The 67942-nt window shown below is 39.2% G+C and overlaps 4 protein-coding genes across 7 annotated transcripts in view; 1 reads left to right on the top strand and 3 right to left on the bottom strand.

The window, feature by feature from the left end:
- Positions 1 to 2230, bottom strand: part of LOC133635865 (insulin-like growth factor 2 mRNA-binding protein 3) — a 37028-nt gene extending 34798 nt beyond the window's left edge. Inside the window, exons 1-3 of one of the 2 annotated variants that reach the window (XM_062029267.1) lie at positions 2112 to 2230; positions 984 to 1197; positions 655 to 715 (exon numbers count right to left, since the gene is read on the bottom strand). In XM_062029267.1, coding sequence (XP_061885251.1) covers positions 655 to 715; positions 984 to 1158 — 236 coding nt within the window. In that variant the 5' untranslated portion in view covers positions 1159 to 1197; positions 2112 to 2230. Of the gene's footprint in view, positions 1 to 654; positions 716 to 983; positions 1665 to 2111 lie in introns of those variants that run through there. The other variant, XM_062029265.1, reaches the window with a different exon arrangement.
- A 4998-nt stretch (positions 2231 to 7228) lies between these two features.
- LOC133635864 (transformer-2 protein homolog alpha-like) lies at positions 7229 to 19095 on the bottom strand. 2 transcript variants are annotated; one of them, XM_062029264.1, is made up of 9 exons: positions 18904 to 19095; positions 17025 to 17158; positions 16797 to 16953; positions 13443 to 13493; positions 9932 to 10120; positions 8063 to 8178; positions 7828 to 7992; positions 7680 to 7750; positions 7229 to 7608 (listed from the first exon to the last, which is right to left on the bottom strand). In XM_062029264.1, the coding sequence occupies exons 1-9, from the start codon at positions 18937 to 18939 to the stop codon at positions 7598 to 7600; spliced, it is 930 nt and encodes a 309-aa protein (XP_061885248.1). In that variant the 5' UTR covers positions 18940 to 19095; the 3' UTR covers positions 7229 to 7597. The 2 variants fall into 2 exon arrangements, with proteins under 2 accessions (XP_061885248.1, XP_061885247.1); XM_062029263.1 differs by having other exon boundaries at positions 7238 to 7608; positions 7822 to 7992; positions 18904 to 19093.
- Positions 19096 to 20611: 1516 nt separating this feature from the next.
- On the bottom strand, positions 20612 to 35386 carry LOC133635861 (coiled-coil domain-containing protein 126-like). Of its 2 annotated transcripts, none has more exons than XM_062029261.1 (3): positions 34930 to 35386; positions 27989 to 28347; positions 20612 to 24426 (listed from the first exon to the last, which is right to left on the bottom strand). In XM_062029261.1, the coding sequence occupies exons 2-3, from the start codon at positions 28224 to 28226 to the stop codon at positions 24194 to 24196; spliced, it is 471 nt and encodes a 156-aa protein (XP_061885245.1). In that variant the 5' UTR covers positions 28227 to 28347; positions 34930 to 35386; the 3' UTR covers positions 20612 to 24193. The 2 variants fall into 2 exon arrangements, with proteins under 2 accessions (XP_061885245.1, XP_061885246.1); XM_062029262.1 differs by lacking the exon at positions 34930 to 35386 and adding an exon at positions 28656 to 28719.
- Positions 35387 to 36427: 1041 nt separating this feature from the next.
- fam221a (family with sequence similarity 221 member A) lies at positions 36428 to 43871 on the top strand. The gene is made up of 6 exons (XM_062028742.1): positions 36428 to 36546; positions 36798 to 36971; positions 41250 to 41440; positions 41508 to 41578; positions 43555 to 43687; positions 43750 to 43871. Exons 1-6 carry the CDS (start codon positions 36497 to 36499, stop codon positions 43821 to 43823), a joined length of 693 nt encoding a protein of 230 aa, XP_061884726.1. The 5' UTR covers positions 36428 to 36496; the 3' UTR covers positions 43824 to 43871.
- The last annotated feature ends 24071 nt before the right edge of the window (positions 43872 to 67942 follow it).

Here is a 67942-nt window from a genome sequence, read left to right as displayed (position 1 = left end):
TAATCAAGCCACCACGTTAAATCAGTTTAAATAAAAATACGTATGAATGAGGCTGCTGGTTCTGAAAAAAAAAATTAAATAAATAAAGAAGCTAGTGTTTGGAAATACCTTCCAATCGTTAAGTGTGCAGACCAGGTTTTGTGTGACTTTGGGCCCCGGGTTTCTAATTCTGCATGGTGTCTGGGAGTCCATCTCATGCATGAGCGAGAGAGAGACGCACATTGTGCAAAAGGAGAGGGCGGAAGGCAGCGTAGTGACGAGGAGATCCTTCAAATGGACGACTCCAGAAGGCCTGTGCTGCACGCCTGCCACCCCTCCTCCAAGAGTGTTTTATTTGTATTTTATTAAACACTTTCTCATTTTGTTACACTAGCTAAATGACGATAAAACTTGATTGAAAGGCATTATCTGTGCAGCCATTGCACTTTTTAAATTGGATCTGTGCATGGGGAAACAAAAAAAAATAAAAAAGGTATGACGGTTGAGCCGAAAGGCAATTTTTTTTGGAGCACCCCACAGTCATGGCGAGAGAGAGGGGGGGGGGAGTAGCTACAACCATACGCCCCCTTTTCATTGACCCCCCACAACATTTAGGGGACACCTTAAAAAAACAATATCAACAAACTTTTGCTCAATTAAAATGAAAACGCTCACCTCTGGCGTTTTGGCACAGAATGTTCGACTTCCAGAAGTTTTCCATGGAGTTCAACTTTACCTATAAAATAATGAGTGATTTGGATATTTTATAGAAGGAAAACATTTGTGTGCTTAAAAAAAAACATGTTCTTGAGAAAAAAAAAGGGGGCCACTGTGTGCTTCGTAGTTGGCCTACATTTGTGCAACACAATTAAACCACCTGGTGTGTCAGCATGGGCAAAATGGCCACACAAAAAGCACACGAGATGGTTCACAGAGAAGCCGATGACCTTTAACCCCGTGCAGGCACAACGCATTAAAACAAATATCACAAGAGAAGGTCTCACCTGAAAGAGTATCGATTGCCTTCATCGCGGTCTTCTCATCGGGACAGTCCACGAAGGCATAGCCGGTCTTGACTAGAAAAGGACCGGAGTGGGGGATCTTCCATTTGTCAAAGATAGTTTCGAAGTCCTCCTCGCTGGCCTCTGCGCTCACGTTGCCGATGTATAGCTTATTCATATTCACGCACAGACCACCTCAACGCTTCCCACTGGGGGTCTGCAGTGTTTGGAGTAAAAAAAAAAAAAATTAAAAAAAAGCAGCAACAATTTAAAAAGAAAAAAAAAAAAAAAAAGATAGATTTTTTAAATTGGCAGCCTGGTTGCGCTCCCTCGTCGTCCCTCTTTCGCCGCGCAATAAATAAACGCTTAATTATTAATCTTCCAAAACCACGACGAGTGGAGGGGGAAAAGGGAGGAGAAACTACTTTTGAGTCTTCCTCCGAAAAGCCTTTTTTGGGGCGAAGAGACGGAGAATGTGACACACACGCTAACGGCAGGCGCCCGCCTCTGCTGGGTCGACACAAGCAACAAGACGAAGAAGAGGAGGAGGAGGAAGAGGAGGAAGAGGAGGAAAGGGGAAATACGCCTTTTTTTTTTTTTTTTTTTTCTTTGAATGAGCCACGTGTTCAAACTACAAATCAGCCCACACGTGAGGACTCCCAATTGCTCAATTAAGTGTTTTGGGATTGAGGGAAAATTGCTCGGGAATCTGGGGTGGGGACAGCGGCGGCGAAGGCGGCGAAGGCGGCGGCGGCGGTGAAGGGGAGTGGATGCGTTGAGGGGAGCGGAAAAAAAAAAAAAAATGGAGTATCTTTACGAGAATGGCGGCTCTGCCTCCTGATTGGTCGAGGCGGCCATAGTAAAACATGCACGCGCGCGGGCATGGACACGCTCATGTTGCTGCTAAGTGGACACAGAATGGAGGTGGGGCCATTCATAAATGAAATGACTCCACGCAGCCCCGCTGTTAATAGACATATATAACGAGCCGCGTTGAAAGTATATCATTTCAAAAAGGTACACTGACTTTGGGCCAACACGTATTGCTATTCAAAATGAGGGCGTCCATCTTGCCCTCCCCAAGTTACTCAAAGCTACACCCGAGTGCACCTTCACCTGAGTTATATGTACCGTGTTTTTCTGGGGGGGGGGTCACGCTTTTCCTCGTTGGGCCACTTTAGCGGTGAACACGTCGGCCTAATGTTCTCCGAACAAACCACCAACCGTCCAACCGCGAGGTCCCGGCTGCCATATTGGCGTTGCAGGAAGAAGTGGGAGGGGCTATTAAAACATGGCGTCCTAACGTATAGAAGGTGTTCTTTTTTTAATGGACATCTCTTGTCTGGTGTGTTGTCAAAGGTCACGGCACTGGCGTAAACACGGGCCTGTTGGCTGTTGCCATGCACACAACGAGCATAAATAAAAACGACACACAATTGCTTTTATAATATCAGGGATTATTTCTGTGACGTAGATGACAGTGGTGTGGAATTGCAGCATGTAGATTTATTTACCAGGACGGACGCTGCAAATAAACATGAAATGAAAAATGCGTCAATCAAAACTGAGCATGTTTATTTTGGAGTGTGTAGGTGTGCCTAATATTTTGGCTGGTGGATAATTGCATTAATCAACCATTTATAGTGGCCAAACATTATCCCCACTAGAGTAATGTTTAAGGTTTTATTAGTCACATGCAGAGTACACTACAGTGAAATGCTTTTTTTCCCCATGCTCTTCAGATATTGCGTACAGTGGGATCTAAACACTAGTTGCAGATAATACACTAAATACAAAAAAATACAAAAATTGGAATAGCTCTGATGTACATTAATTACAAGACAATACGTTGCACAATAAGTCACAAGAAGTATCAGTACAAGTAGAAGTACAGTAGTCAAATACAGTACCAGTGCAATATCAAATAGTATAACAGTATAGGAAGCAACAAATATTAAGGTGTCTACAGTTCTTTGGCAGTTGAGTAGTGACAGTAGTATGAACAAAGGTAATGGAACAGTATGACTTCTTTATACTCTTTTTTTTACATTATTTACAGTCCGGTAATTACAGTGGTAACTGAAATATCTAAACATACTTTGATCAGTTTATATATATTTTTTAATTTGGCAAAAAATATGGCTAAAAACCATATGCCTTTATAGAAATATTGGCTTTTTGCTCTATTTCCTCCCTTTTTTTTTAATGGTATTTTATTTTTGTTGGACAACCCTGATCTGTGCAAAGTGCCATACATCTAAAACCTCCATTGTACAGTTTTGTAATTGATGATAAGGGGACCAAAATATTAGGAACACCTCTCAGGAAGCTGCAAAGCAGGGCGAAACCACTGTAAACTATACAACCATGTAATTAGAATAATGCATTTCTAACAGTGTTGATGAAAACGAAGCATTGGCATTGTAATACAATGATGCTGGGATATGACATAGTGTCACTTGTGAGGTTTTAATTCAATTTCCGGTCAATAAACATTATTAGAACAATATACACCACCTTAACAACATCCATCCATCCATCCATTTTTTTACCGCTTGTCCCTTTTGGTTGCTGGAGCCTATCTCAGCTGCATTCAGGCGGAAGGCGGGGTACACCCTGGACAAGTTGCCACCTCATCACACACCTTAACAACACACAATTCATTAATTCACAGTGTTATTATTGACAAATAAAACTATGGAACAAACTGGACTTACAACACAAGCAATGTCAAACTATTAATCAATTTAAACTATTATACAAACATGGGGTCTGGTTCAAATATACAGATGAGGGTCTTTAAATTGACCTACTCCTGTACTCTGTCTCAAAGTGTTAACATGTACTCAATGTTTCCTTACCATTATTGCTATGTTGTCTATTACCATTGTTGGTATATTCATTATTCCTACATTGTTGATACAAATTATTGTTACAGTGTAATAATTATTGTTACTTGTGGTAATGTCACTATGATACAACATATGTATTATAATCCTTGAGCAAAGTAAGAGTGAAACTCATGTGAATAATCACTGAATGGAGAACTGGGGGTGGGATTACATAAATTATCTTCTTCCCACTCCCTTTCAGGCAAAACTGGACAATCATGCATTACCTACTACATTACCGTTTGCACTATATTAATTTATATTATTATGTGTTGTCAACTTTGTAATTTTTTATGTCATTGCCTGAAATACATGAAAAAATGAAATGAATGAAAATATGTGGTATTTTATTGTCTGTTTTACAAGTATAACTATCCACGTGACAAGCTAAAGTGATCATTTTTCAAATGTTGAAACACAAAACAATGGGAAAATGCATTTAAGGTGGTGTATGAGTAGTGTAAATGGCATAATTTATACTCTTCTACAGTATGATTCCATTGAGTTAAAAAGTTAAAAAAAGTTAAAAAAAAAAAAAAAAAAAAGAAGCAGTGTTGGGGCCCTTGAGTGAGTGGATCAAAGCGGGGCCATGTTGCCTTTCAGTGGGCTCTCTCCCGCACACCACTTGCTGCCCTCCGATTGGCCGCTGCTCCCGGCCAATCGGAGGGCAGCACGGCCGCTCCCACAGCCGCCTGTGGCTCGGCCTCAGCGCGCTCGCTGATTGGCTGCCGCCGAGCGACTATTCTATATGAAGCAGCCCGCCAATGATGCGTTTAAGTCCACGTTGAGCCCGTTGGACTTTGGCTCAAACTTGCACAAATGGAACGAAATACGAGTCGGGGAGGAACTTTCTAGACTTGTTTGTCTTCTCCACATCTCTAGCCCGTGTTTACATATGGAGCTATATGTTCATTAAAACAAAGAACGCGCTTTTTATTGCTCGGGGCTTATACATTTAAATTGTGCACTTTCGGGTGTGGGTCCCCCCGAGAACGCGCTCTAAAAACTTTTTTGGGGGCCAGGTGTTGAAATCAATACATTTATCAATGAAATCTCGTTGACATTACAATGTTGGCGCTGTAAGTCGACGCGGTTGTGTTTGCAGAAATTGTGAGGACTTTTGAGGAGGGGACGGGGCGCATATAGGTTGACTATAGGCAGCCGCGGCCATGTTGTGCACGTCCACTTGAATGAACTCATGCATGGCTGCAGCCTTGTTGTGTGCAAGGGCTCCATGTGCAGGAAGAGTGAATGTATCGCTGAGGAATGTACAGAACGTCTCCCCGCCTCCTCAGTGGCAGAACCCCCCCCTTCCATGCACTCATTCCATAGGCTTGCGCTCGCCATTGACGTTGCAATAACTGCGAAAAAAAAGGGCACATACTTTTGGGGGCTATAAGGGTAGATTGTTGGCCTTACTCGGTGTAAAGTCGTCGCTTTTTTGGCTATTGTTTTTTTTTCTCTCGCCCCGCCCACAAATCCGGTGAGATGACCTATCTTTTTGAAATGGTAATTGTTGTTGCTGAATGTATATGTTTTTTTGGTAGATGTCAACAGAAGTGGTGAGAGTGAACGGACGCCATGTTGAGTCTTGAGTTAGGCGCCTTCTCGTCCTCGCTAATGCCGTTTAAAGTCGATTTCATGTCAAGAAATAACACCCATGCAAGTTAATTCAAGAGCCAAATGCAACAAACTAATTGTATGTTGGTTTTAATCCTCCATTTTTTTGGGTGTGCTGCTCCACAGCGTCCTTGTTAGTAAAATGGCGGTGTGTGTGTGTGTGTGTGTTCGCCCTCCTCCTCCAAAACACAAGCTTTGTTAAAAAAGGAGCTCAATCTCAACTTTTTATATATTTCAATGTTTTTTAATAGCTTGCATACGTGAACAAAAATTACTTGTTTTTCTTTTTGCTTTATTTTGGCTGATACGTATTGTTCTGATTTTAATTTACTTTAGGGTCAAGTTGTTAAATTAGCACAAAAATGTCATGGTATACTTCTTTTTTTTTTTTTAATTGGGGCTGTTTGTTTAATCATGAAAGTCACTCACAAAGTGCAGAACATTTGTCATTCAGTGAAAATTCCACACGCTGAACTGTTGAATATTTGTAGAAAAAAAGGTATTGAAGTAATTTGACCTTCCCTGCTGCTTCTGTTTACACTTTTCAACAACTTTAGAAGATGCTTCACACTGTGATCTGTTATTAAAATGACTATTTTTTAAAGCAATAACTTTCTTTGTAACATTAGTGAGCCCCAAGGAGGAGAGAAAGGTGGGCTGCTGCATCTTTTCACACTTTTATGTTTAGTGCAGCAACAATGCACCGTTTAATGAATGTGAAATGGGAATTATCAAGTATTATCTTGCATCTTCATTGGAGAAAATTCTTGTTTGCAGATTCAATTTATAGGGTTTTGTAACTGTATATTCTGGATTTAAATATATTTAATGCATGCTCCGTGATATGCACAGGCCCTGAAGTTGGATGTGTTGGCATAGGAAAATGTGTGATAATCTTAATTTAATTTGTACTGAACACTTGAAACAATGAAAGTAAGTTAAAATAAGGGATTTTTAACAAAGGAAAATAATATTTTTATAGTGTGAGTCATACATTAAAAAGGGGAATTTTGCACTGGAATATACCCAAGAGTTCTGACATGAGTCAGTAAACACATGCCACCATGAAGTTGAACTGTATTGTTAAATAATTGTTGCTATGTTACAGCTGCAAGTGAAAGCACGTGTTAGCTGTAACAAGGCTATTGTCCATTTAGGACGTATGGAACATAATGTTCCCTCTGCTTGCACACCGCAGCCCTTTTTGCAACCTTCCTGTACGTTCAGTCTAGCCCCGATAGGAAGCTCAAATGTGGTTTTGTCACAAAAATGATAATTATCTACTAATGTAACCTTTTTGGTCAGGTACACAGCAAGTTGCAAATGTCATGCTTAAAACAGACATTGTTGTCATGCACTTCAGTCTCACACTTGTGACCCTTGAACTTTGGGACTTGTCAAAACGCATCAGCCGTGATTACTAACCTCATTTGAATATTTCAGGTAACAGCCAAGGCTTGGAAGTCATTTGCTACCTTGTTAAATTTTTAGGTTTGTGTTGTTCAACTTTGCATTTAGCGTGACACACAGACATTGAATTTTGAGTATCTTGATAGAAAAGCACTTTATAGATCTAATCCATTGTTTATTATAGCGTAATGTTGTTCTCCATATCTAACATGTTCAAATAAAACCTTTGTGTACTTTTCTGATGTATGACAGTCAATAAAGTGAGACACCCAATAAAAATGTATTCCAGGTCTTTCTTTTCCACCTTGTTTTATTGGTGAATGTTGAATGAAAGCGGTGGTAAATTTGAGAGACACTTATTAGCGTGACAATAACCTCAAGTTGTGTGAACACATCCTGGCATGGGCTTTGTTGTCTTGTTTTCCCACCTCACCCACACATCCTTAACTCCCACACCCACAGGACTAAAACTTGATTCTAATGCGTACAAGGGCCAGCTTTGAATGTCCATGCACAGACACTACAGAAAAAAAGAAGTGTGATCATAAAAGTATTTAAGAAGAGCGAAGCTTTACTTCTCCAAGCCAATGACCATCTCCAGACTAAAACTACAGAAAGAGGTTCTTTGTTCTAATGTATGTAAACAACAATTCAAAGGGAATAAAGACATGCTGGTTGAAAAACAGGAGGAGGATCTCAGTAGCGTCCTGCAAAAAGAAAACACACTTCATACCAATCCTAACAGCTTCGATATAAACAGTGTTTGGGTGACACTTACGTGGGCTGTAGGAGCGAGACCGTGAGCGAGACCTGTATCTACCGTACTCCGGAGACGGGGAGTGCCTGCGACTGCATGGAGACGTATGTGGTTTTAATGGCCAATAGCACAGCAACACATTGTCTCAAAAAGTATGAATTACCTGTACCGGTAGTCATATTCATCGTATCTGTCGTTTCGATCGTATCTGTCGTTGTATCTGTCGTTTCGATCGTATCTGTCGTTGTAACGGTCGTTATATCGATCGTTGTATCGGTCGGATCTTTCGTATCGGTCGAAATTGGAGTCTCTTCCCCTGCGGCCACCACCGTTGCTGTGCAAGTAAGAAGAATAAGGATGTGAAGTCTTGACTGGTAGGTGAGAAGGTGTTCAAAGTGACTGACTGAGTGGGTCTGCCCATGTAGATGCCAGGTGTGGGCGTGTGAGGCCGCTTGGTCAGGGAAAAATCCACGCGGATGTTCCGCCCGTCCAACTCCATGCCATTGACTTGCTCCATCGCCTGAGACCAGAGGACAACCATCAACACCCAGAGTAGGGACACGAGTGTGACAAGACTGACACCTAGTGGTGCGTTTGAGTAGTCACATCATACAACTGCAGGCAGCAAAAAAGGTGAAAGTACTTGGATAAAATAAAATATATCTTCCAACGAAAACAGAAGAAAAAGTGCAAATCTGCATTATATGAGTTATGTTGGCACAAGGGTGTCCAAAGTGACCAAGAACATTTGAAAGATGTTGGGGCCACTGTTAAGACTTTTTGTACACTAAAACCAATACTATGCAAATCAACATATCAAATATTTGTGTTTTAGGCATACTTGCCAACACTCCCGAATTTTCCGTGAGACTCCCGAATTTCAGTGCCTCTCCCGAACATCTCCCGGGGCAACCATTCTCCCGAATTTCTCCCTATTTCCAGCCGGACAACTATATTGGGGGCGTGCCTTAAAAGGCACTGCCTTTAGCGTCGTCTCTCACCTGAAAAGGAGACTATTATATATGTCTCCTTTATCCATAGGTTTATCTATAACCCATAAAGTAGGCAGGCACGGAGCCATTTCTCAGCGTGTGTTTATACCAGCCGGCACTTTAATACACTGACACACAACATCCGGATTCCCATCATGCATTGCTTCAAAACTACGGCAAGTAGTAATGTCCGAAATTTCCAGCCGGACAAACAATATTGAAGTGAAGTGAATTATATTTATATAGCGCTTTTCTCTAGTGACTCAAAGCGCTTTACATAGTAAAACCCAATATCTAAGTTACATTTAAACCAGTGTGGGTGGCACTGGGAGCAGGTGGGTAAAGTGTCTTGCCCAAGGACACAACGGCAGTGACTAGGATGGCGGACGCGGGAATCGAACCTGCAACCCTCAAGTTGCTGGCACGGCCGCTCTACCAACCGAGCTATGCCGCAATATATATATTGGGGGCGTGCCTTAAGCGTCCTCGCACCTGAAAAGGAGACTATTATATATGTCTCCGTTATCCATAGGTTTAACTATAACCCATAACACGGTGGACGAATGGATAGTCACTCATGAACGGTCAGAGAAGCACAAGGCGGCGGCAACGCAGTGTTATGGGCCACCTTGCTAAATGGAGACCCGAGGTTGTAACATATGCCGAGACAAAGATGGCTATGCTGATAGCTGCAAGCAACATCCCATTGTCATTTGTGGATGTTTTCAACAAATCCGTGAAGGATATGTTCCAGGATTCAGAGATCGCTCGCCAGTGCTCAAATGGCAGAACACAGGCTACTCAAATAGTGAAAGGTAAGTGTTATTTTTTTTTTTTAATAAAAGTAAGCAGCAAGTACAGTACAGTTAGTAGAACAACTGTGTTTTCATTACTGTGTACTGTACTATATAAGAAATACTCTAATTTCAGTGAATTCTAGCTATAAATATACTCCTTCCCACTTAACCCCTTCTCCCGCCCACACCCCCAATCTCCCGAATTCGGAAGTCTCAAGGTTGGCAAGTATGGTTTTAGGTCATTAGATACATTTATCATAGTCATTTTTCATCTCTAAAGCGCTTTGAATTGTGCTGTAAAATAAACGCGACTTGTCTAAACATAATTTCTTCACTCATTTTATCACACCCCGAACTCAAATGTTTACACTCAAAAATTTGCGAGAAATGTGTCCACATATTCATGACAGGAAATCATCAAAACCCAGGCTGTCGGCCAAAGTAACAACCGTCTCTTTGCAAAATGGAGAAAGGGCAAACACACCTCTTTGGAATCCTCAATTTTCTCAAAGTTAACAAAGGCGAAGCCCCTGGAGCGACCTGAGCGCTGGTCGAACACCACGTTGACCCCGGCCAGAGGGCCGTATCGTGAAAACACATCCCTCAGGTCTCGCTCTGTGGTGTACAAGCTCAGGCCGAACACCCCCAAACATGTGCTGGGGTCAGGGTTCTCCTGGAAAGGTCAACAGTACAGTTTTTTTTCTGATGATATATGGTCTCTTTTCATCCAGTGCATACAACAAGCAAAGTATCAACATCATCAAGTTGTGTCCTGACTCAGTACATAAAACATAAGGTGATGCTTTGATGAGATGGCCCATCTTACAAAACCTTTTCTTCATCACAAGAAAAATTCACAGTGATAAGAAAATCATGGAATGTGCCATTCGTGTTTAGGTTAAATCAATTTAAGTTGCATATGATTTAGTATACTTATGACAAAAAGCTGATGAGATACTCAGGCACTTAGCAGTATTGAATATTGTGCATATAGACTAACACTGTACAGTGGTACCTCATTTTCTCCACAAAGTGGATTAAGTTAATCTGCGCAGATGTGAACACAAATACATTTTCAAAAACATTGTTGTAGTTTTACATACAGAAAACAAAGCCAAATTCATATACATGACAAATAGTCAGCCAGAGGGGAGCTTTAGGCTGTGAGGAAACAAACTAGCCAGGATCAAGTCATATTTTCACCAACATGCGACGCAGACATTGATGCTGCTAAACACAGCTTTTTTCAATGCAGAGTCTTAAAGGAGAGCTGCACCTATTGTTCACAATCATTTTGAGAGACAAGACAAAAGTTTTTTTTGCATTCTGACATAAAAATCGTCTCGTTCTTGGCGGCTAGCAATGCAGCTAATCTGAGCAATCAGTTCTACCTCAAAATAACTTCATTTAGAAGAAGCCAACTACTGAAAGAGGTAAATTAGCTTCTACGTCAGCACAATGCACAACATTGCGATAGGACACCAAAACATGAACAATCATATTACAATATCTGTAAAGTATTATTTCATGTTTTGCCAGACAGCGTATGTACTGTAGTTGTAATAACACGCAGTTGTCTGTTTGGTCCAGCTGACCTGGGACATTTATTCCGGTTTATTTGGCTAAGCACGCCATTTATGTCGAACATAGCTTGGCCTCAAATTCCTCATTTTGCAGCTTTGAGTCGATTTGCAGTTCACCTTTAATCGATCGGAGAGTGTGCAGGTGTACCTATTGTTGTGACCAGGTGAATCTATATAATCCTTATGAAGTTTATTTTCGGCCGCAAGATATACATTCAAAAAGTGTACATTTTCAGAAGTTAAATTATGATATGGCTTCATATCCATATCCAATAAATATAATCTAAACAAGGAAGTGTTCAAAGTGTAGATTAAAATCCCCATATGTCCCCTTTGATTCAATAGTGTTTCTAGGGCTGCAACTAACAACTAATTTGATAATTGATTAATCTGTCGATTATTACTTCGATTAATAATTGGATAAAAGAGACAAACTACATTTCTATCCTTTCCAGTATTTTATTGGAAAAAAAACAGCATACTGGCACCATACTTATTTTGATTATTGTTTCTCAGCTGTTTGTAAATGTTGCAGTTTATAAATAAAGGTTTATTTTAAAAAAAGAAAAGAAAAAAAAAGTAGCCTCTGCACATGTGCATAGCATAGATCCAACGAATCGATGACTAAATTAATCGCCAACTATTTTTATAATCGATTAGTTGTTGCAGCCCTAATTGTTTTACACCTTCTTTATCAAAGTGCCGGTGCTATCTTTGGCTACATGGTGGATTATCTTGCAGCCGTACTTTATAAAAAAGACTGAGTCGGAAACGCGTGGGATTCATTGCAAATGAACTAGTTTACTCAATCGATAATATACAAAGTGTAGAAAAACTGGGGAAAATTTTAATGGCAAACCTAATCCCGCGAAAAGAAATTGGAAGTACCACTGTGCAGGAAAGTGCTTCTGAATGGTGGATGCAGTGCAGATGCACTCTACAATCCTGTAATAGTCTTATGTGGACTGAATCGTACTAAAATATATTGCCATATCCTCCTGAGGACCAGTCTCCTCTGCACCGGACATGTTTGGCCGTATGATATCCCCAATATCGTACAAAAACCAGGGCAAAATGCAACCATACGGACAACAACTGAGGTACCACTGTAAACAGGTGAAACTCAAAAAACATGAATATCGGTGGCGACAAAAGTTTGTTTGTTTCAGCAATCAGATTTACAAATGTGACACAGGCTCATAACATGCAACTCAAGAGCTTTCAAGCCTGTTTTGATATTTCGATGAACATGGCTTACAGCTGATGAAACCCTCGAATGGAAACTCAAAATGTGGCTTATCAAAAACTAAGCCATGACCATCAAAATGATAAGAAATACATCTCACTTTATGTGTAATGAGTTTATATCACATACTAGTTTTACATTTGAAGTTGCTGACATGAATACATTTTTACACAATATTCTCACTGGAAAACCTTTGAACATTTCAGTAGTTATGTTGAAAATTGTGAAACTCATCCAATAGATTAAAGTTAAATATTTCAAGAATGTACACTACCGTTCAAAAGTTTGGGGTCACATTGAAATGTCCTTATTTTTGAAGGAAAAGCACTGTACTTTTCAATGAAGATAACTTTAAACTAGTCTTAACTTTAAAGAAATACACTCTATACATTGCTAATGTGGTAAATGACTATTCTAGCTGCAAATGTCTGGTTTTTGGTGCAATATCTACAAAGGTGTATAGAGGCCCATTTCCAGCAACTATCACTCCAGTGTTCTAATGGTACAATGTGTTTGCTCATTGGCTCAGAAGGCTAATTGATGATTAGAAAACCCTTGTGCAATCATGTTCACACATCTGAAAACAGTTTAGCTCGTTACAGAAGCTACAAAACTGACCTTTCTTTGAGCAGATTGAGTTTCTGGAGCATCACATTCGTGGGGTCAATTAAACGCTCAAAATGGCCAGAAAAAGAGAACTTTCATCTGAAACTCGACAGTCTATTCTTGTTCTTAGAAATGAAGGCTATTCCACAAAATTGTTTGGGTGACCCCAAACTTTTGAACGGTAGTGTATTTCTTAATGCTTACAGTTAATATCTCAGTTTGAATATGAATCAGCTCTTAATTGGAATAACTTTTAGACATGAAAATGATTGAGATGCACCTGTGTTTATATGTGATGAAATGTGTACAGTGGTAGTAATGCCAGCAGAACAGACGGCCACTGGAAAAGAAAGGTTGGCTCTCGACTACAAAAATGTGAGCAAGTTCTTGGGGAGGAAAAATAATGTTAAGTACATCTTTGAACGAGCAGTGATGATGCGTGTCGGAGTAATAGATACTGTATGGAAATAAATATACATCCCCCCAGGGAATCACATGTTTCTCCAAATACACAGTCATTACATGAGGCGTGCCCAGAATATGCCAGAAGGTCCACATACCCTAACATCAGCACCTTCGCCATGACTGTTTGCTTCTTTTGTGTCATGGCTCTGTTGATATAATGAAAGGGGGAGGGGGTTAATGAAAAAATTGAATCGTCATGTCAGAGTGGTTAACCACAATATCACAAACCCTGGCCTGCGTCATTGCTCTCAACTGGTAAATAATGGCAGCTGAACCACAAGATGGCGCCAGAGAGATTTTAAAGGATGACATTTGAGTGCTACTATCAATATACAGATGGCAGCCTTGTTTCACAAGATGAGCACATACCACTAACAAACTTCTTGGGACTTGCCAGTAGGGATGCAACCTTCATAGACCAATATAGTAGGAGTAATAATCACAGTTTTACCATTATCATAAATTGATTAATTTCACAACAAAAATGTATCAAATTAGAGCAGGAGTGTTAAACTCATTTTCAATGAGGGCCACATTGCAATTATGCATGCCTTCAATGGGGCGCTTGTAACAGTCAATGTATGAATACAAACGTCTAATCGCCTCATTATATTACTACACATTTGCCTTTGCTTTTGATTTTTGTACACAAATTGATGGATAACTTTGAAAGTTAAAGTGACGAGCAGATGTAAGGGTATATATTTTCACTAACAAATTGTATAACGTTATAAAATAATAAGGGTGCTTAAAATACCAAAACAAATCACATCCGAATAGTTATTTTTTAAATTTAAATTGCTTCGTAATTTTCAAAATTCAATCAAAAAAAATTAATGATATATTAATATGCACCCTTACATTTTCTACCGATTGTCCCAAGACATCAGCGACTACAAGGAAGTTTTGTAACATGAAACCTGTTTTGAAAAGGTTTTATAATTATAGCAAAATATACATTACGAGAATCGGGTTGAATCAAGAATCAATTCTAAATCAAATCATGGGGTGCCTAAAGTTTCCCACCTCCCACATACATTTCTGTCAAAATGGAAACAATGAATACATTTTGTAAGAAATGATTGTTTCTAGGCGTTTGTGGGCCACATTAAAAATGTGGTGTGCCAAATGTGGTGCCCGGGCCATAAGTTTGACACCTTTGCCTTAGAGACCCAGATGTGTTATTACTGTCGGAAATAACAGTAATCCAATAATAGCAGTAGAAAATAATACACGTAAACAATAAGTGTTTTCAAGAATATATACATTAATCATTTTATTATTAATATAGGATAAAGATGACCTTTATTTTAAATGTTACTCATGTGGGAGATAAACTCAAGTGTTAGACTGTCTATTGATACTTATGTCCATTTTATGCCTTAACACCTGTAATTAGATACCCTGTTATTCTAGAATGTTGTTTTGTTATAACTTACAAAGCTTATAGTTTATTCAACACAGACAGGAAGAACGTTAAATGCAGTACCTGTTGCTGTTTGTTTACACTGAACGGACTCAACACTAATCAACTAATTGTAAGTTACATGATTTAATTCAGTTTTGTCGTACCTTTACTTTGGCGTGTAAAGCCACACCATATTGGGCGTATCAAACACTTTTGAAAATGGATTAAGGCTGAAACGACGCGTCGACGTCATCGGTTACGTAAATAAGTCGACGCCGTTTTTGTGCGTCGACGCGTCACATATTTACGTCACACTACCGTCATGGCGGAGCGCAAAGCAGACTGTGCGAGCGAGGGGGAAAAAGCACGCCAAAAGTCGTCAAAAGTGTGGGAGTATTTCAATGCACAGCCTAATAATGTTGTTGTATGCACACTGTGTCGAGCGTAAATGGCCTATCATAGCAGCACAACGGCTATGAACGAACATTTGAAAAGAAAACCATCAACTAGTCAATCGTCCGCGTTAGCATACGTTGTCATCATTATACAAAAACATGAATGTGTCATTTGTATCTGCTAGGTGTGTAACGGTACGTGTTTTGTATTGAACCGTTTCGGTACGGGGCTTTCGGTTCGGGGGTGTACCGAACGAGTTTCTAAGCTAAAGCTAACTTTAGCTGCTAAAGTCTTAACAAGCTGCTTTGATCCTTCTGCCTCTGTCTCAGCACGCAGCATTGTCCCACCCACACAACCATCTGATTGGTACACACAAAGCATTATCGGCCAATCAGCAGTGCGTATTCAAAACGTTACCAGCCAATCAGCAGTGCGTATTCAGAGCGCATGTAGTCAGCGCTTCAGCGTCTAGCAGATAGGTGTTTAGCAGGTGAGCATCAGGCAGCGGACTCTCCCCAAATGATAATAAACACCTCCCAGTCAACTACTAGTAACATCACTATCAGCCCGTTGACCTTCTAGAAACGTAAACTGCAGCTCAGCTCGCTCGCAGTCCTGGTTTGAGGTGAAGGCTAATTACCTCTCGGTTCCAGCCACATCGACCCTTCTGAGCGTAGACATGCTAACCTTTCTTCATTACAACTGTTAGTCACTCACTGGAATGAGTAGAATTGGTTTTGTGTACAGCGTTGGACTGGATGTTTATTTTGCACATTTTAAAAGCAATACTTGTTTACACTGTTGTTACAGAATATTTCGTTTTGCACTTTTTTGTATTGGATGTTTATCTTTATTTTTGCACATTTTAAAGCAAAATAAGCAATACTTTTACTTTTGAAATGCTTATACTATTGCAGAATATTAAGGTTTGCACTGGATGTTTACTTTTATATTTGCACATTAAAAAGCAAATAAGCTACTTTTAATTTTGTTAAAAGTTTTAATTTACATTGTTACAGAATATTTTGTCATGTTGTTGTCAATGTTGACTGAGTGGCCATACTTTTTTTTTTGTAAATAAAAGCCACGCCTTTTGAAAAAACTGGCCTACATTTATTTTTTCATCTTCATTTTAAATAAAATAAAAAATAATCGGTAAAATGAAAAAAAAAAAAAAATCTATAGATCAATCGAAAAAAATATCTATAGATTAACCGATTAATCGAAAAAAATAATCTATAGATTAATCGATAGAAAAATAATCGTTAGCTGCAGCCTTAAAATGGATAAGCTATCATCTTCATGGCGATAGCTTGCTCATTTTTTAAGTAGCCCAAATGTTCCCCCTTTTTAAAGATGGGAACAGTTTGCTGCTTTGTCTTGCTGCCCTTTTTAATGTAATGTAGCATGCTAGCGTCTCTCTGGATTGTTGCGTATAAGCACGTGCAGCGCTGGCGTAACTCTCGTTTCGGTTCCGTTCAGGTTGTTACGAAAATACCGCAGCAGCGTAATGTGCGTTTATAGCGAGCGAGGACTGAAACGCGGTGTAGCCGAGTCTTTGTGACGTTTTAATCACAGTTGATGGTTGCATCCCTGCTTGCCAACAATCTGCAGTGCAATGTCATTTTCATTCATTTGTGCTCACCCTGCCGGCTGTGGGACGGCGACGGCTCGACGCCGGGGAGGAGCTCTGGCTCTTCCTGCGGCGGGAGTGGGGGCTGTAGGAGCGCGAACGGGACCTGCGTCTGCGGGAATGAGACCGGGATCGCGAGCGGCGGCTTGAGTCCCGCCGGGAACCAGACCTAAAAAACCCAGAGATGAGCAAAGCCATTATAGATGCTGTTTGGCACCCTGATGATGGAGAACAACCGACCTGGATTTGGACCGAGAGCGAGATCTGGACACAGAGCGTCTGGGGCCTCGGGATGTGCTTGGAGATCTTGACCTGCTCCTCGACTTGGCCCGTGCTGGACTTCCACGATCCAATTTAGGTGGGGAGAGAGACCCCTATTGCCACAGCAGAAAGTTCCAACACTTTATCACGTACGAATGTGTGTGTGGCGGCATGGAAGAAGACTGAGTAAAAAGTTCATTGTCAGGTACAACACACACTCACCAACCACCTCATTAAGTACACACGCACAGTTTAAGGACATCCAATGGAAAGGTCACTTCAAAAAGGTAGTTATTGCAAATCCAGTGTTTCTCATTCATTTATTTGTGGCGGCCGACTGCAAATAAATGCGGACCGCCACAATTAGATTTAAGGGAACAAAGCAGAAAGTGCAATTTTGCACAAACTGTTCGCCCTCTGTCATTATTATGCTTGTCGTTAAAACACTGTCTGTACGAGTGATGGAGTCATAACTGTGCTTTTCATACACATCTGGTTCCATGTTGCCAACTCAGCCAGTATTCAGAGCCCTCGAGACAGATTTAACCAAGTGATTTGCTATAAACTGTTCCTGCAACGTGAGAACGCATGTAGCTCTTCTCAACAAGCAGCTTTGTCTCGCTTGTGACATAAAACATAAAAATAACTGCATCTGTGATTTTAAACAAATGTATTTAGCTTTGTTGTTTACTCTTTGTTCCTAAAGTTTATAACAATAACATGCACATTTTCCGTGGCCAACCATTCAAATTAGACTCGCTATCGTAGCTTGCAGTACTGTGAGAAACTTAGGAATTAAAAATGAAACGCCATTAAGAAAATGACAAAACTGTGCAAGTGTACATAATGTAATGGGTGATGTGTACTGTGGAGACAACTGTGAGAAAACTTATGTAAATAGGTAATCAACCATTCAAATCAGAATTCTATGTGACCAATGTATGTCTACCTGAGCCATCAGAGGGAAATTACAACATGCAACTGTTAATTAACAGAATGGGAGCACGAATAAGGAAAACAATAGTGACACAAAGCATTACTTAACCTAGGGACACACACATTCTTCCATGTTCTTTACACGCTACTCCTTTCTCTCCGCTTTTTCTATTCTTCTTTGTTCTTCTGTTTTTCAGTTTTCGCCGTGTTTTCTCTTCAGCCAAATTTAGTTAGTGTTCTATTTGCCTTCAATCTTCCATCACTTTTTCCTCCCTCTCCAACTTTTGCTCTGTACATGTTCTCAATAGCCTTCTTTTATCTTGGAATTTTCTCTCCCATCATTCTTGGATAAAATTCTTCAAATCCTTCACGAGCAATTACCTTAATGAAAGAAGAACATTCAATAAAATTAAGATAGGATTTGATAGAAGTCTGAATATAGCAAAAAAAAAAAAGCACGTGAATGCATGGCAGTTACATTGATAGTCACATACGTGAATATAACAAAGAGGCAAATATGATCTAGGTCACAGACACGTGGTTCACTGCGTGAAAGCAATTATGGAAAAAGTGGCCAAAGCCCAACTTTTTAAGAGGCATTTTAACACAGGTTGAGGAAAAAATATGAAAGCTACTTTAAGCTAACGCCAAGGAGGTAGCTCAAGCTAACTAATGCGCTAATGGTGCGTTCATAGTTTAGCTAGCTAGAAGGAACATAGCAAAAAACCGTCTATATTGCTTATGCTGGTTACTCATACACGTTTTACTTAAATCTAATTTCAGCATACCACTCACAAAATGTCGTCGTTATGCAGTTTATTTCAGTGGAGTTAGCTCGAAGTGCGAATAGTATTTGTTGTCGGCAGCCAAACGAGGACAGACGAAATAGTGATATTGTACATAATTAAATGTCAATACTTACCCGTCTATCATGGTTGCCGTCGTCGACGTCACTCATTGTCGGGCCGGCTAAGTTGATATTACCAAGGAGTGCGGGGTAAATAAGGCGAGTTTGATGTTTAAACACAAATGTTTTCGTTATTTTTGGAGCGACTCCTGGCGAGAAAATGGCGCGCGTCTGTGTGGTGCGTTCAGGTACGACACTAGCACACGTCATTTCCTAATGTCACGCCCCGTTTAAAAAAACCCGAACACTTCATCAGAAAAACGTCGATGTTTAAGTATGGGTGTCCAAAGGGAAAAAAAACGAATTATGATTTTATTTCCTGTATTTTTTTTAAATCTATCATAAAAATATACATTCGATATTTCAGTAAGCTCGGCAACACATCCTGTAAGCCCGTAAAGTAACGCCTTCAAAATAAAATCACTCTGTATAAAAAACAAAACACTAGGCAGTTGGGTCTTTCCACCTGCACCCAATTGACATATATGTATGTTATTTTGTACTCGTTTTAAGCCGCATTGTTTAATCATTCACTCTTTTGATTTGAAGGAATGTGCAATGGCACATTAGGATTTATTGTGAAATTGCTTCCTGTGCAGCTGGCTCACTCTTAACGGACACTTTCCATTAGCTTGTAAACGAGACTGATGTGGCCCATTGTAAATATATAATTCAACACAAAAAAGAAGCAAAATGCAACGGAAAATCAGACATTTATATTAATAGCTAATGCAAAGGTTAAAACAATATATAAATATATAAAAGCGAAGTTGGATTTTAATGTATGGCAGTAGAAAAAGTAAATGCATTGTGGAAAATGTAACAGAAAACCTGCAAAAAAACTATAAATACGAAGCCAAATGCAACCCACAAGCAGAAATGTATATTAATTAATCCATCCATCCATTTTCTACCGCTTGTCCCTTTTGGGGGTGCTGGAGCCAATCTCAGCGGCATTTGGGCGTGAAGGCGGGGTACACTCTGGACAAGTCGCCACCCCATCGCAGGGCCAACACAGATAGACAGACAACATTCACACTCACACACTAGGGCCAATTTAGTGTTGCCAATCAACCTAGTGCATGTTTTTGGCGGTATTAATTAATACAAAAATAAAATATACATATCAAAGAGATTTTTGATTTTAATGTATGGCAGTAGGCAGCAAGGTGGAATAGGGCTTAGTGCATGTGCCTCACAATACGAAGGTCCTGAGTTCAATTCCGGGCTCTGATTTTTCTGTGTGGAGTTTACATGTTCTCCCCGTGACTGCGTGGGTTCTCTGCGGGTACTCCGGCTTCGGGTACTCCCACCTCCAAAAACATGTACCTGGGGATAGGTTGATTGGCAACACTAAAATTGGCCCTAGTGTGTGGGTGTGAATGTTGTCTGTCTATCTGTGTTGGCCCTGCGATGAGGTGGCGACTTGTCCAGGGTGTACCCCGCCTTCCGCCCGTGTGCAGCTGAGATAGGCTCCAGCACCCCTCGCGACCCCAAAAGGGACAAGCGGTAGAACATGGATGGATGGATGGCAGTGGAAAAAGCAAGTGCAAAATGTGACAAAAAACATGCAAAAATGATAAATACGAGGCAAATTGCAATTAAAAAGCAGATGTTTATATTAATAGAAAAACTATATATCAAAGTGACCTTTGATTTTAATGTATGGCAGCGGAACAAGTAAATGCATCATGGAAATTATATATTTACTTTGTCACGCATTCAACTCCTCATTATTTTCTACTCCAATACATTCACTGCACTGCTAAAAATCAAAGACAATGGAACTCCAACGTTTATTGAGTCTGGCGGTGTAAGATTGTTACAGAGTGTGACGTCCGTTTGTAAGCAGAATAAATGAGACTTTGACAACTATTGGCCATGATAGAAAGACTATTCCAGCGTGTGACAATCACCTCCCACGTACATTGTCACCAAAAGTGGACCAGCCTGGTATTTTTAGAAAAGGTCTGCAGAAGTCCCAGTGCAGCATGAACCCTGAACGTGTCCTGCAAGCAGATGGTCGGTGCTAATTGCTGACTATGCACTACATTCGTACCATGGAGTGAAGAGGAGGAAACGGCAAACCATTGCTTTACATCCAGGAACATGACTTCAGTGTCAAATAGGCTTCATCCTCTGAAATGTACCTCTGTGGACACTTTTTACTCAATGGGGCGCAAACATTTAGCGGTCCCTGGAATCACAGAGTATGAGCGAAGACGGCTTTTGATGTTGTTCCGAGCGACGCTTTAAACACAGCTAGGAGAAAGCTCAGCAGGTTGACGCAATGTCGTTGTCCAGCGTAGCCCGTCGAAATAAGCAGTTGTAAACACGAGCAAAATGAAACTGAGCTCTTTGCTTGCGACTTTAACCTTTTTAAATGTTTAGTTTTGGAGCAATATGGTTGTTAAAGTTAAGGATTGTTTGTCAGGGCACCACAGGGACTTCTGTGTGTGTGCAGAGAAGCGCATACTGCACAGTTTAGCTTGTCGTTGTTGACAGCTGATCCACCACTTCCTTGTTATGTTTGATATACAGAAGTGTATAGCACTTTATATTATGTTCAAAGTGTACAAACCTTCCCTAAAATGTTGTCGAGGGTGGAACCCATTACTCATATTTTCATTGTTTATGGATAAATGCTTTACAAACTTTTAGATTGAAAAGGGAGCTGCACTTTTTTGGAAATCACAATCCTTAAGATGAGAAGACAGATGTTTTTTTTTTTTTTTTTATTGCATTGTAACTAGTAAATACAAATCTGCTTACAGTGGAGTCAACAATCCATCATCAATTCCACCAACAATACTCTATTCACATTTAGCGATACTGTTATTATAAGCGCTAAGACAGAGGAACTACTTTTAGAAGCGCTGTTAAACCCAGAGAGCTAACTAGCTTGTGTGGCTATGTTGACATCATCGGCTCTGAGCGGCTTTTTTTTGCCTTGGTGCTCGTGAAAGTTGTTGGTAGATCATAAATCATGCCTCTCACCTGGATAGTAGAAGGATGAGGACATAATCCGACAAGTTGGTTAACTGTGGCGTCCAATTTAGACCCGGGAAGACACTTAGTTCCACACCCCTTTTTGCTTTTGGAGGATTAGGAGTCATTCTTCATGTAAATAGGAATATATCAACATCCCAGTGAGATCAGACCATGTACAGTAAGTGATTTTTTATTATGTTTGTTGGTTCTCTTCAAGTCTGCAGTGAGTAATAATCACTGATGTTGTCAAAGGAAAAAGTGAACGTTGTGGTGCGTTTGTGAAATGTTTAAAATTGGTCAGTATTACAAAGTATTATGATTATACACTTATTACAGTCATGGCCAAAATATTGGCACTGCTGCATTTCTGTCAGATAACACACCACTTCTCCCAGAAAATTGTTGAAATTACAAATGCTTTGGTATTCACATGTTTAATTATTTTGTTTGCATTGGAACAACAACAACAACAACAAAAAAGGCCAAATCTGATTATTTTACACAGAACTCCAAAAATGGACTGGACAAAATTATTGGCACCCTCAACTTGATATTTGGTAGCACACCCTTTGGAAAAAATAACTGAAATCAAGCGCTTCCTGTAACCATCAATTAGTTTCTTACACCTTGCTACTGGAATTTTGGACCACTCTTCTTTTGCAAACTGCTTCAGGTCTCTCAGATTTGAAGTGTGCCTTCTCCCAGCTGTGGTTCTTAGATCTGTCCACAGATGTTCTATAGGATTTAGACCTGGACTCATTGATGGCCACTTCAGAACTCTCCAGCGTTTTGTCTTAAGCCATTTTTGTGTGCTTTTTAAAGTATGCTTTGGGTTGTTGTCCTGCTGGAAGACCCATGACCTCTGACGGAGACCCAGCTTTCTGACACTGGGCCCTACATTATGCCCCAAAATTCTTTGGTAGTCCTCAGATTTAATGATGCCATGCACAAAGTCAAGGCATCCGGTACCAGAAGCAGCAAAGCAACCCCAAAACATCAGTGAACCTCCACCATGTTTGACTGTAGGAATGGTGTTCTGTTCTTTGAAGGCCTCATTTCGTTTTCTGTGTGATGATGTGCTTTAACAAAAAGCTCCACTTTAATCTCATCTGTCCACAGGACGTTCTCCCAGAAAAAAATTGGCTTCCTCAGGTAAGTTTTTGCAAACTCCAGTCTTGCTTTTTTGTCTCTGTGTCAGCAACGGTGTCCTCCTGGGTCTCCTACCATAGCGTCCCTTTTCATTGAGATGGCGACGGATAGTGCGAGCTGACACTGTTGTACCCTGTGTCTGCAGGTCAGCTTAAATTTGTTTGGAAGTGGATCGAGGTTCTTTATCCACAATTCTAACAATCCCTCGTTGCAGTCTTTCATCAATTTTTCTCTTCTGTCCACGTCCATGCAGGTTAGCTACAGTGCCATGGGCTTTAAACTTCTTGATGACATTGCGCACAGTAGACACAGGAACATTTAGATCTCTGGAGATGGACTTGTAGCCCTGAGATTGTTCATGCTTTTCCACAATCTTGGTTCTCAAATCTTCTGAGAGTTCTTTGCTCTTCTTTATTTTCTCCAAGCTCAGTGTGGTACACACAACACAAAGGTTGAGTCAACTTTTCTCAATTTTAACTGGCTGCAAGTGTGATGCCAATCATTTGGTCCAGTCCATTTTTGGAGTTCTGTGTAAAATAATATCAGATTTGGCTTTTTTTGTTGTTGTTGTTCCATTGCAAACAAAATAAATAATCATGTGAATACCAAAGCATTTGTAATTTCAACAATTTTCTGGGAGAAGTGGTGCATTATCTGAAGAAATGCAGGGGTGCCAATATTTTTGGCCATGACTGTATATCATAAACCTTGATGGAAGGTTTTTTTTAAGCACTTTATAGGCGGAGTAGAGCTTCTCCTATAGGCTCCATTTATTTACAAGTTAGAATGCGTAAAAAAGAAAAACATGTGTTCTTGTCTTACATAAGGATTGTGAATGATAGGCACATTAGAAAAAAGCGTATTTCCCCTTTAAGATCCCTGTTTAGAACCAATTCAGTTTGTAAATGGAGGTTCCACTGAATGCCGACTCAAGCAGGAACTCGTGAATAAGTGAAGAACGGGGCATCCCAGACCAGAGTGTGTTTGAGTTTCTGCCTGAAAGATCCATCCAGTAATGCTCCATGATAGAACAATGGCAAACCAAGTGCTTGAAATAAAAAGAGGTTTCTTTTCAGAAGCTTCCCTTCCTTCCACGGTCAGGACGTCCTGGGATGATTCAGCAAAAATGGGCGGAGCTAAGAGCCAATATGCATCAAAACAAAGCTCATAGATGGCTGCTGGGCGAACGGGGATGTTTAAAGCGTGACATTCCTGGATGGATTCCTGCTCGGTCCTGCTTAGAGGGTCTGTGCGGGGCGCTGGAAGCGGAAGACAGGACGCCCCCATGGGAGGTATTTGTGACGGAGGCGTTGGCCGCCAAATCAAGTTTCCCCTCCAGCTTGACCAGCCGCTCCAGAATGTCGTCCAACAACACCGCTATCGTCCTCTTCAGGTCAGCTGCGTGAGTGCAAAAGTACATAATTCATCTCCCACACGTGTATACAAGTACAAACCCCGTTTCCATATGAATTGGGAAATTGTGTTAGATGTAAATATAAACGGAATACAATGATTTGCAAATAATTTTCAACCCATATTCAGTTGAATATGCTACAAAGACAACATATTTGATGTTCAAACTAATAAACGTTTTTTTTTTGTTGCAAATAATCATTAACTTTAAAATTTGATGCCAGCAACACGTGACAAAGAAGTTGGGAAAGGTGGCAATAAATACTGATAAAGTTGAGGAATGCTCATCAAACACTTATTTGGAACATCCCACAGGTGAACAGGCAAATTGGGAACAGGTGGGTGCCATGATTGGGTATAAAAGTAGATTCCATGAAATGCTCAGTCATTCACAAACAAGGATGGGGCGAGGGTCACCACTTTGTCAACAAATGCGTGAGCAAATTGTTGAACAGTTTAAGAAAAACCTTTCTCAACCAGCTATTGCAAGGACTTTAGGGATTTCACCATCTACGGTCCGTAATATCATCAAAGGGTTCAGAGAATCTGGAGAAATCACTGCACTTAAGCAGCTAAGCCCGTGACCTTCGGTCCCTCAGGCTGTACTGCATCAACAAGCGACATCAGTGTGTAAAGGATATCACCACAAGGGCTCAGGAACACTTCAGAAACCCACTGTCAGTAACTACAGTTGGTCGCTACATCTGTAAGTGCAAGTTAAAACTCTCCTATGCAAGGCGAAAATCGTTTATCAACAACACCCAGAAAAGCCGTCGGCTTCGCTGGGCCTGAGCTCATCTAAGATGGACTGATACAAAGTGGAAAAGTGTTCTGTGGTCTGACGAGTCCACATTTCAAATTGTTTTTGGAAACTGTGGACGGCGTGTCCTCCGTACCAAAGAGGAAAAGAACATTGTTATAGGCGCAAAGTTGAAAAGCCAGCATCTGTGATGGTATGGGGGTGTATTAGTGCCCAAGACATGAGTAACTTACACATCTGTGAAGGCGCCATTAATGCTGAAAGGTACATACAGGTTTTGGAGCAACATATGTTGCCATCCAAGCAACGTTACCATTGTCTTGCTTATTTCAGCAAGACAATGCCAAGCCACGTGTTACATCAATGTGGCTTCATAGTAAAAGAGTGCGGGTACTAGACTGGCCTGCCTGTAGTCCAGACCTGTCTCCCATTGAAAATGTGTGGCACATTATGAAGCCTAAAATACCACAACGGAGACCCCCGAACTGTTGAACAACCTAAGCTGTACATCAAGCAAGAATGGGAAAGAATTCCACTTGAGAAGCTTAAAAAATGTGTCTCCTCAGTTCCCAAACGTTTACTGAGTGTTGTTAAAAGGAAAGGCCATGTAACACAGTGGTGAACATGCCCTTTCCCAACTACTTTGGCATGTGTTGCAGCCATAAAATTCTAAGTTAAAAAAAAAAATTAAGTTTATGAGTTTGAACATCAAATATCTTGTCTTTGTAGTGCATTCAATTGAATATGGGTTGAAAAGGATTTGCAAATCATTGTATTCCGTTTATATTTACATCTAACACAATTTCCCAACTCATATGGAAACGGGGTTTGTACATCATTCATCTCCCACATGTGTATACAAGTACATCATTCATCTCCCACACGTGTATACAAGTACATCATTCATCTCCCACATGTGTATGCAAGTACATCATTCATCTCCCACATGCGTATAAAAGTACATCATTCATCTCCCACATGCGTATACAAGTACATCATCTCCCACATACGTATACAAGTACATCATTCATCTCCCACACGTGTATACAAGTACATCATTCATCTCCCACATGTGTATACAGTACATCATTCATCTCCCACATGTGTATACAAGTACATCATTCATCTCCCACATGTGTATGCAAGTACATCATTCATCTCCCACATGCGTATACAAGTACATCATTCATCTCCCACATGCGTATACAAGTACATCATCTCCCACATACGTATACAAGTACATAATTCATCTCCCACATGCGTATACAAGTACATCATTCATCTCCCACATGCGTATACAAGTACATCATTCATCTCCCACATGCATATACAAGTACATCATTCATCTCCCACACGTGTATACAAGTACATCATTCATCTCCCACATGTGTATACAAGTACATCATTCATCTCCCACATGCATATACAAGTACATCATTCATCTCCCACATGCGTATACAAGCACATCATTCATCTCCCACATGCGTATACAAGTACATCATTCATCTCCCACATGCGTATACAAGTACATCATTCATCTCCCACATGTGTATACAAGTACGTAATTCATCTCCCACATGTGTATACAAGTACATCATTCATCTCCCACATGCATATACAAGTACATCATTCATCTCCCACATGCATATACAAGTACATCATTCATCTCCCACATGTGTATACAAGCACATCATTCATCTCCCACATGCGTATACAAGTACATCATTCATCTCCCACATGTGTATACAAGTACATCATTCATCTCCCACATGCGTATGCAAGTACATCATTCATCTCCCACATGCGTATACAAGTACATCATTCATCTCCCACATGCGTATACAAGTACATCATCTCCCACATACGTATACAAGTACATCATTCATCTCCCACATGTGTATGCAAGTACATCATTCATCTCCCACATGCGTATACAAGTACATCATTCATCTCCCACATGCGTATACAAGTACATCATCTCCCACATACGTATACAAGTACATAATTCATCTCCCACATGCGTATACAAGTACATAATTCATCTCCCACATGCGTATACAAGTACATCATTCATCTCCCACATGCGTATACAAGTACATCATTAATCTCCCACATGCGTATACAAGTACATCATTCATCTCCCACATGTGTATACAAGCACATCATTCATCTCCCACATGCGTATACAAGTACATCATTCATCTCCCACATGCGTATACAAGTACATCATTCATCTCCCACATACATATACAAGTACATCATTCATCTCCCACATGCGTATACAAGTACATCATTCATCTCCCACATGTGTATACAAGTACATCATCTCCCACATGCGTATACAAGTACATCATTCATCTCCCACACGTGTATACAAGTACATCATTCATTTACAAGTACATCATTCATCCCCCACATGTGTATACAAGTACATCATTCATATACATCATTCATCTCCCACATGTGCATACAAGTACATCATTCATCTCCCATACGTGCATACAAGTACATAATTCATCTCCCACACGTGCATACAAGTACATCATTCATCTCCCACACGTGCATACAAGTACATCATTAATCTCCCACATGTGCATACAAGTATATTATTAATCTGCCACATGTGCATACAAGTACATCATTAATCTCCCACATGTGCATACAAGTACATCATTCATCTCCCACATGTGCATACAAGTACATCATTAATCTACAATACGTGCGTACAAGCACATCATCTCCCACATGTGTATACAAGTACATCATTCATCGAGTGGCGACAGTTACCGTAACCCGCCATGGTGGTTCCCTGCGGTCCGCCGGGCGCTCTCTGGTTCTCCTCAGTCAGGACCTTGACGTAACGCCGGCTGAGCTCTAGGATCTGCTGGCGGAGCTGAGCGCTGGTCTGGTGGCGGGGCTGCTGCAGGGTGTAGCGCAGCAAGAGGAGTCCCCAGGCCAGGCCGAAGAGCAGAAGCAGCACGCTGAGCTTGTGGGACATGTTGCGTCTGAGGAGTGCGCCCAGCATGATCTTGGGGCAAACGTGCTGCTACGACATTCCTGTCTCCTTCAAAAGGGACAAGACAGTTCTCAGACGCTGCAGGTCTATGGTCCACCAGGGAGCTCAGACGTGGACATTTTCATGCTGCCTGCAGAAACAAAAGGAAGAAAACGAATGAACGGATTCATCTCAGCTTCAGCAAGACTGTGCAGTAGATAACCACAATGTATCCACTGGCTGCTGCCCCAGGAAGACATCAAACTTGACTAAATAGAGTAAGTCCCTTGGTCAACCAGCAGAATGATCGTTACCTTTGCGCAAGGAGCGCTACACCTACGGGACGAGGCTGTGCGCAGTGTCCAATTCCCAGCGGGATTCGCCTGGCAAGAGGGTGTGACAGCAACGCAACCAGACTACGTCTCCAATGCAGAAAATGGATGCATGGATGTATCTCACCATGACAAGGGACCCAAATGTATAGGCGCATCCATCAGGTTGGACAACCACCAGTGTTCCCCATGCTCCAGAGTTGGTTGCCAAAACAGAATACACCACATTGAGAAGGGTGCCCATGCATCTCCTACAGTCTTACACCCACATTAGACATTTAGAATCCATTGTATGCTATTAGAAGGGTGATCTGCAAAATGTTCAGTGAGCAGGCAAGGTCAACGTTCACTGGAAAAAATGTCAAAGCACCAGCTATCTTAGCTTAGCATTTGTGTTGAACAGAGCATATCTGTGTTTCAACGGCGATGTTCGTCAGTTACTAATTATGTAAAATAACAATTGCTTGTCAGCCTGGACAATGAGTCTGGCGTCCGGGTTGTCGTCACTCACTGCTGTCTCGTCTCCTCACTTCAAGTTCAGCCGTCTAACTCAGAGAAGACTACGTAGGTGAGCTCTGATCCCAATTCTGTACATTTCCACCACGATTTAGCGAGCAGAGGTACATGTTAAAAGTGAAAGAGAGGTGTATGTTGCGTCGGTGAGAGCGGAGAGCCGCCACCACAAGCCCAGTGAGTGTGCGTTACCACAGCGTGTTGACAACCTTCAGAAGCCTGTAAACTAAACTTGATCACTTTCCTAAGTGCTAAGAAAGAGACAGTCTTCTCTGGTGTGGCAACATTCTAACAACCGCTGCTTGACTTATTTCACCAGGAAGGCAAAGTGTGGCCTGTGACACATCTCTTTGTCACAGGCCAGGAAAATGTAAAAATACAGCATAAAGGATAAAGAAAAGGCTGAAATGTTGACACTGATAAGTAAAAACACAAAGATGTGTATTTAAATATGTGTTTTAGCCTTTTCATGAGCCTATTTCATTACAAATTACATGATGTCATTCTAGCACCATATTGAAGGAATATTAAATAATATTGTTTTTTATACCTGAATGATCCACTCCACTGCTGTTTATTACAGAAAGCGAAATAGTTGACTATTGCTGATATTTATGATAATTACATTTCATTTCATTTACCCCACGAGCTTTGCGGGAGTCCGCCATTGTAGTCTGACGCGGTCATCAGTAAGTTCCTTCTTTGTCTCTATCCTCTTGTTGTGCGGCAGACTGGCTCGTACATGCACATGCATCCTTCGCTGTTGCCATTTCTAACACAAAGAAGTGTACACTTCTAACTTATATCTGTCAGTAGACTCCAAATGGAAAATAAAAACTACAACATGGATGACAGGGAGAAGACGCTGTCAAAGTGGAAGCATGTAAATACTGTAAGTGCGTCCACAAAACGGCACATCCTGAAGAGACGGTCAGAAAGTGACTTGAAGATGGTCTGTAAAACATCATCTATGCAACATTTTGACAACCTTGACATGTCATGTAGACCACAAGGAAGGGTTTACATGTAGAAAATGATATTAATATGACCCCTTTAAGTAACAGTTTTTTTTTTTTGAAGGCCCCACAGCACTGCTTTACTTTTTAGAATGTAAAATAGATGGTTACTTCTGATTTGTTTGTTTGGATATATTCTGATGCTATACAGTAGGTCAGTGATTCTCAAACTGCGGTGTAGGCTTCATCTAGTGGTACGCCAAAGAATCACTGCAATTTTATTTGTTTCATCATTGAAGTACAGTGTTTTATTGTCCTATATTCTAACACAGTGTTACTCTTCGAACTTTGTGTAATGTTACAGTGGCCACAACTATTAAACATACCCTTGCAATGTTTATAATGACTATTTAGGCCTACTACACTACTGCATTTTTAATGTTGGTCATTATGGCGGTACTTGGCGAGCCACGCGTTTTCTGAGGCGCTTCTTGTTGGAAAAAAGTTTGAGGACCACTTCATTGGCCACTGCTGTTCTTTTTTTGAACGTATAGCAACCTCTCGGCAGCTGCGACAACCGGAATATTTGCAAACAGATGTTGAAGCACAAGAGAGCTTCAATACTTGACAGTTTGCAATAAAGCAGTGAATTTAAAGGAACATTGGTTCAGTTGTTTTCAGTATCAGGAATAGTGAAAATGTATAGGTAACAATCCTACTTCAAATCTAGACTCCAAACATCCCAGAACAAGCTAGTCAGGTTACTTCTAGACCTCCACCCCAGATCACACCTCACTCCTACCCACTTCTCCAAAGTGGGCTGGCTCAGGTTGGAGGACAGAGTAAAACAACTTGCACTGAGCCTAGTCTATAAAATCCGCTACACCTCCCTGATACCGAAGTACATGTCAAACTACTTCCTTAAAGTAAATGACCGCCATAACCACAACACCAGGGGGTGCTCCACTAACCACGTTAAACCCAGATTCCGAACTAACAAAGGTCTTAACTCATTCTCTTTCTATGCCACATCAATGTGGAATGCGCTCCCAACAGGTATAAAAGAAAGGGCATCTCTATCCTCCTTCAAAACCGCAATAAAAGTTCACCTACAGGCAGCTACAACCCTAAACTAACACCCTCCCCGGATTGCTAATAATCAAATGTAAACAATCAAATGCAGATACTTTTTATTTTTCTTATGCCTTCTGATCTCTCTCTCTCTCTCTCTCTCTCTCTCTCTCTCTCTCTCTCTCTCTATGTCCACTACTTGATGTCCACCCCCCCCACTCCACACCCCTGATTGTAAATAATGTAAATAATTCAATGTGATTATCTTATGTGATGACTGTATTATGATGATAGTATATATGATAGTATATATCTGTATCATGAATCAATTTAAGTGGACCCCGACTTAAACAAGTTGAAAAACTTATTCGGGTGTTACCATTTAGTGGTCAATTGTACGGAATATGTACTTCACTGTGCAACCTACTAATAAAAGTCTCAATCAATCAATCAATCAATGCTTCGACGAAGCTAGTAAAGAGAGACAGAGACTCCAATGCTACTTTCCCTCCACCACCACCACTTAAGGATTAACTCTGCCTCTGCTCATCATGCAGCACTGAAGGTACACACTCTGTCAATCAATGTTCCCTGTAAGTGTTCATGTGTGAGCAAACGCAAAAACTCCCTGAGCATTGAGTGGAGCCCATGTGAGCAACATCAGATGTGCACACTGTGGCTACACCAGCAGCACACCTGTCCCAAACCTGACTAAATAAAAACTTTAATCTCCATCCATCCATCCATTTTTTACCGCTTGTACCTTTCGGGGTCGCTGGAGCCTATCTCAGCTGCATTCAGGCGGAAGGCAGGGTACACCCTGGACAAGTCCCCACCGAGCCACCCATCGCAGGGCCAACACAGATAGACAGACAACATTCTCTTATTATTACAATCAAATTACAGCAGTCATTTCCATTTCTAATACAAGTGTTTAGGCCCACTTACAATGACAATAACAACAAATATTGTTTTTCATGAACTGTGTACTTGTATTGTTTGTCTGGGTGGAGGTCCTGCTTTGGAAATAATTTGTACCCCTTTCAGACATTGCATTTAGTTCCCATTAAAACATTCACATGTTGCACAATGAGATGTAAGCAGGGGATCATGTGTACATTCCTGCAACTTAATATATTTTTATTAGTATTTATTTAATATACTAACAGCATTTAATGATTAATATTTATAAATTAAGATTCCTAATAAATGACACTAGAATAAGCACACATTTGATTGGTAAATCATAGTGTAACGACCTGGAATGACACTTTATGTGTGGTGTTGGAGTTGTCCCACTTTTTGTGTGGCTGTAAACGCATCACTGGCTAAGTGCCATATGTGCATGTGTTGGTGCAAGTGAGAAAGAGCGAGCGGCTGCTGTTGATATAACAAAGTTGCTTTTGGTCTGGTTTGTACTGCAGAAAATTACCACTTTTGCTAGATATCATTTTTTTACTAATGTTTTGGTGATGTGTTTATGGCCGACAATAAACAGTTTTGCTCAGTAAAGTAATCGATGGAATTCATGTCCTCAAAGCGTCTCCACAGACGTTACAATATTTGAACAATGATGACGAAAACTGTTTTCTCTGTCGTGTCCGTGTGTCGAAAATTGTTATGCGCTTATTTTTTTATTTGATTTTGTGCGTGGCATAGATTTGCCGTGCGCAGAGGACGCTTGAGCAGTGCGCAATTGCACAGGCGCGCACCTTAGAGGGAACGTTGCTGTCAATTCTCTTATATACTCTTTCATTCTAGACTTCTAGAGTGTTTGATTATCACATCACTCTAAATGTATAGACTATAAAGTTCACAAACATAAAGAGGGATGCTAGAGGGCCAGGCCAATCTTTCCTTATCTCTAAACTAAAACTGGGGAAATGTGTAGAGTGTTCTGGGCTTCAGACATGATTTTGTGTCAGAATTCCTTGAGGAAAAAATGCATGGTTAGGCTTTGTGTATGTAGTGTGTGCCTTTCTTGCTTTTCAGCTATGCTGTTATTATGCTGTTTGTTACTTATGTATGTTATGTTGCAGCTATTTAAAATAGTTGTGTCAATTTGTTCTGGCCAAAAACAAATTGGCCCTTTGAAACATATCTTTGTCTTTGTGTGTTGTATGTAGAGCACATTGCTTAGCAGAGTTCAGTGATGCAAATGCATGTCAAGTTGATCAACACATTGTATTATTCTCCAGTGCAATAACAGTACTGAAATGAAGGCTAAAAGGGCATTAATGGGAGCTTTAAAAAAAAAAAGAAGAAAAAAAGAAGTAACTAAATAGTAACACAGTAAACAGTAACGCATTACTTTTTGGTGTAAGTAACTGAGTTACTTTTAAAATGAGGTAACTAGTAACTGTAACTAGTTACTGGTTTTCAGTAACTAACCCAACACTGGTGATAGTAACCTGGCTTTTTAGCATTAAGCTAATGTTACATGATTCGGCAATTGCTAATCAATAAATAGCTAGTTCCGTTTTAACGTCGGGTTAATATTGTGGAGGGGGCTAAATTGTTATGGAAAATAATAATGTAACGTTAGGTAATTACAGTACTCCCACCTTACATTCCTCAGGGACATTTGTATTAGATCTTTTAAGCAGGTGTTTTTTGTTTACATTGTTATTGCCTTCTGGTTAGCTAATGTTTGCCCTGCAGGTAATAGTCACTTTTCCACCCCTTTATATATTAGGTATAGTTGTAAGCCTAGTTGTTAAAGTGCACATCATTAATGTTAATTAAGCAATATCACATGAGAGGGAATGCTGTTTTTTAATTTGAGCACTGCTGTGATTCGGTTAAAGATAATCATAACATAACATTCTCATATAATATATTATACTGTTACTTTACATTCTGCTATTCAGCATTTCACTGTAATGATGACAATAAATTGTTAGATATTCATTTTTTATTCTTTGTATTCATTTATTTATTCTTTTTTTTTTATCTTGTTAACTATTCTGATTGTTAATTTGCTTTCTTTAAGTAAAAAAAAAGGTCAAAGACAGAGCTATTCGGTTTCTTGTGAGTATATACACTTCACTGCCAATGTGGGGGGGGGGGGGGGGGGGGGGGGGGGGGGGGGCACCTAAAATCTTGCCTAGGGCGCCAGATTGGTTAGGGCCGGGCCTGGTGTTAGTCAAGGGTTGAAGTTGACTGGAGGTGTTCTTTTAGTGCGGTTTTGAAGGAGGATAGAGATGCACTTTCTTTTACACCTGTTGGGAGTGCATTCCATATTGATGTGGCATAGAAGGAGAATGAGTTAAGACCTTTGTTAGAACGGAGTCTGGGTTTAACATGGGTTCAGTGGTTTTCAGTATCAGGAATAGTGAAAATGTATAGGTAAAAATCCTACTTGTTATCAAATCGCTTCCAAGATTTAAAGTATCGCCAACTCCAACTATTCAAACCCTGTTTTAAGAAACAAACTGACTCGGTTTGTGTCAACACCACCACCCTATGCATCCTGTCCTGTCATCCATACAATTCTTGCTTCCTCATTTCGACACGAACCTACTGTATTTAGAAGACATTGAACGCACCACTAGGTGCTGGTGATTAGACACACAAGGGCTAATACTGAAGTCAAAACATTGACGGTGACATGTATACACCAACAAACTTAATTAGTGCACAATTTAACAATTATAAAAATACTGCACAATTGCGGGTACTTGGCAAACATGGGGGCTAACATTTTCCCCGCAATGTCACGCACACATGACCCATGAAATAACTTAATGAAGATGTCTGAATGAATGATGTTCAATGAGGGAAAGAAGGAAGCTGATATGACGCCACAAATGTTAGCGACACATGCTAACAAAGATGTCGCATCATAACAAGTTCATTTACCTCAGTGTCCTGCAGCCAGACGTGATCTTCAAGTTGAAGTCATGTTGCACAATGTAAATGTCAAAAATACAACCTTCGCACTGTTAGGCTGTTGTTACAGTAAAACACAACAACCGTCGAAGCTTTCGCCCTCTCTCCATACATACATCTCCTATTCTGATACTTATAGGACGTATTCCGCTGAGCTCCGATAGATGTTACGGATGTAGCTTCACATGCTAGATATACAAACATGAGCCGGCGTTGCCAGACGACAAATGACAAAGTATCGTTCCAAAATGTTAGAAGGTCTTTTTTTTGGGGGAGGAAAAATGACGCAGCTCGTGACAATCTACTACAGCAAAATATGATCACACACCGCGTATAGCGTAGCGTTTAATGCAGTCTTCCCTTTCAATAAACTACATGCACGAATAGAGAAATAGAGGTTGAAATTATCGTATAAAATGATTCGACATCTGGCAACGCTGCTGCTGACCGTCGTGAGTGTCATCGCAAAGCATTATGGGAGTTGTGGTCGCTACGTTTCCCTCCTCATAACTGTTAATGTAATGACTGAAAACTATAATGCTATGCTCCAAATGTAAACTATATACTACTTGTGTGAGCCTAAAACTATACACATTACGAACTTAATATATATATATACATATATATATGTATATATATATATATATATATATATATATATATATATATATATATATATATATATATATATATATATATATATATATATATATATATATATATATATATATATATATATATATATATATATATATATATATATATAAATATGTATATATATATATATATATATATATATATATATATATATATATATATATATATATATATATATATATATATATATATATATATATATATATATATATATATATATATATATATTACATTCTACTATAATTACTTTATTGAATTAACGCTGCTGCTGACCGTCGTAAGTGTCATCGCAATGCATCATGGGAGTTGTGGTCGCACCGTCTTCCTACTTCCCCCTCATAAGTTAATGTAATGACTGGAAGTTATAATGCTTTGCTCCAAATGTAAACTATTTACTACTTGTGTGAGCCTAAAACTATACACATTACGATATATATATCTATCTATATGTATTGATATCTACAAATATATATTTGACATTCTACTATAATTACTTTATTGAATTAACAACCCCCTGGCGCTGTATTGCACTGTTTTTGTACTTGTTTTAATTCTCCTTGTTCATATGTTTATGTTTGTAAATGTTTTACTTTATAAATAAAGTTATATGAAAAAAATAAAAAAAAGTTAACGTGATGACTGTATCTTTTTCAAAACAACAACGTTTTTTGTAGCGTTTCAAAAACATACAAATATTTTTTTTATCTTGTTAACTTTTTACGAAATGATGTATTATAGGTTAATTTTGTGTGGGTAAACAGGATGCACATCCGCATGAGGCCGTTAGAGGGACCCTGCGTCATTTCCATAGCAACACATATTGTTTATATTATATATATCAGCTTCACATTTGACGTTTATTCGTCTTGCAAATTAATATATGGATCGATCAGCTTTAAAAGCAGTGGACGACTACTGGGAGTACACACGGTTGGTCAAATAATGTCAGATATTTTATGTGTGTTCTAATATTCAATGTTGGTTTTGCTCAGCTAAATCTGAAAAACACACTGTTCTAAATGAACAGCTCTAAAACCTCAAAATAACCAATGATCTTATTTTATTAGGTCGTTCACAGGAAGGATTTTGACGCATTATGACATAATCCTGTTAGCAGCACAGGCATTGCTGAAATGATGCATTTGTACTGAAACAAAAGCACACACACGTGTCACTTTTAGGATCGTGGGTGATGACGACGGAGGAAAACTGTTCACGCCCGAGCAATATGAGGAGTACAAGAGGAAAGTACTCCCGCAGCGAGTACAAAACCGGCTGTATGTGAGCTTTGGTGTACCAGGAGGTATGGACTGCAAGCTGGTCGGCCCGGAGACGCCCTGCTTCTGTGCACATAGGTGTGTGTGTGTGTGTGTGTGTGTGTGTGTGTGTGTGTGTGTGTGTGTGTGTGTGTGTGTGTGTGTGTGTGTGTGTGTGTGCACTGCATGTCACAACATTATACAATATTTCATTTGTGGCACTACTGCTTCTACTCAACTTTTACCACTGAGGGCCACAGACTTGACAGATCCAGCAGAGTGGGGGCCATTTTGGTAGTCTTCACCTTTAAAACCAGGGCAATATATACAAAACCCAAAACCAGTGAATTTGGCACGTTGTGTAAATCATAAATAAAAACAGAATACAATGATTTGCAAATCCTCTTAAACTTATATTCAATTGAATAGACTGCAAAGAAAATATATTTAATGTTGGAACTGAGGAACTTATTTTTTTTTTGCAAATAATCATTAACTTAGAATTTAATGGCAGCAAAACATTGCAAAAAAGTTGGCACAGGGGCATTTTTACCACTGTGTTACATGGCATTTCCTTTTAACAACACTCAGTAAACAATTGGGAACTGAGGAGACCAATTTTTGAAGCTTTTCAGGTGGAACTAATTCCCATTCTTGCTTTATGTACAGCTTAAGTTGTTCAACAGTCCGGGGTCTTCGTTGTCATATTTTACGATTCATAAGGCGCCACACATTTTCAATGGGAGACAGGTCTGGACTACAGGCAGGCCAGTCTAGTACCTACACTCTTTTACTATGAAGCCACGCTGTTGTAACACGTGGCTTGGCATTGTCTTGCTGAAATAAGCAGCGGCGTCCATGATAACATTGCTTGGATGGCAACATATGTTGCTCCAAAACCTGTATGTACCTTTCAGCATTAATGGTGCCTTCACAGATGTGTAAGTTACCCAAGCCTTGGGCACTGATACACCCCCATACCATCACAGATGCTGGCTTTTGAACTTTGTGCCTAGAACAATGCGGATGGTTCTTTTTCTCTTTGTTACAGAGGACACAACGTTCACAGTTTCCAAAAACAAAATATGGACTCGTCAGACCACAGAACACTTTTACACTTTGCATCAGTCCATCTTAGATGAGCTCGGGTCCAGCAAAGCCGGCGGCGTTTCTGGGTGTTGTTGATAAATGGCTTTCGCTTTGCATAGTAGAGTTCTAACTAGTACTTACAGATGTAGCGGCAAACTGTAATTACTGACAGTGGTTTTCTGAAGAGTTCCTGAGCAGATGTAGTGATATCCTCTACACACTGATGTCGCTTTTTGATGCAGTACCGCCTGAGGGACCCAAGGTCAATGTTACGTGCCGTGATTGCTCCAGACTCTCTGAACCTTTTGATGATTTTACAGACCGTAGATGGTGAAATCCCTAAATTCCTTGCAATAGCTCGTTGAGAAATGTTGTTCTTAAACTGTTGGACAATTTGCTCACGCATTTGTCCACAAAGTGGTGACCCTCGCCCCATCCTTGTTTGTGAATGACTGAGCATTTCATGGAATCTACTTTTATACCCAATCATGGCACCCACCTGTTCCCAATTTGCCTGTTCACCTGTGGGATGTTCCAAATAAGTGTTTGATGAGCATTCCTCAACTTTATCAGTATTTATTGCCTCCTTTCCCAACTTCTTTGTCACGTGTTGCTGGCATCAAATTCTAAAGTTAATGATTATTTGCAAAAAAAAAAAAAAGTTTATCAGTTTGAACATCAAATATGTTGTCTTTGTAGCATATTCAGCTGAATATGGGTTGAAAATGATTTGCAAATCATTGTATTCCGTTTATATTTACATCTAACACAATTCCCCGACTCATATGGAAACGGGGTTTGTATATGACACTGAGGTTATATCTGTTGAATTAGATAAACATATCTAGCATGCTATGCTAAAATGCTCACTGTAACATGTGTCAAGTACCAAAATATATTACTCTGAGGTGCGTACCACAAAAATGTGTGTAAAACGCTAGCCTGCTAATGTTAACATGCATCAAGTAGCAACATATGTGTTAATCTACAACATAGCTATAAAAAAACAAGCATACTATCCTTAGCAGGCTAACAGGTATTATTTGTCATATAACAAAATATTTGACGCTGAGGTGTATACCTCCAAAAAATTTAGCATGCTAATATTCGAATGCTAACGATTGTGCCGCCGGCTGTAAATAATAGTAAATGGATTTTAGACATCCCTGTATGAAACAAACACACGTTCTGTAGATCTGGTCTCAAACTCAGTGTCCTTCTACTTAGCTTCATAGAAATCCAAAAATTGAGAAACATTTTTGTAATTGGGGGCCTCAAAATAAAATTCTGTTTGGGCCCCAATTTAGTCATGGCCCTTAAAATGTGTTTCCGAAGTGAATACTTCAGGGACATCTTCTACAGCCCAGCGCCACCCAGACTCTACCTGCAGTCACCCCCTGTAATTTGGGTTTGAAAACCCCAGATGCTGTAAAGATGAAAATTAATCATTACTAAATGAGGCAATTCCTGAAGGAATGGCGTGTGAACCCTCCAATGCTGAATTTGTACTGAAATCCTGGAATTTTTTTTTAGAATTGTTGAAGTAGAGCACACCATTCCTAAACAGTCTGATATTTTGAAGTTGGAACAGTTTGAATCAGATGAAAAATGTTGGAGTTGTGGAACTTTGAAGAATGTCCCATTGATTTCAATGGGAATTTCCCAAAAATTTGGAAATTTCAGGAAAAGCGGGATTTTTTTTGGAAAATGGTAAAAAACTTGAATGGTCTGAATGAGTTGAAATGGTTGGTGTTGGAATTTTTGAAATCGGCCGAGAAATGTTGAACATGTTGAATTGAGAAATGCCATCCATCCATCCATTTTCTACCGCTTATTCCCTTCGGGGTCACGGGGCCGCTGGAGCCTATCTCAGCTACAATCGGGCGGAAGGCAGGGTACACCCTGGACAAGTCGCCACCTCATCGCAGGGCCAACACATATAGACAGACAACATTCACATTCACACACTAGGGCCAATTTTTAGTGTTGTCAATCAACCTATCCCCAGGTGCATGTTTTTGGAGGTGGGAGGAAACCGGAGTACCCGGAGGGAACCCACGCAGTCACAGGGAGAACATGCAAACTCCACACAGAAAGATCCCGAGCCCGGGATTGAACCCAGGACTACTCAGGACCTTCGTATTGTGAGGCAGACGCACTAACCCCTGTACCACCGTATTACAAAATTCGTGGCAAACCGGGAATTTTTCCAGTTCAAAAAACAACTTAGTTTTTTGTCCTGATTAAGAGGAATGTTTTGACGGTGGAATGGTTGAAATGCATTGAAAAATGTGGAAGGAGTAGAAAAAAGGGTGGAAATAGGGCTTTGGAAAACCAGGAATTCTGGAAAATCCTGGAATTTTTTTGAACTTGGAAAAAAGGTAGTTTTAAATATCCAGGATGGTGGAATGTGTTGAAGGTGGAATGGTTTGAATCGGTTGAAAAATGTGGAAATGGTGGCAGTTTGGAAAAATGGCCAATTCATTTTGAATGGGAAAAATGTCCCGGGAAACCTGAAATTCGTGGAAATCTAGGAATTTTGGAAATTTGTCAAAAATTTAAAGTTTGAAGTTGAAACGGTTTGAATCGGGTAAAAAATGTGGAAGGTAGAGCGTGCCAAAATCTGGAGAAGAAGAAGAAGTTGAAGAAGTGTAATAAATAGATTAATTTTGGTATAGAAAACCATGGGGTGTAGAAAACCAATTATTCAAATAATTAATGAATTTGTCGCATGTTAGACAACAAAAAATGACAGAAAAATTAGAATTTGTATCGACGTCCAACAAACTGAAAACAACTTAATGGCTATTGAAAGAGATTGTATTGTTGTTTTCTTTATATTTTCCATGAACTCAGTAGGCCTGGCTCAAAAACAAACAATACTTTCTGTTAACGAGCATGCAATGAGCAAAAACGTGCCCTTAAGGCACCACTCCTAAATCTAATTGACGGCCCCGTTTAGGTCTGTGCTATTCCAATTATTTGATTTCATAAGTTGCTAATCAAATGGAACCATAACAATAGTAACTGAAAATACAAACAGTGGCCTTTGAATGGCCTTTCTGGTCATGTGCTCCCCCTAGTGGTCGTGGCACTAAATAACTGCAAACACTGTTTATGCTAATTGGGTTCATTGCAATTAGAAAAAGAATAATAATAGAAGGACTGTCAAAGTTAACTGATGTGATTAATCCCAAAACATTAGCGCATTAATGTTGTATAAACGCTCCATTTATTTTCACACCCTGATCGAAAGGATGCTTTTAAAAGCAATATCATATCTTCCAGGTACAGGGAGCATAAAACGGAGTTTGAGGTGATTCCCGCCGAAAAACCTTTGGTACTTCCGTGCCGTGCCAGGGGATGTGCTTGCCCCGCCTACGAGTACGTCCCCCATCTTGGGACTGTGCCGCTTCGCTGCCGGTGCAAACATCTACCTGAGGATCACGCTCCAGCTGCTGGGCATCGCTGCAGAAAGTGTGAGCCGCTCAAGCTTCCATTCATCCGACAGTTGAGACAAATACCAATGCGTACTTTTGGTTTCAGGCGACTGTTCTGGGTTCCGGAGCACGTACACATGTGGATGTGGCCAGCCCACTTTCAATCACCACACCTTGGTAACCTTCAAACACAACACAGAGTTCTAAGACACGTTCAACGACGAGTAGATTGTAGTGCTGGCAAACTATTCACATTTTTACATCTGATAAAACACACTAGCTGTGGATTAATCACCATTAAAGGCCTACTGAAATGAATTTTTTAAATTTAAACGGGGATAGCAGATCCATTCTATGTGTCATACTTGATCATTTCGCGATATTGCCATATTTTTGCTGAAAGGATTTAGTAGAGAACATCGACGATAAAGTTCGCAACTTTTGGTCGCTGATAAAAAAAAGCCTTGCCTGTATCGGAAGTAGCGTGACGTCACAAGTTGAAAGGCTCCTCACATTTCCCCATTGTTTACACCAGCAGCGAGAGCGATTCGGACCGAGAAAGCGACGATTACCCCATTAATTTGAGCCAGGATGTGGATGAGGAACGTGAGAGTGAAGTACTAGAGTGCAGTGCAGGACGCATCTTTAATAAACGTGAATCCACTGTGTACTCAGCCCATACTTGCCAACTTTGAGGCCTCCGAATTCGGGAGATTGGGGGGGGGGGGTTGAGGTGGGCGGGGCCGGGGGTGAGGTTAAGGGGGGAGGAGTATATTTATAGCTAGAATTCACTGAAATTCAAGTATTTCTTATATATATATATATAAATAAATAAAAGAAATACTTGACTTTCAGTGAATTCTAGCTATATATATATATATTTATTTTATTATATACACTACTGTTCAAAAGTTTGGGGTCACATTGAAATGTCCTTATTTTAGAAGGAAACGCACTGTACTTTTCAATGAAGATAACTTTAAACTAGTCTTAACTTTAAAGAAATACACTCTATACATTGCTAATGTGGTAAATGACTATTCTAGCTGCAAATGTCTAGTTTTTGGTGCAATATCTACATAGGTGTATAGAGGCCCATTTCCAGCAACTATCACTCCAGTGTTCTAATTAGGGATGATGTGTTACGGCACACGCGCGCTCCTTGCTTCCCTCTGCTACTGGAGCGCTCGAGGCTCCGCTGTGAGCACCAGACACGCCCCCGCGCTCATCACGCAGACCGCGCCCACACTCCGCCGCAGCTGGAGACACTCTACTAACAACGCACCTGGCTTTGATGAGGGACGACAGTATAAAGAGCCCCGACGCTGACTCCTCGTCGTCGGAACGTTGCTCTGCTCGCAGTAAGCCTCACGTATCTGACTTCCCTCCAGCTCTCGCTCTTATATTATAAGGATGTTATTTCATAACAATCAACGCCCCCCCCCCCCCGCACACCCCCTCGTCGCCCATCACCCGCCCCCCCCCCCCGCCCCCCCACGGTCCGTGGTAAAATTTTCAAGCGTTGACCGGTCCGCAGTTACAAAAAGGTTGGGCACCACTGCTCTAAAGGATTCTGTGACCAAGTACAAACACATGCCAGTACACGATCATATAAGAAAATGGTACACGGTACAATTCACCATCACCATCATCTTCTTTAGTTGTGTTGCGACAATGCATCTGGCAGACATCTTGGATCATTCCTTCACATCCTGCATGAAAACATCACGATTCGCAAGGAAGATGCCACCTAAACACAAACTACACAAACTACACAATACGACATTGCCTCCAGTCTTCTGCAGGCCCCGCCCACATTGTGGAGCTTAAAGTGGGCGGTGCAAAATGGGCTGAAAGTCGTTTGAAACAAGCCTAAAATCCCTAGTGTATTTATTTTGAGGTGAATTTGAGCTGTTTTGAGGTGCCTTTCATCACCATTAAATATAATTTATTTTTAATATATATGTATATTGGTTACTGACACCAAAATGCAGAGATGGCAGGCGATGTGCTGGTAACAAGCCCATTTGATTAGGGACAGTGCCAAAACAAAAGTCGAAGGAGCAGACATATAGCTAAGTAGCTATTAGCTAATGGCTATTGTGCATTGATGCGATTATTGTGACATCCGTAGTAAATGGTTTTCCTTACAGGTTGAGACAAAGTCGGAGAGGGAGGCACGGGGTCGCCCGGTGGGCTGGGATGTCCCTTATGCTGCGATGGGCGGTCTGACAGGGTTCAGCTCCTTGTTGGATGGTTACCTTGCTTTGGAGGCGAATGGGTCATGTGAGCAAACACCTGTGTATTCTTTCCGAGTGCTGTAACGCCATACTTGGTATCACATTCAGGTCTGGAGTCAAACGACGGCTGCCTGCAGTCAAGACAAGCCTCCAGTTCCACAGGCGCCAAGAAGAGCGACTAAGTAACGATCCAATTATTCATCAACGAGACAATAAAGAATGTGCACTCATTTGTTGTCTTGGTGATTATTTCCCACATCATGGAGAGCCAATCAGTGTTTATTGTTGTCAGTGGAATTGGTAGCACGTATCATCTGGCAGCTACCTGAAGAGAAACAACAAACCTAATAAATACTTTTTGAAATCTGAAACACACTCATTCATTTCAAGTGAGTATAAAATGCTGCATTGTGACACTTAATAAAATGTCACTAATTAACTTGATTTCTTTGACCTAAAATACCAAACTTATTTTCTCCGTCCTTTCAGCGTCTATTTTCATTTTGTTTTCTGAAAATGTTTTGTCTTTTGTTATTATGTTTCCTGAAATTGTAAATTGTTTCGCCTTTTTTAATTTAGTTTTCAGAAATGGTAAATTATTTTGTCTTATTTAATTTAGTTTTCTGAAATTGTAAATTATTTCGCCTTTTTTTAATCTTTTCTGAAATTGTAAATTGTTTTGTCTTTTGTTGTTTTGGTTGTTGTAATTGTAAGTTGAGAAAAAATTCTGAAATTCAAAATCGTTTTGCCTTTTGTTATTTACTTTTCTGAAATTGTAACTATTTTCATTTTGTTTTCTGAAATTGTTTCGTCTATTTTCATTTTGTTTTCTGAAATTGTAAATTCTTTCGTCCTATTTAATTTAGTTTTCTGAAATTGTTTTGTCTTTTGTTATTATGTTTTCTGAAATTATAAATTGTTTCGCCTTTTTTAATTTAGTTTTCAGAAATGGTAAATTATTTTGTCTTATTTAATTTAGTTTTCTGAAATTGTAAATTATTTCGCCTTTTTTTAATCTTTTCTGAAATTGTAAATTGTTTTGTCTTTTGTTGTTTTGGTTGTTGTAATTGTAAGTTGAGAAAAAATTCTGAAATTCAAAATCGTTTTGCCTTTTGTTATTTACTTTTCTGAAATTGTAACTATTTTCATTTTGTTTTCTGAAATTGTTTCGTCTATTTTCATTTTGTTTTCTGAAATTGTAAATTCTTTCGTCCTATTTAATTTAGTTTTCTGAAATTGTTTTGTCTTTTGTTATTATGTTTTCTGAAATTATAAATTGTTTCGCCTTTTTTAATTTAGTTTTCAGAAATGGTAAATTATTTTGTCTTATTTAATTTAGTTTTCTGAAATTGTAAATTATTTCGCCTTTTTTTAATCTTTTCTGAAATTGTAAATTGTTTTGTCTTTTGTTGTTTTGGTTGTTGTAATTGTAAGTTGAGAAAAAATTCTGAAATTCAAAATCGTTTTGCCTTTTGTTATTTACTTTTCTGAAATTGTAACTATTTTCATTTTGTTTTCTGTAATTGTTTCGTCTATTTTCATTTTGTTTTCTGAAATTGTAAATTCTTTCGTCCTATTTAATTTAGTTTTCTGAAATTGTTTTTTCTTCTGTTATTATGTTTTCTGAAATTATAAATTGTTTCGCCTATTTGAATTTAGTTTTCGGAAATTGTAAATTCTTTTGTCTTATTTAATTTAATTTTCTGGAATTTTTTTTGCCTTTTTTAAAATGTTTTCTGAAATTCTTTTGTCTTTTGTTGTTATGTTTTTTAAAATTGTTTTGCCTTTTTAAATGTAGTTTTCAAAAAAATAAAAAATAAAAATAGAAACTAAAATTAAATGTTGTTTTCGGCAGCTGTTTTTATGGATCTAACTAAAGCATTTGACACAATTAATCACAATATTTTAATCAAAAAACTAGAACGATATGGCATCAGAGGGTTAGTCTTAAACTGGATAAGAAGTTATCTAACAAACAGGAAACAATACGTGAAGCTAGGCGAACACACGTCTACAACGCTAAATATATCCTGTGGTGTACCTCAGGGATCAATACTAGGACCTAAATTATTCAACCTCTATATAAATGACATTTGTAAAGTTACAAAAGATTTAAAGTTAGTATTATTTGCGGATGATACAACAGCGTTTTGTTCAGGAGAGAACACACAGGCGATAATACAAATAATAACAGAAGAAATTAACAAATTAAAAAGATGGTTTGACAAAAACAGACTATCGTTGAATCTTAGTAAAACTAAAATAATGCTTTTTGGTAACAGTAGAAGAGAAAGTCAAACACAAATACAAATAGACGGAATAGAAATTGAAAGAGTAAATGAAACCAAATTTCTAGGTATAATGATTGATGATAAATTGAACTGGAAATCTCACGTAAAAAATATACAACATAAAGTTGCAAGAAACACGTCAATAATGAATAAAGCAAAACATGTTCTAGACCAAAAATCCCTTCATATTCTCTACTGTTCACTAGTGTTACCATATCTGAGTTACTGTGTAGAAATATGGGGAAATAATTACAAAAGTACACTTCATTCATTAACGGTGCTACAAAAAAGATCAGTTAGAATAATACATAATGTTGGATATAGAGAACATACAAACCCTTTATTTATTGAATCAAAAATACTGAAATTCCACGACATAGTGAATTTGCAAACAGCTAAAATTATGCACAAAGCAAACTATAACCTGCTAGCCAAGAATATACAACAATTGTTCTCAAAAAAAGAGGAGAAATATAATCTTAGAGAAAAACGTAATTTAAAACATTTGTACGCATGTACAACACTTAAGACCTTCAGTATATCAGTATGTGGAATTAAATTATGGAATGGATTAAGCAAAGCAATCAAACAATGTACTAATATGATCCACTTCAAGAAACTCTTCAAACTTAAAGTGTTTACAAAGTACAAAGAAGAAGAACCATGATAAACATTCTCAATTTATTTCTTCCATCCATTCATTCATTCTTAAAGTAATCTTACTTATATCATCATATGAAATATGACTTACTTCACCAATTATTATTATTAAATTCTTACTATTATTTATTTATTTATTTTTATTGTGATTACTTATGGAGTTTATTGTGAATAAATTGTGAACAGGAAGTGAACAAAAAGTTTTAGCAACTGTTATGTAAAAGAAAAGGGGTAGGATTAAATAAGCTCTGCTTCTTCCTACTCCTTTTCGAACATGTTGAAAAGACAAACTGGAAATTGTGATGTATCATGTTGTATGCTTGCATGTTCGAAATAAACTCAAACTCAAACTCAAAATAGTTTCATTTTTTTAATTTAGTTTTTGTGAATTGTAAATTGTTTCGCCTTTTTTTAAAATGTTTTCTGAAACTATTTTGTCTTTTGTTTTTATACTTTTTGAAATTGTTTCGCTTTTTTGGTCCGTGTACCTTCCATTTATTCTGTTTCCGATTCTTAAATGCAAATCAAAAAACAAATATCGGGCCATTTTTTCTATTTTTATTTCTGAAACAAAAGTTTGACAACTATTTAATATGACTTTTTTTAAACGACAATAGGACTCCTGCTGAACAAAGGTGTTACCGTTATGCTAAAAAATGATAAATGATAAATGGGTTATACTTGTATAGCGCTTTTCTACCTTCAAGGTACTCAAAGCGCTTTGACAGTATTTCCACATTCACCCATTCACACACACATTCACACACTGATGGAGGGAGCTGCCATGCAAGGCGCTACCAGCACCCATCAGGAGCAAGGGTGAAGTGTCTTGCCCAAGGACACAACGGACGTGACTAGGATGGTAGAAGGTGGGGATTGAACCCCAGTAACCAGCAACCCTCCGATTGCTAGCACGGCCACTCTACCAACTTCGCCACGCCGTCCAAAAACATGCTTACGCAAAGGAAAAGCTGAAATACTGCTTGCGGTTAAATTTTTCATCACACAGCTAACCACGCATTTTTGCATTTTGGATGACATTTTTTTTAGATTTTTGTGTTTATCTGGAAAAATTAAAATCCATATTAGAAAAACAGCACAAAATCCAATTTTATGGCAATATTTTCATGAAAATCAACCCATTTTTGTTTATTTTCAAATCTGCCATATACAATAAAAAAAACGAAAAACGGCCCTAATTTTGTTTTTTGATTTGAGTTTCAGAAGTGGGAATAGAATGAACGGAAGGTACACAGACTCTTTTCTTTTGCATTTAGCATGTTAATCCATCTGTTTTCTACCGCTTGTCCCTTTCGGGGTCGCGGGGGGTGCTGGAGCCTGGGCAGGCCTGGGCAATTATTTTTGACTCGGGGGGCCAAATTTTGAGAAAAAAACGTGTCTGGGGCCCGGTATATCTATCTATCTATATATATATCTATATCTATATCTATATCTATATCTATATCTATATCTATATCTATATCCATCCATCCATCCATCCATTTTCTACCGCTTGTCCCTTTCGGGGTCGCGGGCTGCTGGAGCCTATCTCAGCTGCATTCAGGCGGAAGGCGGGGTACACCCTGGACAAGTCGCTACCTCATAACGGTAACATATTTGTTCAGCAGGAGTCCTATTGTCGTTTTAAAAAAGTCTCATTAAATAGTTGTCAAACTTTTGTATCACAAATGAAAATAATGGCCCAAAATTAGTTTTTTTAATTTGCATTTAGTTAAGTGAATTATATTTATATAGCGCTTTTCTCTAGTGACTCAAAGCGCTTTTACATAGTGAAACCCAATATCTGAGTTACATTTAAACCAGTGTGGGTGGCACTGGGAGCAGGTGGGTAAAGTGTCTTGCCCAAGGACACAACGGCAGTGACTAGGATGGCGGAAGCGAGAATCGAACCTGGAACCCTCAAATTGCTGGCACGGCCACTCTACCAACCGAGCTATGCTGGATATAATTTAAGAATTGGAATTAGAATGAACGGAAGGTACACGGACCGTTCTGGAATAGTTTCACCTTTTTAAATGTAGTTTTCTGAATTGTTTTTCCTTTTCTTATTTTGGTTATTGCACAGTAATTATAAGTTGTTTTGTCTTTTTTTATTTTTGAAATGGATTTGTTCATTTTTCCATCCTTTTTTTGTTTCCTTAAAGGCCTACTGAAAGCCACTACTACCGACCACGCAGTCTGATAGTTTATATATCAATGATGAAATCTTAACATTGCAACACATGCCAATACGGCCGGGTTAACTTATAAAGTGACATTTTAAAATTCCCGGGAAATATCCGGCTGAAACATCGCGGTATGATGACGTATGCGCGTGACGAAGTCCGAGTAACGGAAGTTATGGTACCCCGTAGAATCCTATACAAAAAGCTCTGTTTTCATTTCCATAATTCCACAGTATTCTGGACATCTTTTGCAATTTTTTTAATGAACAATGAAGGCTGCAAAGAAGACAGTTGTAGGTGGGATCGGTGTATTAGCAGCGGACTACAGCAACACAACCAGGAGGACTTTGTTGGAGCGCTAGCCGCGCTAGCCGCCGACTTCACCTTGACTTCCTACGTCTCCGGGCCGCCAAACGCATCGGGTGAAGTCCTTCGTCCTTCTGCCGATCGCTGGAACGCAGGTGAGCACGGGTGTTGATGAGCAAATGAGGGCTGGCTGGCGTAGGTGGAGACCTAATGTTTTTAGCATAGCTCTGTGCAGTCCGATTGCTAAGTTAGCTTCAATGGCGTCGTTAGCACAGCATTGTTAACCTTCGCCAGCCTGGAAAGCATTAACCGTGTATTTACATGTCCACGGTTTAATAGTATTGTTGATTTTTATTCTATACTTCCAATCAGGGGTTTATTTCTTTTGTTTCTATATGCAGTTAAAGCAAGATGCTATCACGTTAGCTCGTAGCTAAAGCATTTCGCCGATGTATCGTCGTGGAGATAAAAGGCACTGAATGTCCATTTCGCGTTCTCGACTCTCATTTTCAAGAGGATATAGTATCCGAGGTGGTTTAAAATACAAATCTGTGATCTACAATAGAAAAAGGAGAGAGTGTGGAATCCAATGAGCCAGCTTGTACCTAAGTTACGGTCAGAGCGAAAAAAGATACGTCCATCGCTGCCTCTCAAGTCATTCACTGTAACGTTCCTCATCTACGAATCTTTCATCCTCGCTCAAATTAATGGGGTAATCATCACTTTCTCAGTCCGAATCTCTCTCGCTCCATTGTAAACAACGGGGAATTGTGAGGAATCCTAGCTCCTGTGACGTCACGCTACTTCCGCTACAGGCAAGGCTTTTTTTTTATCAGCGAGCAAAAGTTGCGAACTTTATCGTCGATTTTCTCTACTAAATCCTTTCAGCAAAAATATGGCAATATCGCGAAATGATCAAGTATGACACATAGAATGGATCTGCTATTCCCGTTTAAATAAATAAAAATCATTTCAGTAGGCCTTTAAATTGTAAACGGTTTGTCATGTTGTTATCTGTTATTGTTTCATGAAATGTAAAAGTGTTTTGAACTTGCAGGCCACCATCATTTCTTTTGTCAGCGTTCCAAAATTCCGAAAAAAAACGGCCCTGTCGTGCGAAACAAAGGTCCACTGCAGAGGACGCTGGTGGTCAGGAGTAGGTCTCTTCTTGTTTCGTTGGAGGTCAGTTTAACCGGGTCAATATTTACAAGATGAATGTTCTCTTGTGGAGAGAAAGCCGCCCACTCCACGTAGCACCAAAATAACACATGGATGTACCGTCTCGCATCCATTAATCCCATTCCTCACGGCAGATCAGCGGCGATGACTGCTGATTTTAATCCGCACGCTGAACGTCTTCTCTCTTTTCACCGGGAAAACAGAATTAAAGTTAAAAAAGTTCATCATCGGCGGTCACTCGAACGAGTATGACGATCCTCCTGGTAGGGGTGTATCCCTTTATGGAGGATGCCTGTGCGTGACTTAGTTTAACGTGGGGAGACTGGTGCACAGACAGTCACCACACCATCCTTGACAGAATCGGGTCAGGGTCCAGTGGCGTGGAGTCCAAGACGACTGGGGACCCTTTTCTGCTGCAGCCTTCTTCCGCCGTTGAGGTCTTCGCCGTATCCCTGGCTAGGGGGCAGTCAGGTACTAGGCCTTTGCCAAGGGCCACCTGGGGTAACAGTAGTAATAATAATAATAATAATAGATTTTATTTGTAAAAAAGCACTTTATATTGAGTAAAAGTGCTACAGTGTATTTAAATATACCACTGATAGTCACACACACAGGGATGGTGAAATTACTCTCTGCATTTGACCCATCCCCTTGTTCCACCCCCTGGGAGGTGAGGGGAGCAGTGAGCAGCAGCGGTGGCCGCGCTCGGGAATCATTTAGGTGACTTAACCCCCAATTCCAACCCTTGATGCTGAGTGCCAAGCAGGCATGTAATGGGTCCCATTTTTTTTATAGTCTTTGGTGTGACTCGGCCGGGGTTTGAACTCACGACCAACCTCAGGGCGGTCACTCTAACCACAAAGCCACTGAGCAGGCTAACGTCTCTCTCTCTCACAGGTGTTGCCGTCGCTGTCGTACTCGATCAGCTCTGGCCGGGGTCACCTGGCACAGGTGGTGCTGGGCACCGGGAGTTTGCTTTGCGTGTGCAGGACGCCACGAGTGCACCTGCGCCTCTGCTCAGGGGAAGTGAGTTATGCTGACACATTGAGAGAAACATTGTTGACCCTTAGGGGGAACACTTGACCTCTGCCCTCCTGCTGATGAAGAGCCCTCCCACGTGATGACAGGAATATGGTGTCTAATAATTGCCTCTGCGTAGCAACCTCATTCAGGAGACAACAGGACTTTGGAATGGAAATGACTAGACCGGCTTGCCGATCCCTGTGGAAACCACACCTCGCTTGACGGACGCGTCACATCAGAAGTGCTCAAATTGGCAATTAGCGTTAAAGAATGCTTAATTACCCCTGTGGCGAGTTATCGCAAACAGATGTGTAAAGAGAGAAAGAATATCGTAAATGTAATCCTCAGTCTCCAGGGCATGGTCAGACCCAGAGAGCACCTCAAATGATCCTTGTTGGGATAAAAAATACATCTGTTAGCCTGGTGTGATGAGGGATTTCTCCACTAATCTTCCACTAACGTCATCCAAACAGATGCCGGCCAGCAATAAACTCAAGTGAGATTCAGTGGGAGACACACGCAAAATAAAGATACTAGGGATGTCCGATAAACGCTTTAAAATATGATATCGGAAATTATCGGTACCGGTTTCAAAAAGTAAAATGTATGACTTTTTAAAACGCCGCTGTACGGAGTAGTACACGGACGTAGGGAGAAGTACAGAGCGCCAATAAACCTTAAAGGCACTGCCTTTGCGTGCCGGCCCAATCACATAATATCTACAACTTTTTACACACACTAGTGAATGCAAAGCATACTTGGTCAACAGCCATACAGGTCACACTGAGGGTGGTCGTATAAACAACTTTAACACTGTTACAAATATGCGCCACACTGTGAACCCACACCAAACAAGAATGACAAACACATTTCGGGAGAACATCCGCACCGTAACACAACATAAACACAACAGAACAAATACACAGAACCCCTTGCAGCACTAACTCTTCCAGGACGCTACAATATACACCCCCCGCTACCCCGCTACCCCGCCCCCGCCCACCTCAACCTCCTCATGCTCTCTCAGGGAGAGCGTGTCCCAAATTCCAAGCTGCCGTTTTGAGGCATGTTAAAAAAAATAATGCACTTTGTGACTTCAATAATAAATATGGCAGTGCCATGTTGGCATTTTTTTCCATAACTTGAGTTGATTTATTTTGGAAAACCTTGTTACGTTGTTAAATGCATCACAACAAAATTAGGCATGATAATGAGTTAATTTTACGACTGTATATATCGGTATCGGTTGATATCGGAATCGGTAATTAAGAGTTGGACAATATCGGATATCGGCAAAAAAGCCATTATCGGACATCTCTAAAAGATACAGTATCTTCCATCTATCAGCGGGCGCTGGAGTCCAGACTTGGAGAAGTTGAGGCTTAGTTGATAGTTTTCCATCCATCCATTTTCTACCGCTTGTCCCTTTCTGGGTGGCGGGGGGTGCTGGAGCCTATCCCAGGTGCATTTGGGCGGTAGGTGGGGTACACCCTGGACAAGTCACCACTTCATCGCAGGGCCAACAAAGATAGACAGACAACATTCACACTCACATTCACACACTAGGGTACATTTTTGAGTGTTGCCAATCAACCTATCCCCAGGTGCATGTCTTTGGAGGTGGGAGGAAGCCGGAGTACCCGGAGGGAACCCACGCAAACATACGCAGAAAACCCTTTGGAGCCCTCACAAACGATCAGAAATAACAAAAAATCCTTACCTTTATATAAACATTTCAAAAAAGTAAAATCCACTAACATTAAAAGGAAATATTTATGTTAGAGAAGAACACATGTTTTTCTTTTTTTCAATGCCAACAAACATAATAAAGCATAACTCACTGTACAACAGTGCAAACTCCACACACAAAGACCCCGAGCCAGGGGATCGAACCCGGGACCTTCATATTGTGAGGCACGTGCACTAACCCATGGAGCACCATGCTGCCCTAGTTAACCGTTTTAAAATATCTTAATATCATAATATACGTTTTTGAATTACCGTATCTAGAAATAGTTTTGTGCAAATGTGTTTCAGATTGTGTTATTAAATAAAGAAGGCATACAAATGTCTATATTACATGAAAATTGTAATGTACATATTGGACAAAACAATATAAATGTTATTTAAAAAAATAATAAAAAAATACATATAACAAATGAAAATAAAAAATACAAATACTATTTCGGAGTGTCCCTATCCGATACTGATATTGGATATCAAAACAATATCAGCAAAACACCTCAGCACTAATAATATCTTCTTGCAATACAAACCGTCCTGCAGTGCGTTTCCTTGTTACTCCTTTACCGAGAAGCACGTAAAATTGGGCTTTTCTTGTAGTTTTGGGAAAGGAAAAAAAAGCTAAAGATGCTAGGCTATAAGCTTTTAGGAGCTAGCAGCTACACAACAGCTAAGCATACGTAATAAGTGTACTCACGTGAACAACATTGCAGTGTAAAACAGCACATTTGTCAAAACAAACAAGTATCTAATTAACAGTTGCATATTACTTACACGTACAAAGTCGCCAAAGTATCCAGTAACGTGTCCGCATCGTTCAACATACTGAGCTTATGGGGGCCACCAGGTGTCGGCAAAAACAAATAAGCACTTCGCTTGAACTTAAAGACACCCTGAGTCAATCTATCAATAGCTTAGTGTTTTTTAAATCCACTACTGCTAGTGCACGTATCACTTGTTGTCAATCACACTGGACAATGTCTAAACCAGTGATTCTCAAACTGTGGTACAGGCTCCATCTAATGGTACGCCAAAGAATCACTTGATTCAAATAGTGTTTTAGTTTCCTACATTCAAACATAGTGTTACTGTTCAAATTGTGTGTAATGTTACAGTTTGCACAGATATCGTTAAACAAAACCTCTGCCTTGTTTTTAATGAATACTTAGGCCTACTATGCTACTGTATCTTATTATTATTAATAGAGCCAAGTGATTTCCGAGGTGCTACTTGGTGAAAGAAAGTTTGAGAAGCACTGATCTCAACTAGAGATGTCCGATAATATCGGACTGCCGATATATTCGGCTGATGAATGCTTTAAAATGTAATATCGGAATATATCGGTATCAGTTTCAAAAAGTAAAATTTATGACTTTTTAAAACGCCGCTGTACGGAGTGGTATACGGACGAAGGGAGAAGTACAGAGCAGTTGCGTCTCCCAGTCATACTTGCCAACCCCCCCGATTTTCCCGGGAGACTCCCGAATTTCAGTGCCCCTCCCGACAATCTCCCGGGGTACCCATTCTCCCGAATCTCTCCCGCTTTCCACCGAGAAAACAATATTGGGGGCGAGCCTTAAAGGCACTGCATTTGCATGCCGGCCCAATCACATGATATCAATGGCTTTTCACACACACAAGTGAATGCAATTCATACTTGGTCAACAGCCATACAGGTCACACTGAGGGTGGCCGTATAAACCATTTTAACACTGTTACAAATATGCGCCACACTGTGAACCCACACCAAACAAGAGTGACAAACACATTTCGGGAGAACATCCGCACCGTAACACAACATAAACACAACAGAACAAATACCCAGAACCCCTTGCAGCACTAACTCTTCCGGGACGCTACAATATACACCCCCGCTACCCCTTACCCCGCTCCCCCCAACCCTGCCCACCTCAACCTCCTCATGCTCTCTCAAGGAGAGCATGTCCCAAATCCCAAGCTGCTGTTTTGAGGCATGTTAAAAAAAATAATGCACTTTGTGACTTCAATAATAAATATGGCCGTGCCATGTTGGCATTTTTTTCCATAACTTGAGTAGATTTATTTTGGAAAACCTTGTTACATTGTGTAATGCATCCAGCGGGGCATCACAACAAAATTAGGCATAATAATGTGTTAATTCCACGACTGTATATATCGGTATCGGTTGATATCGGAATCCGTAATTAAGAGTTGGACAATATCGGAATATCGGAATATCGGATATCGGCAAAAAAGCCATTATTGGACATCTCTGATCTCAACCAAATCAAGTTTTGATTGTCGTGTCCAGCACAACTGTGCACGCGTGCATGAATAATAAATAATGCCCCAAAAATGGATGTTTCTTAAGTATGGTTGATTGAAAGTGATGTGTGGGTAAAGAAGGGCAACTTTTAACTTGCGTTTGACTGCTTGGCTCATTAAATCTGCATTAGAGATGCGCGGTTTGCGGACACAACCGCGGACTCCGCGGATAATCCTCGGGTCGGGCGGATGCATGACGAAAAAAACACCGTAATTTCCGGACTATAAGCCGCACCTGACTATAAGCCGCACCAGCTAAATTTAGGGGAAAATACAGATTGCTCCATATATAAGCCGCACCCGACTATAAGCCGCAGGGTTTTGATGTGTAATTACCGTAGTATATAGGGGTTCCTGCTACCAAGGAGGGGATTGTCGGGACAGAAATGACTGTTTGGGAACGCAAAGCGTCCCATTTATTAACAATAAATCTTTCAATCATTCAATCAAACTTTCCCATCTTTGACATGGCGAACAGCATTCGTGCAGAGTACAAATAATACAACGGTGCAAAGTAATACAAAGTGCTCGCCTGTACGTTATCAAAATAACCAGCCTATGAAAAGTCAGTCTTTAATCATTGTGTCATCGTCTTCCTCCTGCGTACTAAAACCACCGAAATCCTCTTCGTCGGTGTCGGAGAAGAACAGGCCGTAAATAAGCCGCACCCTTGTATAAGCCGCAGGGACCAGAACGAGGGGAAAAAGTAGCGGCTTATAGTCCGGAAATTACGGTAGATTTTAAATAGGTTCGGGCGGGTGGCGGTTGAACCAATTCAGAAAAAAAAAAATACATAGTTAAATGTTGTTACCCACATACGAAAACAAGCAGCACTCTTTGAAACAGGCAATTATTCATGAGGCACTGCTGCAGCTGTCACGCCAAATCACACCCCCCCCCCCCCCCATTTACTTCCGGGGCTGCGTCCAATAAAATCACAAAGTTGCCGGGGGTCACTCCTACCCACTTCTCTAAAGTGGGCTGGCTCAAGGTGGAGGACAGAGTTAAACAACTTGCACTGAGCCTAGTCTATAAAATCCGCTACACCTCCCTGATACCGAAGTACATGTCAAACTACTTCCTTAACGTAAATGACCGCCATAACCACAACACCAGGGGGTGCTCCACTAACCACGTTAAACCCAGATTCCGAACTAACAAAGGTCTTAACTCATTCTCTTTCTATGCCACATCAATGTGGAATGCGCTCCCAACAGGTATAAAAGAAAGGGCATCTCTATCCTCCTTCAAAACCGCAATAAAAGTTCACCTCCAGGCAGCTACAACCCTAAACTAACACCCTCCCCGGATTGCTAATAATCAAATGTAAACAATCAAATGCAGATACTTTTTCTTTTTCTTATGCCTTCTGATCTCTCTCTCTCTCTCTCTCTCTATGTCCACTACTTGATGTCCATACACCCCCCCCCCTCCACACCCCTGATTGTAAATAATGTAAATAATTCAATGTGATTATCTTGTGTGATGACTGTATTATGATGATAGTATATATGATAGTATATATCTGTATCATGAATCAATTTAAGTGGACCCCGACTTAAACAAGTTGAAAAACTTATTCGGGTGTTACCATTTAGTGGTCAATTGTACGGAATATGTACTTCACTGTGCAACCTACTAATAAAAGTCTCAATCAATCAAAAGTCCTTAACCCGCACGCGACTGTCCTGTTTTGCGCCTGTACAAAAAAAAATAATAATCGATTTCTTCAGATTACAGCAGCTGTCAAAGACAAAGTATCCTTCCAGCGACGGCCAGTCAAAGCCGAAGTGCTATCGATCGCTGTCAATGACCACGGAAGTAAATGGGGGGCGGGGGGAGGTTTTTGTAGGGGGGAAGAAATTTGGCGTGACAGCTGCAGCAGTGCCTGATGAATAATTGCCTGTTTCAAAGAGTGCTGCTCGTTTTTCATATGTGGGTAACAACATTTAACTATGTATTTTTTGGCACGCATTGAATGTCTCTGCTGCATTGGATCAGTCTCCTTTCTTTAATAGGAATGCCTTGCATCGTCTATTTTAGATATATAACAACGGGTGGGTGGCGGGTGGCGGGCGGTTGTGGTTTTGATAAAATGTTAGTTCGGGTGGATGGCGGGTGGATGACAGCTTTTGTGATGCGGTTGCGGATGTAATAATTGCCTATCCGCGCATCTCTAATCAGCATCGACAAATTGTTGCTCTTTTGTCCTCCCCGTTCAGAAGATAGCTTGGAGCAGTGTGCCAAACAAAAGTAAAGTAAAGGTAAAAATTGAAATGAAAGTCGACATATTAGTACAAAATAAATTTGATGAAATGATGAGTGGGTTCATTGCTATGTGGATATAATTGTGTATGATATGTTTTTGTAATAGTGTACTGAATATTGTTGTATAATGTGTTGTATTGTTGATCAAGAATCAACATTTTCTATCTACTGTAAGTGATGAGGCAGCTCATTATTAGCTTTTGCATCTTCCTGCTCTTTTATGGGCAAAATGTTTATTTAAAAAATGTTGTTTTAATATTACATACCGTATTTTCCAGACTATAGGGCAGACCGGATTATAAGGCGCACTGCTGATGAACGGGCTATCTTCGATCTTTTTTCATTTATAAGGCGCACTGGATTATAAGGCGCATTAAAGGAGTCATATTATTATTATTTTTGTCTAAATGTAAAACACTTCCTTGTGGTCTACTCTACATAACATGTAATGGTGGCTCTTTGGTCAAAATGTTGCAAAGATTATGTTTTACAGATCATCTTCAAGCCGCTTTCTGACAGTCGCTTCAGGATGTGTCTTCTCCCTGTCATCTTTGTTGTAGCGGTGTAGCGTGCAAGGACGGGAGTGGAAGAAGTGTCAAAAGATGGCGCTATCTGTTTTAATGACATTCAGACTTTACTTCTATCAATAACGGGCAGCATCTCCTCATCCGCCGGAAATGTGTCCCGTGAAAAACCGTCCGACCGGAACTCTCTAATAACTAAAGTTCCTTGGGTGAATAATGTCAATTCACTATACCGGTATGTTTTAGCGCTTTCATGGCAGATATAATTAAGAACTTTACACTACTTTATATTAGAAATGGCGACAGCGGAGGATTAATGTCCCATAACAAGAAGATAGAGAAAAAGAAGAAGCTTATCGACTACGGCCTACAAAGGTGGACGCGTGAAATTTTTCAGGACTTATGCAGATCTCAAATACAGATCAGCAGGTACCAGAAGGTAAGAAAAGTTGCCTTTGCATAATTTTGCAAAACAAAACGCCAGATAATGTCTTACCTTATACACACACCATAATAATACTCGTATGTTGAAGCACAGTACAATCCATCAAGCGGCGCGGCTTCATAGCTTACCAAAGTCGTACTAAAACACTTGATAGAATTTTGAGCGCCGTGTGTAATGTTCCATATTTTCAATGGAACATATAAAATGTTAGTGTTATTTACTTCAGTCATATTGCAGTCTACACGTATCTCTTGTGTGTGACTGCCATTATATTGCAGTCCACACATATCTCTTATGTGTGACTGCCATCTACTGGTCACACTTATCGTTTCACCATGTACCAAATAAAATAGCTTCGAGGTCGGTAAGCAAAACCAGAATTATTCTGTACATTAGGCCAGTGTTTTTAACCTTTTTTGAGCCAAGGCACATTTTTTGCGTTGAAAAAATCCGGAGGCACACCACCAGGAGACATCATTAAAAAACGAAACTCAGTTGACAGTAAAAAGTCATTATCGCAATTGTTGGGTATGACTTTAAACCATAACCAAGCATGCATCACTATAGCTCTTGTCTCAAAGTAGGTGTACTGTCACCACCTGTCACATCACCCCATGACTTATTTTGAGTTTATTGCTGTTTTCCTGTGTGTCGTGTTTTAATTCTTGTCTTGCGCTCCTATTTTAATGGCTTTTTCTCTTTTTTTGGTATTTTCCTGTAGCAGTTTCACGTTTTCCTTTAAGCAATATGTCCCGCATCTACTTTGTTTTAGCAACCAAGAAGATTTGAGTTGTTTTTATCCTTTTTTGTGAGGACATTGTTGATTGTCATATCATGTTCGGATGTACTTTGTGGACGCCGTCTTTGCTCCACAGTAAGTCTTTGCTGTCGTCCAGCATTCTGTTTTTGTTTACTTTGAAGCCAGTTCAGTTTTAATTTCGTTCTACATAGCCTTCCCTAAGCTTCAATTACTTTTCTTAGCGGCACTCACCTTTTGTTTATTTTTGGTTTAAGCATTAAATACCTTTTTACCTGCATGCTGCCTCCCGCTGTTTCCGACACCTACAAAGCAATTAGCTACCGGCTGCCACCTACTGATATGGAAGAGTATTACACGGTTACTCTGCCGAGCTCTAGACAGCACCGACACTCAAAAACAACACATCATTTGCAGACTATAATTACTGGTTTGCAAAAAATATTTTTACCCCAAATAGGTGAAATTAGATAATATCCCACGGCACACTAGACTGTATCTCACGGCCACTAGTTGCCAATTACCACTCCACTTCAATCTTATAAAAGAACACATAAATCCAATCCAGACAACTTATAATAAATCACCTACTAGAAGCAAGCAGATACACAACAGCCAAGCACACAATAGCACACAAGCTAGGCATACGTAATAAGTGTCTATATTTTGAACAATAATGCAGCCCAAAACAGCACATTTGTCAATAAAAAATACCTAAACTGCATATTACATACACATGCAAAGTCTCCAGCGTATATCAGAACGTATCCAGTAACAAATGTGTCCGCATCATTCAACTTACTACGCCATGAGCTTAACTTGAAATATTGTGGCCACTAGTTGCCAATTACCACTCCACTTCAATCTTATAAAAGAACACATACATCCAATCCAGACAATTTATAGTAAATCACCTACAAGCAGCTATACAACAGCCAAGCACAAAATAGCACACAAGCTAGGCATACATAATAAGTGTCTATATTTTGAACAATAATGCAGCCCAAAACAGCACATTTGTCAATAAAAATAATCAAATTGCATATTACATACACATGCAAAGTCTCCAGCGTATATCAGAATGTATCCAGTAACAAATGTGTCCGCATCATTCAACTTACTACGCCATGAGCTTACTTAAAATATTGTGGCCACTAGTTGCCAATTACCACACTACTATAATCTTATAAAAGAACACATAAATCCAATCCAGACAATTTATAATAAATCACCTACTAGAAGCAAGCATAAACATGCACAACACACAGCTAAGCACACAATAGCACACAAGCTAGGCATACGTAATAAGTGTCTATATGTTGAAAAATAATGCAGCCTAAAACAGCACATTTGCTACTAAAAACACCTAAATGCATAAACATGCAAAGTCTCCAGTATATATCAGAACGTATCCAGTAACAAATGTGTCCGCATCATTCAACTTACTACGCCATGAGCTTAACTTAAAATATTGTGGCCACTAGTTGCCAATTACCACTCCACTTCAATCTTATAAAAGAACACATAAATCCAATCCAGACAATTTATAATAAATCACCTACTAGAAGCAAGCAGATACACAACAGCCAAGCACACAATAGCACACAAGCTAGGCATACGTAATAAGTGTCTATATTTTGAACAATAATGCAGCCCAAAACAGCACATTTGTCAATAAAAATACCTAAACTGCATATTACATACACATGCAAAGTCTCCAGCGTATATCAGAACGTATCCAGTAACAAATGTGTCCGCATCATTCAACTTACTACGCCATGAGCTTAACTTGAAATATTGTGGCCACTAGTTGCCAATTACCACTCCACTTCAATCTTATAAAAGAACACATACATCCAATCCAGACAATTTATAGTAAATCACCTACAAGCAGCTACACAACAGCCAAGCACACAATAGCACACAAGCTAGGCATACATAATAAGTGTCTATATTTTGAACAATGATGCAGCCCAAAACAGCACATTTGTCAATAAAAATAATCAAATTGCATATTACATACACATGCAAAGTCTCCAGCGTATATCAGAATGTATCCAGTAACAAATGTGTCCGCATCATTCAACTTACTACGCCATGAGCTTACTTAAAATATTGTGGCCACTAGTTGCCAATTACCACACTACTATAATCTTATAAAAGAACACATAAATCCAATCCAGACAATTTATAATAAATCACCTACTAGAAGCAAGCATAAACATGCACAACACACAGCTAAGCACACAATAGCACACAAGCTAGGCATACGTAATAAGTGTCTATATTTTGAACAAAAATGCAGCCTAAAACAGCACATTTGCTACTAAAAACACCTAAATGCATAAACATGCAAAGTCTCCAGTATATATCAACGTATCCAGTAACAAATGTGTCCGCATCATTCAACTTACTACGCCATGAGCTTACTTAAAATATTGTGGCCACTAGTTACCAATTACCACTCCACTTCAATCTTATAAAAGAACACATACATCCAATCCAGACAACTTATAATAAATCACCTACTAGAAGCAAGCAGATACACAACAGCCAAGCACACAATAGCACACAAGCTAGGCATACGTAATAAGTGTCTATATTTTGAACAATAATGCAGCCCAAAACAGCACATTTGTCAATAAAAATACCTACACTGCATATTACATACACATGCAAAGTCTCCAGCGTATATCAGAACGTATCCAGTAACAAATGTGTCCGCATCATTCAACTTACTACGCCATGAGCTTAACTTGAAATATTGTGGCCACTAGTTGCCAATTACCACTCCACTTCAATCTTATAAAAGAACACATACATCCAATCCAGACAATTTATAGTAAATCACCTACAAGCAGCTACACAACAGCCAAGCACACAATAGCACACAAGCTAGGCATACATAATAAGTGTCTATATTTTGAACAATAATGCAGCCCAAAACAGCACATTTGTCAATAAAAATAATCAAATTGCATATTACATACACATGCAAAGTCTCCAGCGTATATCATAATGTATCCAGTAACAAATGTGTCCGCATCATTCAACTTACTACGCCATGAGCTTACTTAAAATATTGTGACCACTAGTTGCCAATTACCACACTACTATAATCTTATAAAAGAACGCATAAATCCAATCCAGACAATTTATAATAAATCACCTACTAGAAGCAAGCATAAACATGCACAACACACAGCTAAGCACACAATAGCACACAAGCTAGGCATACGTAATAAGTGTCTATATGTTGAACAATAATGCAGCCTAAAACAGCACATTTGCTACTAAAAACACCTAAATGCATAAACATGCAAAGTCTCCAGTATATATCAACGTATCCAGTAACAAATGTGTCCGCATCATTCAACTTACTACGCCATGAGCTTACTTAAAATATTGTGGCCACTAGTTACCAATTACCACTCCACTTCAATCTTATAAAAGAACACATACATCCAATCCAGACAACTTATAATAAATCACCTACTAGAAGCAAGCAGATACACAACAGCCAAGCACACAATAGCACACAAGCTAGGCATACGTAATAAGTGTCTATATTTTGAACAATAATGCAGCCCAAAACAGCACATTTGTCAATAAAAATACCTAAACTGCATATTACATACACATGCAAAGTCTCCAGCGTATATCAGAACGTATCCAGTAACAAATGTGTCCGCATCATTCAACGTACTACGCCATGAGCTTAACTTGAAATATTGTGGCCACTAGTTGCCAATTACCACTCCACTTCAATCTTATAAAAGAACACATACATCCAATCCAGACAATTTATAGTAAATCACCTACAAGCAGCTACACAACAGCCAAGCACACAATAGCACACAAGCTAGGCATACATAATAAGTGTCTATATTTTGAACAATAATGCAGCCCAAAACAGCACATTTGTCAATAAAAATAATCAAATTGCATATTACATACACATGCAAAGTCTCCAGCGTATATCAGAATATATCCAGTAACAAATGTGTCCGCATCATTCAACTTACTACGCCATGAGCTTACTTAAAATATTGTGGCCACTAGTTGCCAATTACCACACTACTATAATCTTATAAAAGAACACATAAATCCAATCCAGACAATTTATAATAAATCACCTACTAGAAGCAAGCATAAACATGCACAACAGCCAAGCACACAATAGCACACAAGCTAGGCATACGTAATAAGTGTCTATATGTTGAACAATAATGCAGCCTAAAACAGCACATTTGCTACTAAAAACACCTAAATGCATAAACATGCAAAGTCTCCAGTATATATCAGAACGTATCCAGTAACAAATGTGTCCGCATCATTCAACTTACTACGCCATGAGCTTAACTTAAAATATTGTGGCCACTAGTTGCCAATTACCACTCCACTTCAATCTTATAAAAGAACACATAAATCCAATCCAGACAATTTATAATAAATCACCTAGTAGAAGCAAGCATCTACACAACAGCCAAGCACACAATAGCACACAAGCTAGGCATACGTAATAAGTGTCTATATTTTGAACAATAACGCAGCCCAAAACAGCACATTTGTCAATAAAAATACCTAATTTGCATATTACATACACATGCAGAGTCTCCAGCGTATATCAGAACGTATCCAGTAACAAATGTGTCCGCATCATTCAACTTACTACGCCATGAGCTTAACTTGAAATATTGTGGCCACTAGTTGCCAATTACCACTCCACTTCAATCTTATAAAAGAACACATAAATCCCACCCAGACAATTTATGATAATTTACCTACTAGAAGCAAACATCTACACAACAGCCAAGCACACAATAGCACACGAGCTATGCATACGTAATAAGTGTCTATATTTTGAACACTATTGCATTCTAAAACAGCACAATTGTCAATAAAACACGTAAATTGCATATTACTTACACATGCACAGTCTCCAAAGCAGGAGCCTATCTGAAAGCATACAGTAACTCTGTCATGTGCTCAACATTGATGAATAATTGTGGCCAATAGGTGTCGCCAAAAAAACAATTATCACTCCATTTCAACTTAAAGACAGCATATTCCAGACGGTTAAAAATAGGTTAGTGTTTTTCATTGTTCTTGGTTTGACTCATTTGACTTGATCAAGCCTTTTGTAACATTCCACTGGTATTCAAAGGGATCCGTCATGACATTTATTCCAACATTGATAACGACGGCAAATGATTCTGCGTGTGGTCAAACAACACATTTGTACGTTTGATGGTGGCAATCATCCTAATCTGTCTGCACGTGTCAGTCAAGTTGACATGATTCCGATAATGACGACCTTTTGGTGAGGCGCGTCTCGTCTGCGGCTGTTCCCACCTACGCGTCACACCTGAGCCAAACAAATGTGTCACTTACGTTGTGGCCTGAACTTCTGCTGGGCTTCAATCTGACGACCTCATCGGGCTTCTTGTGTGTGTCAAAGTCGTCCTGCAGCAGACGTGCCAACATGGCCTGAAAACAAACCACACACACAATGAATAGACAACATGTGACAGCATGAATACAGAACATTGTATTACACATTACATGACAGCATGAATACGGAACTTTGTTTTACACATTACATAGACATGACAGCATGAATACATACCATTGTTTTACACATTAAATAGACAGCATGTGACAGCATGAATACATAACTTTGTTTTACACATTACATACACATGACAGCATGAATACATAACCTTGTTTTACACATGAAATAGAAAACATATGACAGCATGAATACAGAACTTTGTTTTACACACTAGACAACATGTGACAGCATGAACAACATTTTTTTACACATTAAATAGACAACATATGACAGCATGAATACGTAACATTGTTTCAAACATTATATAGACATGACAGCCTGAATACATAACAGTTTTACACATTAAATAGACAACATATGACAGCATGAACACATAAAATTGTTTACACATTAAATAGACATGTGACAGCATGAATACATACCATTGTTTTACACATTAAATAGACAACATGTGACAGCATGAATACAGAACTTTGTTTTACACATTATATACACATGACAGCATGAATACATAACATTGTTTTACACATTAAATAGACAACATGTGACAGCATGAATACATAACATTGTTTTACACATTAAATAGACAATACATGACAGCATGAATACATAACATTGTTTTACACATTAAATAGACAATATATGACAGCATGCATACATAACATTGTTTTACACATTAAATAAACATGTGACACCATGAATACAGAACAACGTTTTACACATTAAATAGACCCCATATGACAGCATGAATACATAACATTGTTTTACACATTAAATAAACATGTGACACCATGAATACAGAACAACGTTTTACACATTAAATAGACCCCATATGACAGCATGAATACATAACAGTGTTTTCACATTAAATAAACAACATGTGACAGCATGAATACATAACATTGTTTTACACATTGAACAGACAACATGTGACAGCATGAATACATAAAATTGTTTACACATTAAATAGACATGTGACAGCATGAACACATAACATTGTTTACACAATAAATAGACTACATACGACAGCATGAATACATAATATTGTTTTACACATTGAATAGACTACAAATGACAGCATGAATACATGATATTGTTTTACACATGAGACAACATGTGACAGCATGAATACATAACACTGTATTACACATTAAATAGACATGACAGCATGAATACAGAACATTGTTTTACACATTACACAGACAACATGTGACAGCATGAATATAGAACTTTGTTTTACACATTATATACATATGACAGCATGAATACATGCCATTGTTTTACACATTAAATAGACAACATGTGAAAGCATGAATACATAACATTGTTTTACACATTAAATAAACATGTGACAGCATGAATACAGAACAACGTTTTACACATTAAATAGACCCCATATGACAGCATGAATACATAACATTGTTTTACACATTAAATAGACAATATATGACAGCATGAATACATACCATTGTTTTGCACATTAATTAGACAACATGTGACAGCATGAATACATACCATTGTTTTACACATTAAATAGACAACATGTGACAGCATGAATACATAACCTTGTTTTACACATTAAATAGACAATATATGACAGCATGAATACATAACATTGTTTTACACATTACATAGACAACATGAATACATAACATTGTTTTACACATTTAATACACAACATGTGACAGCATGAATACATAACATTGTTTTACACATTAAATAGACAATATATGACAGCATGAATACATACCATTGTTTTGCACATTAATTAGACAACATGTGACAGCATGAATACATACCATTGTTTTACACATTAAATAGACAACATGTGACAGCATGAATACATAACCTTGTTTTACACATTAAATAGACAATATATGACAGCATGAATACATAACATTGTTTTACACATTACATAGACAACATGAATACATAACATTGTTTTACACATTTAATACACAACATGTGACAGCATGAATACATAACATTGTTTTACACATTAAATAGACAATATATGACAGCATGAATACATAACATTGTTTTACACATTAAATAAACAACATGTGACAGCATGAATACATAACATTGTTTTACACATTAAACAGACATCATGTGACAGCATGAATACATAACATTGTTTTACACATTAAATAAACAACATGTGACAGCATGAATACATAACATTGTTTTACACATTACATAGACAACATGAATACATAACATTGTTTTACACATTTAATACACAACATGTGACAGCATGAATACATAACATTGTTTTACACATTAAATAGACAATATATGACAGCATGAATACATACCATTGTTTTGCACATTAATTAGACAACATGTGACAGCATGAATACATAACATTGTTTTACACATTAAACAGACAACATGTGACAGCATGAATACATAACATTGTTTTACACATTAAATAAACAACATGTGACAGCATGAGTACATAACATTGTTTTACACATTAAATAAACAACATGTGACAACATGAATACATAACATTGTTTTACACATTTAATACACAACATGTGACAGCATGAATACATAACATTGTTTTACACATTAAATAGACAATATATGACAGCATGAATACATACCATTGTTTTGCACATTAATTAGACAACATGTGACAGCATGAATACATACCATTGTTTTACACATTAAATAGACAACATGTGACAGCATGAATACAGAACTTTGTTTAACACATTATACACATGACAGCATGAATACATAACATTGTTTTACACATTAAATAGACAACATATGACAGCATGAATACATAACATTGTTTCAAACATTATATAGACATGACAGCATGAATACGTAACAGTTTTACAGATTAAATAGACAACATATGACAGCATGAACACATAAAATTGTTTACACAATAAATAAACTACATACGACAGCATGAATACATAATATTGTTTTACACATTAAATAGACAACATGTGACAGCATGAATACATAACATTGTTTTACACATTACATAGACAATATACTGTATGACAGCATGAATACA

Source organism: Entelurus aequoreus, linkage group LG20 (genome assembly GCF_033978785.1).
Source record: "Entelurus aequoreus isolate RoL-2023_Sb linkage group LG20, RoL_Eaeq_v1.1, whole genome shotgun sequence".
NCBI classification, from domain to species: domain Eukaryota; kingdom Metazoa; phylum Chordata; class Actinopteri; order Syngnathiformes; family Syngnathidae; genus Entelurus; species Entelurus aequoreus.
Note: the sequence above shows the minus strand (reverse complement) of the source record. Positions and strands in the feature narration are given on the sequence as shown.

Coding starts and splice junctions, on each gene's coding strand:
- LOC133635864 (XM_062029263.1), bottom strand. CDS start 18,939: ATGAGTGACGTCGACGACGGCAACCATGATAGACGG. Junction 16,954..17,024: donor CGCTCTCGGTCCAAATCCAG/GTCGGTTGTTCT, acceptor TGGGTTTTTTAG/GTCTGGTTCCCGGCGGGACT. Junction 10,121..13,442: donor GCGAAGGTGCTGATGTTAGG/GTATGTGGACCT, acceptor TGACCTTTCCAG/GAGAACCCTGACCCCAGCAC.
- LOC133635861 (XM_062029261.1), bottom strand. CDS start 28,226: ATGCTGGGCGCACTCCTCAGACGCAACATGTCCCACAAGCTCAGCGTG. Junction 24,427..27,988: donor AACCACCATGGCGGGTTACG/GTAACTGTCGCC, acceptor GCACTCACGCAG/CTGACCTGAAGAGGACGATA.
- fam221a (XM_062028742.1), top strand. CDS start 36,497: ATGGATCGATCAGCTTTAAAAGCAGTGGACGACTACTGGGAGTACACA. Junction 36,547..36,797: donor GACTACTGGGAGTACACACG/GTTGGTCAAATA, acceptor TGTCACTTTTAG/GATCGTGGGTGATGACGACG. Junction 41,441..41,507: donor TGGGCATCGCTGCAGAAAGT/GTGAGCCGCTCA, acceptor TTTTGGTTTCAG/GCGACTGTTCTGGGTTCCGG.